The sequence below is a fragment of the Melospiza melodia genome, chromosome 13 (assembly GCF_035770615.1).
Source record: "Melospiza melodia melodia isolate bMelMel2 chromosome 13, bMelMel2.pri, whole genome shotgun sequence".
Lineage (NCBI taxonomy): Eukaryota > Metazoa > Chordata > Aves > Passeriformes > Passerellidae > Melospiza > Melospiza melodia.
Genome location: NC_086206.1, coordinates 13,601,145 through 13,657,337, shown reverse-complemented (window position 1 = coordinate 13,657,337; position 56,193 = coordinate 13,601,145). Strand labels below are relative to the sequence as shown.

General features: G+C 40.8%; 4 protein-coding genes across 4 annotated transcripts in view; 2 read left to right on the top strand and 2 right to left on the bottom strand.

Moving 5' to 3' along the window:
• Positions 1–12,719: 12,719 nt before the first annotated feature.
• Positions 12,720–28,301, bottom strand: DUS2 (dihydrouridine synthase 2). Its single transcript, XM_063167804.1, has 16 exons — positions 28,298–28,301; positions 27,835–27,974; positions 26,881–26,926; positions 26,099–26,190; positions 25,207–25,250; positions 24,488–24,548; positions 23,335–23,382; positions 22,667–22,732; positions 20,938–21,008; positions 20,463–20,549; positions 20,189–20,357; positions 19,123–19,244; positions 16,370–16,513; positions 15,131–15,218; positions 14,422–14,495; positions 12,720–13,227 (listed from the first exon to the last, which is right to left on the bottom strand). Exons 2-16 carry the CDS (start codon positions 27,955–27,957, stop codon positions 12,990–12,992), a joined length of 1,473 nt encoding a protein of 490 aa, XP_063023874.1. The 5' UTR covers positions 27,958–27,974; positions 28,298–28,301; the 3' UTR covers positions 12,720–12,989.
• A 101-nt stretch (positions 28,302–28,402) lies between these two features.
• DDX28 (DEAD-box helicase 28) lies at positions 28,403–30,682 on the top strand. Its single transcript, XM_063167803.1, has one exon. The coding sequence runs from the start codon at positions 28,403–28,405 to the stop codon at positions 30,035–30,037; it is 1,635 nt and encodes a 544-aa protein (XP_063023873.1). The 3' UTR covers positions 30,038–30,682.
• A 1,693-nt stretch (positions 30,683–32,375) lies between these two features.
• On the bottom strand, positions 32,376–44,886 carry LOC134424047 (galanin receptor type 1-like). The gene is made up of 3 exons (XM_063167553.1): positions 44,179–44,886; positions 43,261–43,326; positions 32,376–32,806 (listed from the first exon to the last, which is right to left on the bottom strand). Exons 1-3 carry the CDS (start codon positions 44,884–44,886, stop codon positions 32,489–32,491), a joined length of 1,092 nt encoding a protein of 363 aa, XP_063023623.1. The 3' UTR covers positions 32,376–32,488.
• A 9,552-nt stretch (positions 44,887–54,438) lies between these two features.
• LOC134424218 (dipeptidase 2-like) overlaps positions 54,439–56,193 on the top strand; it is a 12,136-nt gene continuing 10,381 nt past the window's right edge. Inside the window, exon 1 of the mRNA XM_063167801.1 lies at positions 54,439–55,034. The gene's annotated coding sequence lies outside the window, so the exon portion shown is untranslated. The remainder of the gene's footprint in view (positions 55,035–56,193) is intronic.

Sequence of the window (56,193 nt, the reverse complement as noted above, 5' to 3'; positions counted from 1 at the left end):
TGAAGGGCAGTGGGACTAGACTAAGTACCTTTCACATACTGACCAGGGTATATGCTCCCTATTTAGAACTCTATAGAGAGATTCCAAAGAATATGCTTTTGTTTTAGGGAACAGAGGCACATTTTTGTTTTGCTCCTCCCCTCCCAAATCTTTTCCTTCAGAAAAAACTCTTGGTAATCCTTCTTGCTTGTGTTTTTTTAATCTATAGACAAAAATCTGGAGCCAGAAGTCAGAAGAAAACTCAAATGCATAAATCCCTTTAAAAGAGCTTCTATCTTATCTAGGCTTATATACATGTGGTAGGAACGTGGAGACTGGAGCCAACTGTATTATTTTTGCCAATCTGCCTTCAAGTGTGAATAATGTCCCAAAAGTTTATATGCTTTCCTAGATATATGTTACAGAGCTCACAGATAACTGTGTAGTTTGTCTGTCACCTATCCCAGCAGCTGTGAGAAATACCTGGACTCCTCAGGAAGACATATCGTTCAAGAAGTCATCACTTCATTCATTTAGAAAATAATAAATTCTCAGGAGCAGCATCAAAGAGTAGTGAAAAAAGGTTACTGTGGATCCTGAGACAGCTTTTGTTCAGTTCTCTCCCCTGGATATTTCCCTTCTCCTTGCTTTTTCTATCCCTTATGCTCTTTGGGACCAGTTCAGTACAGAGGATTTCTCTGCAAACAAACGTTGGCTTCATTCACAGTCAAGTAAAGCAAGGGATCAGACTCATCTGCATGTCTAGAGCAACCAGAACTTCAAGTTTATCATTCAGAAATCACACAGACCCATAAGCTGAACATTTATTTGGCCTCTGTATCACAAGGGACTCTCAGAACAGAGTTTCCATCTCCCCTGCCTTGATCTGAGATGGAGCATTACTGAATCTGGGGACATGGTCAGAGTTGTGCAGCTGGTCTGTATCAAGGGATGAACTCCTTCACACCACCAAAGCTGCCAGGCCTCTCAGATCTGCAGTCTGACTACACATGGAGACACTCCCTAATCTGGTTCTGTCAAAATAATCTGCTTTTTGTGGCAAACTATCAGAGAACCATAGGAAAGGAATGAAAGAAAAATGTTCCTTTTTGTTGGCTCCTGTTATTCCTGGGACGGGACAAGGTTCTCACTGACAGTTGGTTACCATGCCTACTAATACCTTGACAGAAAGTGAATGAATACTACGATTTAGAGGAAAAGTGAAATCTCACTAGGAATATCATAGGAGTAGGCAACTGTAAGTAGTTTCTTTAAAGAGAGGAACTGATGGCCATTTGGAAAGAAAGTATTTATATTTAATGATCTGCAAAGTTTAGCCTCTGGCTAAACTATTTAAAGATAATCTTACAATTAAAACCAGTTAACTCAAAAACTGCTGCAAGATGAAAAATATTTGTTCTCTTGTCCACACTTTGAATTGGCACAACCTTTTTTTTGCAGGTAACTTCCCTCCAAATACTAAATGTTGCTATCTTACAGAGCATAGAGAAGAGGGACAGCATCTGTTACTCAGCCAAGAAACAAGTCTGAGTGCCTTACTGCCAGGAAAGACAACTCACTTTGTACAAGAATGCTATTTGTCTGTTAGACATACAAGAATCCACTTAGCTTCCATTTCAGCTCATTTGTAGTTGCCAATATCTACCCTTTAAGTACTTCCAGCTGCCACTTCTGTGTTGAAAAGGTATCTGTTTTCATCTTTCATTTAGGACTGAGACATTGTCCAAAGCATCTGGTAATGTGAACTGTGGGGCCCTGGGTAGCCCAAGAACTACATAACCTGGTTCAAAGAGGGCAATAAAGGAGATTCCTGAGTGGTTCTTCTGGTCCTTTGTTATCAAAAAATTCTACCTAACAAACCCACTTTCTTTTGCAGGCTTGTTTTTAACCCTGCATCAGTTCCCCAGTCAAGCTGGCCAGATAGCTGCACACACAGCTGCACTTGCAGAACTGAGAGTGTGATGCAGGGGCAGGAGGAGATTTCCACTCTACCCTTCTAGAATTTCACAAATCACAAAACTGACTTGACCACAGTGCATCCAAATCAGAGACAGAAGATTTCAGCCTACATGGACACTAACCCAAACCTCCTCCACAGCACTAATTCCTCAGGCAAACATCTACAAATAGGCTGTGGATTCAATAATGATTTCAAAATGTTTGTTTCCAGGAAAGAATAGTGGGAGGATAAAGGAGGTAAAACAAGATATTTTAGATCCTACACTTGAGTGAATCGTTTATCAGCTGCCACGATCCCTATAGAGAGCTAGCAAGAAGTAATAAAATATCTAGGGCTTAAAAGATACAATCTTCCCTAAAATCACAATCTAGGCTCAGAAAAGCAGATTTCCATTGCAAACTTGCATTGCTGTCCTATGCATCAAAATCAATGGCTAGTCCACCTGCACTACAACTACTTTAACCATTCAATAATGGAGATACTGCCCAACAACTCCCCAGTGTGTCTGACAGTGTATGGACACTGCAGACATTTTTAGAGCCACAGCTCATGAAAGCACAGCCAGCCTGGCTGTAGAGCAGCTGTTGTTAGCAGAACTCTTGCAGCACAGATTTCATTGCAGGGGTGCATGATGTTCTACAAAACTGAATAAATACTTGAGAAGTATTATTAGCCAGCTCAGAGATCTGTTTCAGTCTAGCTCTTCTGCCAGTAGCCAGTCATTTTAACTGGTATTTTAACAATACAACTTCAATTACATGGAAATAACATTTGTTTTAACTGCTCCCAGAAATCACAGAACTTACAAAGCAAAGTGTCTCCCAATATCCTTGTTCAGAAGGGCTCTTTTGCCATGACTCTCATCATGTAGGGATAATTTGATGTAAAAAGTCTCATTTGACTAATATGAACACTGCCCATAAACTGCTGGGAGATATTTCTCTGGGCCTGAAGCTAATGAGGCTGTGGCTCATTAGCTTTCCTGGTGACTAATACAGGCCAACAGTCCCCATTTTCCCTCTTTAGACACTCCATTCCCAGGCATCCTTTCTCACTGAGGTGCCATCCTTGCTGTTGTGCCACCACTGAGACTTGTTTGGTCCCAGAGTGAATCAAATCAGGGAATTGATTCAGCTGAAAAATAAAAGCAACCACAAGCAAGTGTATTTGTTGGCAAAAGGGAGGAGGTAAGAAGCAAAAGAGGCTGCAGTAAGAAGCAGAAGTCAAGGACTTGATACCTTGGTTCAAACCACAGCCTATTACGTGAGCCTTGCTGACAGAGTGTACCTATTCTAACAGAGGATCTGGAGCTGTAAAGGCATGAAATTACTGCTGAGTGGGAAAAGGTCAGTTAAAGAGTTCAGAAGAGATGTCAAGTCAGCCTTCATAGTCCCTTGTCTTAGTTGTAGCTCCACTCTTTCAATAAAGAAGGAATTTAAGAGGTTTGAATTCAACACTACAAGAGTTTATTGAGTAGCTTTGAGTATCTCTGAGAAATGATAGTTGTTTCAAGAATAATTAGTCCAAGAATATACTGGCAACATAGTTCAAACAGGGTCCTTCCAATACATTTAGAAGATTCAGGGACAGGTACCAACTTCCTTAATTGAGTACCCCTTTTTGGCATTCTTCAGTTCACCTCCCATCTCAGTTAAATACAACACATTTAATGAAAAATCTCATGCAGTCTCCATGAATTACTGCATATCAGTTCCTTCTTCTAAAGCACACAATTAAAAAATTTCAGACAGAAAAGAGCTTGGAGCAAAATTCCTTGGCTAAATAGCTTTTAAGATTGTGAGAACTTAGATCCAAAGTATGTTACTGTAATCCATCCAATTCAACCAGCATTTCATCCTTTATAAGTAACTCAGTCTAAAGCTTTACGCTCAACTAGTGAAAGTTGAAAAAATGCTGATTTCCATGCTAAACAATCTCCTGTCAACAATCATATATAAGAAAGTACATCAATAGTCCTCATGTACATAGTAGGTAGATCTGAATTCAGGACATCATTCAGGATCTTGAAGTCATACCTAAATTACCAATAAAGCATTCATGGAAATGGCAAATAATTTTCTCCTGACATTAATATTGCTTCATGTGACCCCAGCTCACACATTCCAGTTCCCAGTTCTGACTATTTTAACTTTCTGCTCACCAGTTCATCCACAACACATTCTTTAAGCTGCTTTGTATAATGGTTTTCTTTCTCCTTTGTCTTGACGATACCATGAGTCCATTCTGAGTCCCTCAGCTTCCTCCTGCTTCACCACATCCATCCTTGTCACAGAGCACAAAAAGTGCAAAAATATGTAGTCCAGCTTCTCCTTTACTCTTGTGAAAAATGGGTCAGTCAGCTTTGTGCTCCTCCCTACCTTTCACCCTTTGTAGTTATATCCTGTCTGCTCTATTGTTCAGATTTCTCTCCTAGATGGTAAATTCTTCACAGCAGACACTCCATCTACTCTTAACACTTGGCCTGTTGTGGATTTTGCTATCATACAGAGGATAAAAGTATATTCCACACAGACCTGAACTTTTTCTCATATGAACCAAAAAAACCCAAACTCTGTGCAAAATTGCCAATGTTTTTGAGTCAGAAAAGTAATGTAGGAGTCTATTTTTAGACACTGTGTTAAGTTTCACTCACTTTTGATAATCTGTATTTTCCTTTTATGGAGCTATGTTTTGTTTATGGCTTAGAAATTGTGCATGAGATCTCACACGATGACCTTTAAAATAAACCAAGTTTAACATCTTGATATCCACAGTGGCGTGGGAGTCTAAAGATGTGGTTGCAGATACCTGTTTCTCGTTAGAAGGAAGCTAATGACAGATCATGCCACTTCCTCACTTATCAAGGAAGATCCTCTTGATGCAAGTTTTGTGTTAACTGCAGCAGTTCACCATGCACTGGGGGTGTATTTCTGTTATATGGATACAAGTTGTTGACAGAGCTCAATACTGTACATTGTTCACCAATTGATTAATCCATAGAAATGAACAGAATACATTTAATACCTATACAAAGCTCACGAACTCGTCTGCACAATATTGAGCAGGCAATAAATGTGAAGTACAGCGGATAGAATTTCCAGACATTTTCCAGTTCCATCTCTTCAATCACAAGGAAGCATAACAGAAAATGGCATCTGTTGGTCTGTATCTTCTGATGGCACTAATTTCTCAGCTAATTTGCATAGAAGTGCCAAAGAATGAAAACCATTACATTCTTTTAGGAGATGAGCTACATTACAGACAGCAACTGTACGAACTCCACAGACACCCTTATCACTGACCTGAGTCCTGAGCTGGACATACTGTACTTGAAAAGACTAAGAAGTATTTTAATTGCCCTTTTCTTTTCCTGCCACTGATGTTTGCGCTGAGCTTGTCAACAGGATGTTTTGTACACACATGTTCTTGAGGATCCCAGCTGCAGTGTGAGTGAGCAATGTAAGGAAAACCAACACTGGATGCTGCCAACCGTGCCCTACAAACCTCAAGGAAGAAGCTCTTTAATGATCTCTACTACAGAAACAATCTTTGCACACCAAAGACTGGAAAACAACTGATGTACTTTGTCACCTCAGCTAAAAACCTTGTTGAGTGGAAGTCAAAACCTACACAATACTTTTCAGGTGTAACAGCTGCATCCCAAATTCATTTTATTCACCCAGGGATGCAAGAAAGCTTTGCAATGGAAATTCCAGGATTAACAAGGTGACTATTTATGTTCAGCTAAAAAGACTGGTCAGCTTGACATGCCTACTCTAAATACTGAAGTGGAAGAAAAGAAAGGTGTTTACAAAAGCTAACTTTAGCTTAGTAAGGCTAAGAAAACAACTGAGCAGAAGCTATCCTGAATTACCATTTGAAAAATCTCTTCCCAACCCACACAGACCTGAGTGAAGAGTACCATCAATATGCTAGGATCAGTTTTTATCAATATTCCAAAATCTGTTAAAGAGTTGCAGATGGCTTCCTTAAGGGCTGAGCTGTATTTAGTGAAAATCAATTTCAGTCACAGTCCTAGAACAGCCAATAAAAATTCCTAATGCAAGAAGGAATACAATTAGCTGCTCACTGTGAGTCTGCACTGTCAGTGCAGTGACACGGAGGGTTCCAAAGCACAGGGGAAGTGAGAGGAGTGAGCTGTGTGGGTGAAATGTTCTCTCTGACCAGGTAATCCCATGAATTCAGAGCTGGGCTGAGAGGAAAACAGTACACAATAGCAGCCAGGCAGTGATAGGTGAAGATGCAAGATATTTTCTAACAGGATGAGGTTAGCTCTTCCTCTCATGAAAATATATCAACTTTTTCTGTAAAACCTCCTCTTCATCTAAATTGATTTTTTTTTATGAAGAGGTATGAGGAAAATAAAGTGTGGGTGGATCAAATCTGTTTGTCTTCAGTTTCTCTACAAAGTTAAATGGAAACTCTTCCCTCCATCCTGTGGAGAACACAAAAGCTGTGTTTGCTTCTGTGGCATAAGGCATCACTTTCAATAAACACTGCATTACACACTTTGCCTCTAACAAAGAATGGAGAATCTTACTACAAATGTGAGTTTAAATACTAGAAATGAACACAAGAAAAAGGGGTAAATATTTAATCTATGGGTAAATGCTGTACCAGTACTACTGCACAGAAAGACAGCAGTGACTAATCTTATTTCTTTTCTCTCTCTATCCCTTCAGCCAACACTGCTGCCATTATGGGATATGCACTCTCAGGCCATGCTGCACAGTCATGCATGTTACCCACACCAGTGGGCAAACTAGCACTGATTTTACAGTCTGCATTGCAACACTTGGCATGCTGATAAAAGTTAATGGGAGAGAAGGTAATTTATTAAATCCCTATTAATTCAGCATTCATAATGCAGTATTTCTATAGCCTACAGGCTATAAACTTTCTAAGAACTACAACTCTTTTCCATGTTCAGGCACTGCAAAACATGAAAGCTGCTATTAGCTGTAATAAGAGAATGTCACAGGGCAACATGACATAATTACCATGCCACTGATGCGACAGGTAGGCATCATGGTCTAACTGTACAGTGATTTACTGCCTGAATCCTGCAGTCCCAATATTGCACCTCTGTGAAATCTTATCATTCTGATACCCTTGTGAACACCTCACCTTCCATTCCCTTCCACCCACAGATCTGAATACACAATGTTAAATTAACTGCTAAAAATACCAAACCCTTACAAACACCCCTTTTGTATGCCATACAGGGGAAATAAATGCACACTTCTGCTCAAGTGAAACTGCCTCATATTGTTTTTAACACCCTTCAGATCTCATGGGTTTTGTGGCTCGTGTAGGTGTCTCTACTCACACATGTTTACTTGTGTTCTGTCTGGTGTCCAGGATTTGGCTCTATTTCAGCACTAAATAAAACAATGGCTTCAGCTTTTAAACTTTTTGTTGCCTGGGATTTAGTATGGAAATGTAGCTAGAATGGATACAGAGATGGCCAGAAACTTTGCTCTCAATTTTATAGCAATTCAAAAAGCTAATGAAACAGTAAACTACCCCATAAATAACCAAAAAAAAAAAAAAAAAAAAACCACCCCAAAAAACAAAAAGCCCCTTTTACTGCCTGAAAAACTTATAGAGAATGGCAGAGGTCCATTTCTTAAGTAAATAAGCATACACTGAACCAAACCAGGTAAGTCACTGAGAAGCTTCCCAATGAGGTTCAATCACAGCCTGATTTTTTTTTTTTTACTCACAAAGACAATCTTTGACAATGCTTAAGATTAGAAAAGGTATAAATGTAGTAATTTTAGATAAATATCTTTATAACGCTCACTTTTCTTTGACCACGATGAGGGAAACCACTTGATCAGTTTCTGTTTAAGAAGTTTAACATGACCAGCTGCTGACAACTCATGCTAACACCTGTGCAGTGGTAAGTGCACAGGCACACACAGCAGCCTAACACTGCTTAGAGAAGTTTGCCAATCAACAAGAAAAGTTCTAGAGAAGGGAATGTGTTTATACTGCTTTAAACCAGCTAAAAAGTAGGTTGAAGATCTGTATTCAAATCCAGCTCTGCCAGCTCCACGCAACAGAATACTAATCAAAAAATGCATGTTCACAACTGTACATAGATGATACCATTGGTTGCAACCACCAAACAATAATTTTTCAAGGCAGTTGAACAGGAACACAATGGCATACTGAAGCATTAACAAACGTATGGAGTTTATCAAGGAAAATTAAGTTAAAATGAAAAAAGTATCAGATTTGTATGACAGTCCTCTTGCGGACAATAATTTTCTAAAAACAGAAAACAGAGACTCTCCCACCACACCAGGGCAAGGGAAAAGTATTTATTTGTTTAACTGATAGACGTCTAACAGCTGATTCACATTAGCTCCTGCAACACAGTTTCATTTGGGAGCTAAGTGAACACAAGTGAGGCATTTTAAGGCTCCTCTCACAAACCTCACTGAGGCTGGAGCTCCTTGGAATATGGGTGACTGAACCAGACTCCCCCAGGAGCTCAGCAGTTCTCCTTAACTGACCTAGACAAGTGTTTTTTAACAATACATGATGCACTCCCTCCTCACCAAAGGCTTGCTTTCCATGTTTAGCTTTTAATGTTTTTCATCAGCTTTGTCATCAGCACCTCTGACTCAAAGCCTCAAGCGTCGGCTCCTGCACAGTGGCACAGATGGAACTTAAGCCTTGCAGGCCATCTCATCCTCCTTGACTCAAAGCCTGAATATAAGCAAGTTCCTGTTTAAAAAGCCTACAGCTCTCATTATGTTGAGTTCCTAGGTTTGACTAAAGAATGGCAGTAAAATGCCTTTGTGAATGAAGACTTTTTCCAGCTAACACCTGTGTGGGACCTCTCACAGTCTTGCCAGCTGACGTGTTTGAAAAGCACGTTCTTGTGCGTGTCATAACGGGTAAGGGAAAACCAAACCAAAACAAAACCCGTCCCACCTCCCCCTCCTTCCCCAGCAACCCGAGGCATGCTTATGCTTTGAACTGGAGAGCAGCTGAGCTGACATGTGGCTCACTTGCCAGTTTCTGAAACTGCAGTGCTGGGCAACTCTAGGATTTTGATATTCAAACTCTGTATTTGTACCGCCAACATTTAACCTCACATTCCAGGGCGGGGCTGGGCTCAGAGCCTGGGACATTCCAAAAAGCATTCCAGCCTGCAAGGCCCTGGAGGTAGACCCTCACTGAGTGCATCCACACTAAAGGCTGGCAAAAATATCTCTGCATTCCCATTCACATTGCTAGTAAGCAGAATACAGGGAGGACAAGTTACGGTTCTCCCCATACCCATGGACCACACTTTGGCAGATATCATTACAAATACTCTCTGCAGCATCATTACCAAGTGAAAAAATATAAATGCTCTTTTGTTGGCTGAGGGTACCCCTGGGACAAAAACCCCTCCAGTTGCTTCACAGAGTTCCACAGGATTAACACTGAAACATTTTCACTAAGCAAATACTCAAAATAGAGCACAGTTTTCATCAGTATTGACCAAGTATTATATTCACACTGCATTAAATGAAAAAAACAATTCTGAAAAGTGAAGCTAAATATCCTGCAACCCAGCTGTGGTCTCAATTGCCACCCTATGCAAGAATGCTGAAGTGCCATGGCTGGATTGGTAAATACTGCAGAAGACAGTGTATTTTTGTGCCAACAATAAAAATACCTGCCACCTTCTGTTTCTGGAAGGTACAGCAGGGAAGAGAAGCATGGCAGAAACTCAGACAGTAACCAGTTGCTCTTTAAAAGCAACGTGAATGTAAGGATTCCTAAGAGGAAAACACTGGTCACTGAAGTAATTACATTTCCACCAATGCTGAGAAAGGATAACTCCATTTATCATGTGTGATCCTATCTGTAGAACCGGTTAGGATGAATTCAATGATCAAAGTCGTCACACACATTGGTTGTAACAGTTACAAGGAGTGAAAGTATGTAACATAAAGTCATCAAATCACAACATTCTGGCAAGCACATAGATATATATACAAGTGCAACATTTCTTTGGTTCTTCCTGAAACTGATCAAAGGTGTCAAATGTTACACTTTCTAGCCATTTGCCAGAATTACAGCCCTTCTATATTTAGCATTAAAAGCTCATTCCAACAGAGTGACTCCTCACTCTCATTTTCACAGGCTCTGTTTGGCCTATCCATAGATACAGCACAGACAACCCCATTAGTGTGTACAAGCACTGCAGAGAGCTAAGGGGAGTAAGTGTAACGTTGGCAACTGTGTAATAATTTCAGGAAGGATTTGAAAACATGAGGTCATTAAAAACAGAAACATCCCCCCCCAAGGTTTAGCACCCATTTGATTTAATAAACACACTTTGCAGGCTAGTGTTAACACAGAATTTGTTTCACTCCTAGCAAACTATGCAGCCAGCTTTATCCACCTCTCTCCACCAACCAAACCAAGGCACATATTCTGTAACATAAGATGAGTAGTAAAGCCCCTCCAGGCTGGTATTCATGCTACCTGTATTAAGGTATCTGTCTTCAACTACAGTTACATGTGAATGTTTGACAGCATCCTGTAGAAATCTGCTCAGTGATCAAATGAATCCAGGATTTACACCTCCTCAAGCAGCACTGGAACACCAAGCTCTCTGCACAAACCTGTGCTCTGCATGAATGGAGTCACTGGCTGAAGGAAGCAATATGAAAAGTCTGCACAGGCTGTACCTCACTCAGGAGGCAGGAGGAGGCACATTCACATCACATGACAAAGCACCAGAAATAAAGCCCCCAAGGTACAAATACTGTTATGAACACCTTGGCTCCTACATTTAATGATCCCATCTCACTTCTGTAAGAAGTTCAAGTCAGCAGTGACACACTTTCTCCTGAGTAATTTTTTGGGTTTTCTGGGTCAAAAGAGGAATAACATGCTTCTCATGGCTGACTCATCTATTAACTCATCCCAATCCACTGGAACTCCCACTGATCCACAGTAATTGCTGCCATACAAGTCCACCGTGTACTTAGGCAACATCAGCTGTATTACCCAAAGATTCAATTTTCCTTTTAGACAGACAATGATTACAAGACTAAGCCAGATCCTTCTGTGTGGCAGGACAAGAGGCAATGGGCACAAATTGAAATTCAGGATATTCCATGTAGAAGAAGGGAAAAAACCTCACTTTTGCTTACCTTGAGGATGCTCAAACACTGGAATGAGTTGCCAAGAAAGGTTGTGGAGTCTCAACTCTTGAAGATGTGTAAAACCCAGTTAGACACAATCCTGAGAAACCTGCCCTAATTAATCCTGCTTTGAGCATGGGGTTTGGATCACACAATCTCCAGAGGTCCTTTCCACACTCAAACATTCCATGATTCTATTACATTAGACCCTGCAAATCACACTGGTAGAAGGACCTAAAAATGACTTTTTCTTTATTATTGTGGCTTCAAATAGTTCTGACAAAAGTAAGATATTCCAGATAGAACTTATAATAGGAAAAGGGCTACTTCTGAAATTTCTGATTAATACTACAAATTTTTTTAGTGCTTCAGAGTAAAATTGTAGCACTAAAATGATATAAAATATAAACATATTAAAGTGGGTTTATTGTAATGTACAAATTGAACAAGAAAAACTTCTTCCTAAACTGTATAGACTTACTGTCAATTAATCTAAACAGCAAACATTTTAACTTCACAACCCTGAATACTGTCTGATGAGATACTGTTTTTCCTTTTTAAAATAATGGTTTAATGTGGCACTACCACTTGAGGAAAAGAAGCAAATTTTTAAATAGAAAGATTCTTTATGAGTTACAGCCAAATGAATTCTATCTTGTAAATTCTTTATCCAAAGTACTTTAGAGATCATGGCATGATACATCCCCATCATTTTGTTTTCTGACCAGAGCTGATAATCTCACAATCCCTCACACTGTTGAGTGAAACTAAGCCACTGTTTCAATAGACTGTTAACAACAAATCTCTCTGAATTCTTTTGGCATCTTTTTGAGGATCCAGAACTCTAATTTGAATGAGACAAGCTCAGCTGAGCTGTCCTGAATTACACAGGGTCTGTATCCTCTCCGGGCATACAGCATTTACTTACAGTTTACTTTAATAAGAGGTTGTGATGATGAAAACAAAGAAGAGAACATGGGCCTTTGATCAAGACCCCTGTATCTCCAACAGCTGATTGCTGAGACAAACAAGGTCACATTTCAAGAACATACAAGGCCATATTTGGATGGCCATTACTGCAAGTAATCTACTTGTAGACATTTACGAGGACTTTCAAGTTCAAAAGACAAAAAGGACCTTCATTCAACAAAGTCAGTGCTACCAGGCTTGGCTCCAGCTCCTCACTGGAAAGACACAATTGTTAACACCTAAGACCAGAAAAGGAGAGTTAATGGTACTGCCTATTTCTGAAGGTAAAATATAGTAGAAGTTATCACAGAAGAATGTTATTTTAATGCTTGTCTTACAATTTTTAAGTCCTTCTTTCTGCAAAAAAACTTTTTCTTTATACATGAAGGGTATAAACAAAGCTTGCAAAACATGCATAAAACTCAATTGACACAACCATGCCTACTTTGCTACTAATTATTTTCCTACATTGATTTTTCTGATTAACTACACAGTTCCAATACACAGTTAGATTCCTCTGTTTGTGGATGATGTATCAATACATCTCTTACCCGCACACTGTAGACTTATTAAGAATAAAAAAACAAGTAATGAAACCAATGACAAAGTTGCTTTGAAAATACCTGATATTTTAAAAAAGTTTTATTACTGGGATTACCTTCTCCATGTTGTTTAAAATCAAGTTCCTAATTATCATCTGAAAGGCACCATAGGGACAGTGGGTGGTGAACAGTAAACATCTCAGTGGCATATTTCACAACTGGGAAATGTATCTGTCTCTGAGAGAATCCAAACGAAACGTGAACAGCAAGATATACAAACAGGAGCTCATTTGTGGCTGCATAGGCATGAAACCTCTAATTTCCATTAATTCCATGCTATCGTGGCATCTTCGGCACATTCATGTCAGAAGTGTCTTCAATAAAATTGGCTTTTTTATGGGAAGGCTCAGCAAGCTCCTCTCCATGGTCTCTGTTAATCAGGGGCTCCTGGTCCCCCCTCTTGCGTTTGTTAATCAGGTGATTTTCTCCCTCACAGAGCTTTCCCTCTGGGACACCCAGTGCTCTCAGACAGACAATAGCTGCAGCCTGTTCTGCCAGTTTCTTGGACTTGTCCCTGAAGAGCAAGCACACAGAGCACACGTGAAAGTAGAAACTGAGGTCTCTACACTGCCAAGAGACAATTTCCTGTCTCTGATGCAACATCATGAAACAAACAGCATTTGTCGTCATCTCACAGCAGAAAAACAAACCAGGTCACTTCCAGAAATTATTTCAATCTTGTTAAGTGTCAAGTGTTGATGCATCACTCCTGATGCAATATTCCTAGAAAATCTGTCTCTATCAGGGCTTGTCTCTTGAACACTCTCCATGTCAAAGGTACACAGCCAATGTGTGTTTGCCCCACAGAAAGGTAACTTTTACACATCTGATCACTAAACAAAGCTGAGTTATGAAGGATCACTTTTCTTGAAAGAGGCTCAGGCGTAAGTACATTTTCTGTCAGCTGGACAAGTTCATTGATGCTGACAAAAGCAGGAACTGTTCCGCAATAATAAAAATTCTGTCACTTCTGAGAAAGACTGCCCATCACACATTTGTGGAAGTCAGTATTTGAAAACATTTTCTTCTCAAAATTTCATATCAGCTGAGCATAACTTCCTAAAGTCTCTGAACAGGAAGGCTGCAAAGCAGTTGTGTGTGCTTGCCCTGTTTAAAATGTTCAATGCTGAGCTCTAGCTTTGCAGTTAAATCAAGATCACCTTAGGTGCAAATGCCTCAAAATCAACTCTGGTATTAATAGATGATTGTATAAAATACCATCAAGAAACTTTAGAGCAGACCTGGATGGAGCTGCTAATTAACTGTGATCTCCAAGAACTCTGCTTCACTGAATACAGACACTTAGTCCTGACTTCTTATTGGAAAGGATCTGCTGCAGTGGCTGAAGACATAACCTGCTCCAACATTCCCCTCTGCCTCCCTTGCCTTCTTTCTGCACTCATCACATACAGAATGGAACTGGGTCACCTATTTGCTCCCCTTCCAATACAAGTTGTGGACTAACACAAAGTGAATTAAAATCTGTAACTGTTTACTTGATTATGCCAGTGCTTACTTCCTCTTGTCACATTCAATTCTCAGAAGTTTTTAATCCTTTCTCCCTCCTAGAAGTAGCTTTAGGAGGTAACTTTCAGTTGACCTTTATCAAAGGCAAATGGAATAAACTAGAATATCCTTTTAATGAAAGTTTTTAAGCAACATTTCAGAAACAAAAATCCAGCTGAAAAACCCATTAAGGATGGCTTACCACAGACTTGATCGGTATTTTCGCTCAGCTACTGTCACTACTGAACAGAATAATCTATCCAGTGGTCTTTGAACCTGTGGAAAAAAAAAGAATTAAAAGGAAAGGGGTTGTCAAAAATCAGTCATGTAATTTAAATAAGAAACAACATCATCAACATTCCTTCATATTTATAAAGATATGGATAACAAGTAACATAACTTTAACATTACTCTAATTCACACCACAAATTTCACCATACATATACAACATTAAAAAATTAACAAATTGTCCAAGTTATAAATATTTTTGCTTTACAAAACTAAAAAGTAATCAAATAACGTTGCCAATGTAACCAAACAGGTGCTCCTGTCCCATACAGCTCCTATCTGTAACAGTGTGCAACAGAGAAAACATTCCAAGACTTAATTCTTTACTTCACAGAAGTAGTAAAAGGTGAGTCGTGGGTTTCTATATAATGACCAGAAAGTTACAGCAACTTCTTTCACAAATTAATCAAAAGCAGACTGAAGGCCTGACTTTGGATTTTTTATTTTCTAATAAAATAAGCTGCTGTTGCCATATCTGTGTGCATTACCATTTCTGCAGCTGCTTTCTGAAAGAGCTACACCAGAAAGCTGAAGCAGAATTTCTCACTACCTTGAGTCCTAAAATACTTAATTTCATATACAAGGCAGAGGGAGAGGTTTGAAAGAGTTTTTCATTGACTCACAGTTTCATAAACAGGCTGAGGATGCTTTTCTTTCCTACACCATTCCAGAAGATACATTTTTGGAGTGATCTGTGGTGGATATTCTCGCCTAGACAGAAAAATTTGTTGTCAACAATGGTGCACAAAGTTCTATTTTAAAAAGACAGTGATGTCTTTTGTATTACTTCTACCAGTTATTTGAAGTGTAATTTTACAGCTCAAATTATGAAGAAGATGCTTCTTCTTCATTAGAGAACTCAAGTAATAGGTGTCACAAAACATCTAAAATAAAATCTAAAGTTTTCCTGAACATTTACACCCTGTAGTAATACAGCTAGAGAAGACATACTTAGCAGAAAGGAGATTCTAGCTATGTGACACAGAAGAGAGATACAGTTTGCTACTGCTTATTATAAGCACCAATTAAACACCAGTAGAAAAAGGAGAAGCTGTTTTTGTTACGAAGCAGTAATCAAATGAAAAAAAAGGGTAGAAAATGTAGGAATTTATTCAGTTATCAACAAAGAATTACAGACCCTTACATATGGCAGAAAAAAAAAAACATTTTAAAAAATCTGTATTCAGTTCTCAAGGAGTCAGGTAATATATCCTCTAAATATTAAAGCACTATGACTGCATTTGTGGAGGATTTTGCATATCACACTTGAGCTGTTTGATAGGCCTATTAGCAAAACCAGCAAATATGAGTTTAACATGGAAAGTAACAGCAATTCTACAGGCTTCAGAGATTATAATTAAAAATTATATAAAACAGAATTCAACTCCATGAATTAATTTTTCAAGGAACAGCTTATGAGTGGAACACATTTGGAAGACTTCAGATGAGCATGTTCTTTGCTTAGAAGAGTATTAAGAAATTTGTTCAGGACTTTTTATAGAAAAATTATGTTTTAGTCAAGTTTCACTAAAAATAACTGAACTCTACATATTTGTAATACACTTTTCTACATGGAGATGTTCTATTTTTAATTTTCTTTTAGAGCACTCAGCACTTTCAAAAGTTAAGTGAGAGAATTAAGCAGTCTCGGGAAGCCTGGAACTAGAGAACATCCTACAGCATCCAAATGGCACAGGAAAAGTGGTGATTATGCAATGATGTTCACTTACTGCTTCATAGGAATTCACCCAGTAAGTGCTGTTTTGCAAATCATCATTTTCAAAAAACTGTTAAGACACTGTCAGCCTCACAGTTATTATTCAGAGATGCAAGAGAGTGAAAAAATTGATTTGCACACTTACTTGTCAAATCTAACAGCCATTTTTATTACATCTGGATCTTCTGTTTGGTCATCTTCATCTTGCACCTTGGTTTCTAAAGATGTTTTCTTTGCTTCAAAAATAGCTGTGGTTTCTTCATAGAAGTCACCCATTTCAAAGGCTTCACTATTCAAACAGAATTCCTTTATATTAGAGATCAGTTTATAAATTTTTGAATCACATTATGACAGAGAAAGAAAATGTAGAAATCAATTGTGTTTGCAGTACATGTTAAGTGGAAGTGTGGCTGAATTCTGCACAGTGACATTACATTGAACTACAAGTAGGAAAAGGATGTTCTAATTTCCAGCACTACATATGCAATTTGTAGCCTGGAAGGGCAGGGAGAATCAGTCAGAAATACAGGTCCTGCAATGTTCAAGCTATTAGTTCATTAATAACTTGCAGCTGGATAAATCAGCAAACAAACATCTCAGTGTGACTCCTGGTGCATCAACTCCACAAGGGCAATATGAGCAAAAAGGAAGAAAAAGAATCTTCTTCTAATTATAGTGATTAAAAATACTATAAGCAATAAACACTACAGCATCCAAACCCCTCAAAGTCTCAGATTTTCTGACTTCAGAGTATTATTCACAAGCCCAAATAATGAGAAGCAGCAACAAGGATTTTAGTCAAAGGCAAAAGCCTCAAACCCTTTTAAATTTCAAACTCATGGCAGGTTGGATCTACTTTGAAAAACTGAGACTATTGATTTTCTACAGATGATAATGGCAATAAAACCTGCAGCATAAAAGAGACTTTTACTTTTGGCTATGAAGATGCTGGTTGATACAGGACTGCTCAATGACAAAATGGATTTTGCCCACAAAGCCATCTCCAATGCTCCAAGCAAAAAAGCAATGAAGCTAAAAAATACTGACTTATGTGCTTCTAAGGGAAGGCAATTTATTACATACTGCTATGAAAATGTTTTGTGGGAAGAGCAGCAGGCTGTTCTCTTGCATTCAGCACTGAGGTTAAAGCTCAAATGGCTGTAACCCATCCTCACCACCAGGAGACAGCAGAATTATGCACTATAATTGTCTGAAGATAAAGTGGTGCATTTTAAAAACTGAATGTTCCTCAGTTATCTGGACATGAAACAGGTTGTTCAGAACAGGGGTTAAAAGACCAAGTTTGCTGGCAGAAAACAGTTTCATAAATTTCCAAATGGCTCTCTCTGTCCCCCTCTCCTGCAAACACATTGTTTTAGCCCATTTTGAAGCTGGTATTGCATCACATTTACAAAACCAGAGAGTTTGATTTTGGAAGCCCCTAAAGAATTGTTAGGCATAGCACATAAACCCCATAGTTTTACACTAGATCTCTATCCAGTGTTTATGTGTATGAACTATGACACCTCTAATTACCTGTGTAAAACTGTTATTTACAGTATTTATTTTACATGCTCTGCAATGGTATTCATTCAGCAGAAAACACCACCACCCTCTGGGCTAAGACTTTACTGAAGCTGAAAAAGATTTGAGTTCTAATCTATACTTTATCTTTTTTCCTAAACTCAAAATGTATAATCAAAATAGTCTGTTAGCATACTAAAACAAGTTAAATTCTTTAAGTTGCCAAAGTGAAAAGTAACTTGCAAAGTTTAAATGTTATTCATAGATTCCATTGCTCCTTTAAGAATAATGAAGTCTAGCTCCCTTCATATATGCAATACAAATTCCCTTCATTGTACTGTAATGTAATAATCATGGACAGAATTATTTCTAGAAAGCCAAAATTGGTAAAAGGCAATAAAATGGCAAAAGGATTGCAGGCATTTCCATTTCTCTTGAACAGGAACCAAATGCTGATTAGGGTTTGCTAGAAACCAATATATTATTTTTCAAAATATTTCAAGTTTTCAAGATTTCTATCCATTTTCATACACATTAGATATCAAACAGTTTCAGACTGCTCATTTTATAGAAAACAAGGAGACTTCTCCCCTCCCTTCTATCAGAAAGATAATTATAACACACAACATGGATATTACACATGCAAGCTCAGAGCTTTTTGTTCCATTTGAAATGTGTCCAAACCTGAATTCTCCTAATTCAGTGCTAATTCTTTATTCATCTGCCTATTTTATGGTTTCTCTCAAAATTTTTGTTCTTTCATTTCTGTCTCTCCCACTGAGAAATTTCATCCAGTCTGTTTCAGATATGCAGGATGATAAGATTCTTTAAAGCTACTATATGTCCTCAGAAAGACTGCCATTATTCATTAAGGTGTTCCAGAAACGAAAAGCAGCACAAAAAATTACAATTAAGTACCAGGCAACCCTGATGCATGTTTCTGTGTTTCTAAGTGTTCATTTAAAAAAAAATATATGTTATAAATATTCCAGTAACATTACAAACCTCACATGCAAGTGGGAAAGCTAAATCAAATCCTTGGAAGAAGACAAGTTCCACAAAGTTTCAGACAAGCTGAAATTTTTCTTAATCACTTCATGCAAATACTGGATAAATGCTTGTCACTCAGTGAAGCACCACTCAAATGAGTGTGCTGAATATAGAGAGTTTTAGGGCTAAAGATTTAACATCTGAGCATGGAGGAAACCTGAAAAAGTTTACTCTGATATTTCACATCTCCCATCAGGATTTTTGGGGGTTATTTTTGGGGTTTTTGTAACTTCTCCTGACAGTGTGAAATGCCAGGCAGTGCTGGACAGAGAAGTGGTGTGCAAGTTTGACAGAGTACAACTCTTTTCTGAAGTCCATGCTTACCAGATCTCCTGTGTGGACTGTGCAGCATGCAGCTTCTTACCCTGAGTAGTTTCCAACTGTTCTCTTAACATCTGACACAAGCAATATTTAGTGTTGGTGTAGTGATTGTCATACCTCACTGCCTGATGGAAAGAAACAGAGAATTCAAAACCACACCAAACAAATTTATCTTCTGCACTGCACATGGTGTCTTGATGACTTCCCCAATCATTTTTGAAAGGCAAACCACAGTGCAGTTTCCTCAGTAACAGATTCAACAAAACCCATGAATGTGACTATAATCTGATTATTTTGGCATGACTTTACCAACTAAAGTTCAACTGACTCATATACTTCTGAAGAAAGTGTTGACCTGTTTACATCATTGACTAGCAATGCACTGATATTTTAGTAAGTAACTCGTTAATAGCAAGCTCAAATTAAAAAAAGAATTTGATTTGATGACATGATTAAAGTTCAGATTTCTGACTAATTCCCTATGACATCATTAAAATTTTGTCTTTTGAATAATGGATAAAATTTTATACATTAGATGACTTGGCTAATGGAACTACAGTACTACAACATAGTAATTTGCCAATTACTTTATTGGCAAATCATTCCCTTTGCTTTCCTACTGCAAATACTTCTTGACTGTGTTTGTGAAAAGTAATTAATTTCTAAAAGTGAATCTAGGAGCAACTGATTATTTAGTACTCTTTCATCTTTCTGTTCAATGTTGTAAATTCAATATTGTATACTGTATATAATAATCTGCTCAGTTTGTACAACTGCGACTTCAAAAAGGTTGGACTACACATTTTTAGATTTCTTTACATTTTTAGATAGCCTGGTAAACCTCATAAATGTTCCCAAGAAACAAGGGCTAAAAAACATGTTTTCTGCATACAGATTTCTAAACAAAATCAAACAGAGGAAGCAGGGATTGATTTGCAAGGATCGTGTAACATGCACTATGTTAAAATATCCCCAGAACCAAGTCTTTGAAATTAAGAGGAGTCAAGATACTGCAGTAGGACAATTCTAAACAATGTTAATTACATGTAAGATCCTCATAAAAACATACATATTTGATGTAATCTTGCATGACATCCTTCAAGGGGCAAAACCCCTCTTTTCTGAAGACAGAGGGGTTCCACATGGCAGCACGAGCAATCATGACTGATGAGGCAGCTGTTGCTTTCTGGAAGGTCTCAATGTCTGCATATTCCTTAATGAAGTCATGAGATCCTCCACTAAAAATTAACAACACTAATATAATTAATCATGCCTCCTTTTCCTGCACTTGTAAAACTTAAGTACAGGCATCTGACCAGAATGAGCTAATTAGTCCAACTTACTTTGCTATCACTGGAATGGAGACAGCTTCAGATATGGCCTTGATCACATCACAATGGACAGGGTGCTGAGGCCTCTCCTCCTTCTTCCTTTCCAACAGAAAAAAAACATAAGACAAGACCAAAGATTTCCTGTGGAATTTATAGATCTCTAAACCACAGCAGACATGACACAAGGATTATTGGGATATATTTGTTTCAACTTATTTGTTTTATATATTTCATTTTTTAGATACAAAGTATGCAAGATAATTTTAGTTTTATTTGGTCTTGAGAAAAAATATTTAGGAAAAGAGCAGGAAGGAGTTAAATTCCCTAATTACTGACTTGATTTCCTAGAACACCAATTCAGTTAACAGTTGAAATCAGAACCACATATTACATTTAGTGTATCGAGGATACTCATATCAGTCATATCATACTGTGGTACAGTCATCAACAAACTAAAAAAAATCTTTCTTGCCTAAAATCAATTTACCTTCCATGGACTGCAATGGCAGCAATGCCAGTTTTCTCTATCCTTTTCACCAGATTGACAGTATCCTCCACCTGAGGGATAAGACAGTTGGACATGATTTTAATTCAAAGCAAAAGGAATAACTATCATGAATAACTACCATGTGACATTGTACAAACAAATGCTGGAAGTCTTCTTTTATCAAGAGTGATGTGATTCCTGCCTTTCATCAATAACATAACATGTACAAACATTTAATACATACTTCAATTAAAAACCTACATGCTATGGCAGAAAAAAAGAATGCATTTTCAATGCTTCCTTAAACCTACAGATTATAAACTTTCTCAAACCAGGTAACACAATACTCTGTAGCAGGAAAATATTTTCCAAAGGTTTTCAGACTGTCAATTGAAAATGACTGGAACATTTGATTAGCAAGTCCTCTCTAATGACTACTCTGTAAATTGTAATTAAAATGCTTTTCAGTCAGAGGATGCCTTCTGAAATCAACCTAACATGCAATCACACAACTATAAATATTCCTCTCAGATGTGTCTTAAAAATGTTAACCAGCATCTAAAATATTCTAAGGATATTCTTACATGCCCAGTATATCTTCAAAGAGGGAAAATCCTCTTAAAAAGCAGAAATAAAATTTTCACACTGCTGCACTAGCCTGTCTTATGCATCTTTAGGGAAAGGGAGAATGAAAAAAAAGGCAAATTTTCCTTTCAAAAGCTGAAGGAATATCTGTGGCTCATCCCAAAGATATCAGATTCAGTCTGAAAACTGCAACATGTCCCAGCTGGCAGGGATGCAGAGACAGAAGCTCACCTGTTGTTCTGAGGGATGACATTATCCAAAACCAGCTTGAAACAAAAAGGAGGAGGCTCTGGGATAAAGGTGCCAGTTCTTTAATTTATTACTTCAGAACCAAAATGATCTGAGACTGGGTTACTGATTCTTTTCACACAAGCTTCAATTGTTTATCCCAACACATAAATGACGTCTGAACAAAGCTGGCTCAGGTAGAGTTCATCCATCTACTGAAATATCTGTTTAGGTCATATGCAGTCATAGTATCTGGGAAGTAATTAAATACCCAATTGCTAAATTGTAATTAAATACTCAATTGCTAAATAATCAGTCTTTAAAAGAGAAGGTACTCCAAAAGGTACAATCTTTTGGAGGTTTAAAAATATGTAGAGAATTCATCTTAAAAAAAAAAAAAAAAAAAAAAAAAGCAGTAAGGAAGCTACGTCAGCTGTAAAAAAATTCTGGAAAAAGATCCTGAAAAAGACAGACCCCATAACTTCATTGGCTGTTCTAATTACAAGAACAAGAAAACAGTATGGAAGAAAAATTAGTCTAAAAGAACAGAAAACAATTATCTATTGGTCACCCCATGTGAAAAACAGGAACTAACAGCATCTAGTGGCTGCTTGAGAGTGCTGTCCTACACCCTCTGGAACCTCTATGACATAAAAATGACTCAGTTGAGAAATTTAGAGGATAAAAGCCTCTGTGCTCTTGCCTATCACAGAAAGTGACAAGGCCACAGTCACAGTCTCTGTGCACCTGCAGGTCAGATTTAGGCTGGGACAGCATCCTAAACAGAAATTGTAAGTTCCAAGTGCTATTTCACAGTAACAGTGTACAGTGAAACATACTAGAACAACATATATTCTAACTGATAGCAAATCAGAGCAGTAACAGCTGAACAATTCAGAACAATTTATGCTCTTACTGAGGGCAAAATGCGGATTTTGCAGGTTATTGGTTTACAAATTCCTTTAACAAGGGTGGTCAATATCTGAAAAAAAAAAAGGAAGACAAAAATCTGATCACAACAGTGGAATCACTAAAACTCTCCTCCTTTCTCTCTTGAAAATAAATTTGAATAATGTAACACTGTTTACTATACCCACTGTTTACTATAAAGAATCTTACATAGACAGACATATACAGTCTGTACTGAATATACAATTTTATCCAGTAGGTACATAAGACTACTTATAGTCTAAGACATTTTTACTGCCATTTCTTTGTTGATTTGAACTGGATTTTTAGAGAGCAATTAACTGCTGCTGGAGTTTCAACCCTGCTTTTAATATGGTGTGACCAGTGAACTCTGATTTCAAAAAACATGCATAGACATGTAAAACTCACAAATACTGCACTACACTGAAAGTTTTCAAACTGAAAAAAGCCCAAAAGTACAGTTTCATAGTCCACATAATGACAAGGAGAACTAAATCAAGAATATTTATCTATCACCTTAACTCCAGTGTCCTAAACTGAGTATTCCACTCAAGCAATCACAAATTTGTTGTTTATTAACTCATTCCTGCTGCCAGTAGAGCACAGTGCACAATTCTTCCCAAGGCACCTCCAGCCCTACCAGGTGATACTTACAGACTCTATTTTGTCAGGATCAGACAGCAGTGCTGCTCCCATACCTCCCTAGGAAAACAGAGAGAAGCTGTTACCCACTAGGCAAACACATTTTTCAACTCAATTGTTTTGCCTAAATAGCAAATAGAAAAAAAGCAGACCACAACAAAAGCACGATATCATATTAAGGAAAAAATGGCAAAATTTAAAATACAGAAGCATTACTGAACACCGTGGTGCTACATTTCTTAGACCTGTATCAGAATAATTAAGCAATAATTCAGGGATCACCTTGCTCTCATCACTTTAGGGAGCAGACAGGATTTCAGGAAGCTATTTTTAGCAAGCATAATCATCCACTTTCCCATTTTTCATCCATAACATAATTATGAACAATTTAATATTTTAGCTGCTCTTCCCACTGTTTCATCTGCGTACATAGATGCAGAGGCCAATAACTTTTTTGTACAAATTTTTTTGACCCAGAACTATTATTGGAGAATAACCACTCACCAGCAGTGTACTCCTGCTATTTCACCCTAGTACAAGATGGATATTTGGTGTTTTGTTCTTAATTACAGCTCTGTGGAGCATTTGACATCAAAATGGAGTGCCATGGTTCAATTTATTGATCCTTTATCTCTACATCAAGTAGCTTAACAGTCCTAACAATCAGTTTGACTGCTCTGCTCTAGACACAGATACAGGACTAATTTAGAACTGCATGTACTTTATTACAAAACAAACAAACCAGGTTTTAAGTGACCCATTGTACTCTCATTTAAAACTGACTAAGAACTGAATTCAGCATTACTAAGCTGTGACTACTTTTTGCCATCTATTTGCTCAGATGACAAATTGGGATTTCAAATTTTATTAAGGCTAGGCGGAACTTATTTCACTCACCCAACAAATTAATGACTTCAGAAAATACTAAAAAACCCTAACCACTTTATTTTATCTAGCCTTTAAGAATTTTCTAGCAGCCTATGTTATTTTACTGTAGTAGGGCCATGACACCTTCCAGAGTGTTCTGTTTACTACAAACAATTAAATTTAATTTTTCTCTTAATCAAAATTTTACTGCTTGTATTTGAAAACCAGACCGTGTACTCCACACTCCATATCTCTAAGACAGAAAAGGCTCATTTAAGAGTAATCAAAATCCACTTGCCTTAGTAGAATATTCTTTTGGGCATCCCATGTTGATATCAATACCAGCCACATCACTCTCTCTGAAAGAGAAGGAAAAATCAAGATATTTTTTAGCATATTAGAACAAGAATCAAGAAACAGACATCTTGCCACATAATTTGTTCCACCATCATAAAGGCTTAAGTGAGAACTTAAGGTAAATTTGAACTTCTGAATTTTTAGCTTCTCACTTATTTAAGTTAAATATATAAATCTTAATGATGGTCTGAAGATCAGACTCTTCACAGGTTTCAATAACCAGTGCTGTGCAGAAGCTGCAGATACTCATCTTAAATACCTTCTATATACTTAATCCTATATAAAGTATATCCACCACTAAATTCATCACTATAGTAACCCCTATTGAAACTTCCATCTATTTAAATGGAGGCTTAAAACCACCTTTTTAAGAGCCATTTTTGGTTTCTGCACAATACATTACTGCAGGCTTTAAACCACAAACAGTAAGGGACATTTTCAGGTGTACCGGTCTTGCAGCGATACCCAGGGTTCATACTGGAGAGATCAAGGACACACTTGCACTAGCAAGAAGCTATCCCAGCACAGAATTCATGCAGCTGAACTTTTCCTGGTTCTATCAAGAGCTATCATAAAAAACCTGTCTTCTACAATAATTCCTCTGCACAAAAAATCCCAGACAAACCCAAGGTGAGAAGGGGTTGAGGGAAAATGACTTACACAAGTTTAGCTACTGCCAGGGCTCTTTCAGCATCTGCTGAACCCTGTTGGTAAAAGAAGAGGATTTATAATTACAAAATATCATCAAATTAATAAAATACCAAGGTGCTTACTTGCACATGTGTACAACTATATTTGTTCTGAACATTCAGTACAGACAGAGACCCACTCAGGGGCACACTGGATATTTCAAACATTTACCTACAGCACATAGTGGAGTCAGCCACTGGATGATGAAAGGTGATACAAAAAAGCATCCAAAGAGGTCTATCTGCCCTCTTCACCTACAGCAATATTAAATGTTCTTAGCTCCTCAGCAACAGATATCTATTTTAATGTTCTTAAAAAGCTCCACTAATAACAATTCTACAGACTCTACAAGCAACTTATTTGAGGGCTACATTACCACTGAAAAGGGTCTTTTCAGTATCTAATGCAGTCCACTCATGCTTCCCCCTCCCTCCAAGGCCATCATCTCTTGTCCTACACAGAGTGGTCTCTAAGAGCAAATTACTGTCATTTTCTCTTCAGCAAAGAGAATTTTTAACCCATTTGTGCAAAGCCAATGCAATCATTAATCCTCTCTTATCTATACTAAACAATGCTGCCTTTTTCAGTCTTTCCAGTGACACTGTTCACAGGACAGTGAAAAACTTCAATGTGTGATCAGACATCAGCACAATTTATATCCACATCCATAAGTTCAGAAATATCTAAGATACCTCTTACAAAACCAAGCTGCTGAGGAGCACAGAGGTTATCTTAATCACCTCTTAGGAGAACTTACAATGCAGAATCTTGATTTGTACCAACAGCTCAGAAATTCTGCAGCACCTTTGGTGTGAAGCCACCTCATTTAACTATCGTGGTAGAAGAGTCTCTAGTTTCTTACCATTTGGAAGACAACACGCTCTCTCTCCCTTTCACAAGTTCTGAAAACAACTCTGTCATTAGGTGCAACAAAGTCCACTGTTTCAAGTACTTCTGTATGAAATGAGAAACAGATAAAAATTCTGTACAAATGCTACAAATGCAAAAATTAAAAAAAGTCACATGACCATGTCATTTGTATACAAATGAAATGCCATCAAAGGCATGTGATGTTCTTTGAAAAGTATCAAAGCCCAATGATGACTCAGCCAGAATGAACAGTACTATTTTGGGGAAGGGGCAGGAGGGGAGAGGAGATTTGTAGTGAACTTCTGTTTCCCACCAGGGACACTGCAAATAACTGTCTCTATGCCACTCAGACAGGGCCAGGTCCCAAAGGTACCTTTTTAAGAACTTGCAGTGACAATCATGTTATTCCAAGTCCAGCCCATGGACTTCAAGTTAATAAATGAATGATAAACAGTGATGTTTGTATGTGTTGCTTGAGACTAAAAGGTGTGTATATTATCATGTCACAAACAGCTAACATTTAAAAAGACATGTGATTGGAAACTGTCTCTACTGCAGTCCAAACAAACTGGAAGTTTAAAACTAGAGCAGCTGACAGGTCTAAGGCAGCACTTCAAAACCTTACTGTAAGCCCCTAGACACAATTCAGTGAGATGGTAAGTACTGATACATCACTATAATCACTAGAAAAATGCTTCAGAGAAATAATTACCCTTTCTCTTAAATAGAAAAGAGACCTCTTACAGGTATTATCAAAAGAAATGCCATACTTACCATTTACAACCCTCTTACACTGCAGCATCTTTATGTCAATCAGCTCCTGAGTAGAAAGGATAAAAAAATCTCAGTGAGTTGAATTGTTTCAGCCAGTCAGCTCTAAACAATTGCCCATTTTATTAAGTAATTGTCTAGAGAGACCAACTTCTCTGAGCAACCTCTCCCAGTACCTCAGCACCCTCTGGTTAAAGAACTTCTTACTAATATCTAATCTAAAGCTGTCCTCTCTTTAGTTTAAAACTATTACCCCATGTCCTATCACTATCTGTCCTTGTAAAATGTTCCTCTCTCTCCCTTTTAAAAGCTCCCTTTAAGCACTGGAAGGGCTCAACGAGGTCTCCTCAGAGCGTTCTCTTCCCCAGAGAGAACAATCCCAACTCTCTCAGCCTGTGTTTGTAGGAGAGGTGCTCCAGCACTCTGATCAGCACTGTGGCCTCTCTGGATCTACTCTAACAGGTCCACACAGTTCTTGTGCTGAGGATCCCACACCTCAGTTTCAGGCAGCCTTAAAAAAAAGTGTTTAAGAAACAAGGAGAGCAATGTTATCAGTGAAATACATGGGGACACAGCAGAACTAACCAGATGAGACATGAAGTCAGTCGTCAAAGTTGCTTCAAAGTTCTGACTCTACTGAAACAAAATGCAAAACAAAACCCCAAAAAACCCAACACCCTACCCCCCTCAAATGCAAATAAAAGTACAACTTGAGGAAATTGTTATGATGCTTTGTCTAAATTACGTGAAGTTACTGAACAGTCTATAAATATGGATTTGCCATAAGTTAAGAATGGCTCAGAGAAATGCCTCAAGACAAAGAGATTCTTCTTTCCTCATTTTTAATTGAAAACTATGTGTAAAAAGAACAAGTCATATAATAAAAAACGTCCATTTGTACTTTCCTTAATAACAATGTTGTCAGATAAAACCGCCTCATTAGCTCCTTCTCCATACCTCACAGTACACGATATCGGCACCGTAGTCCAGAGCAAGCAGCCGCATGGGGAGCGTCCCCACTCGCACCATTGGAGCCAAGATCTTCTTTCCCCTGAAGCACAGCGGTGCGTTCACCGTCATTCCCGTTGCTGTACCACCTGAAAGAGAGAGCCCAGGGGCACCGTCACGGAGTGTCATTTCCCACCCGCAAACACAGGCGTGTCCTTTCCTGGGAAGGCGCGGTGGGGGCCCCGCCAGGGGTGAGGGGCTCGCCGGGCAGCGGGGACCGGGCTCACCCAGCCTGAGGACACCGGGGGCTGCTCCCCGCCCCACGGGCTCCTTCCCGAGCGAGGGGCCCCGCGCCGCCCCTGCCGGAGCCCCTCGGGGCCGCGACTGCTCCCGCGGTGGCGGCGCGGGGAACGCTCTCAGCCGGCAGCGGAGAAAGGTGAAAGAAGGGAGCGGCAGCGCCGGCCGCACTCACCCTCCTCGCGTGGCTCCGCCGCGGCTCCGCGGGGCGGGGAGAGCCGGGGCCAGCGCCTGTTTCAGGCGTCATCGGGCAGCGCCGCCGCCCCACGTGGGGACCGCGATGGCGCTGGGCCGGGCAGGGCTCGCCCTCCCGCTGCTGCTGCCGCGGCGGCCGGCGGGCAGCGGGACAGCGGCGGCGGCGGGGAGCCCGCAGCCCCCCGGGGCCGTGGTGCGCGTCCCCTGGGCCCTGCGGCAGCGCCTGCAGCGGGGCGCGCAGCGCCGGCGGCGCGAGCAGCGGGAGGCGGCGGCGCCGCGTTCCGGGAAGCTGCTGCTGCGGAGCCGGCGGCCGGAGCTGAGCCAGCCCCGCTGGCAGACCGTGGGGCGCTGGGAGCAGCCGCCGCTGGTGTCGGCGGGATGGAAGCACCGGAAGGCGTACGGGGATTACTTCCAGCTAGAACCCTCGCAGCAGGCGGCTCCCGCCTTGCAGGCGCTGCCGGCTGAGGGGGGACAGGGCCCGACCTTCGCCGAGCTGGGGCTGCAGCCGGCGCTGCTGGCCGGCCTGGAGCGGCTCTCCATCGGCCGGCCCACGGCCGTGCAGCGCCTCGCCATCCCCGCGCTGCGCCGCGGCCGCAGCGCGCTGTGCGCCGCCGAGACGGGCAGCGGGAAGACTCTGGCGTACCTGCTGCCGCTGCTGGAGCGCCTGCTCGGCCGCCCCGAGGCGCCGGCAGCGGAGGCGGTGGCGGCGGGGCCGGCGGCGCCCCGCGGGCTGGTGGTGCTGCCGTCGCGGGAGCTGGCGGCGCAGGTGGGCGCGGTGGCGGCGGCGCTGTGCGCGCCCGCGGGGCTGGCGGTGCGCGGCCTCACGGGCGGCGGGGCCGCGGGCGGGCTGCGGAGGCAGCTGCGGGCGCCGCCGCCGGGCCCCGCCGTGCTGCTGGGCACCCCCGGCGCGCTGCGGGAGGCGCTGCGGCGGCGCTTCCTGGCCCTGGAGAGGCTGCGCTGGATGGTGCTGGACGAGGCGGACTCGCTGATGGACGAGTCCTTCACGGAGCTGCTGGAGGAGATCCTGGCACACGCGCCCCTGGCCGCCGGCGCTCCCGGGCCGGCCGGGCCCGACGAGGAGAGGACGCAGGTGGTCGTGGTCGGAGCCACCTTCCCCGCGGGGCTCAGCGAGACGCTGGCGAAATTCACTGACGTGGGCCGGTTTGTCACCCTCAGCACCCAGAGCCTGCACCGCCTGCCGCCTCACGTCCAGCAGAAGTTTGTCCGCCTCAAAGGCCGGGACAAGCTGCCCGAATTGCTGCAGCTGCTCAAGGAGCGCCCATCGTCAGGCGGGGCTGTTCTCATCTTCTGCAACAGTGCCAGCACCGTCAACTGGCTGGGCTATATCCTGGACGACCACAGAATCAAGCACCTGAGGCTGCAGGGGCAGATGTCGGCAGCTGCTAGAGCCGGCATCTTCGCCTCTTTCCAGAAGGGAGACGTGTCTGTCCTTGTCTGCACTGACCTTGCCTCACGGGGGCTGGACACCAGCAGTGTGCAGCTGGTGGTCAACTATGACTTCCCAGACACCCTGCAGGACTACCTGCACCGTGCCGGGAGAGTCGGCCGGGTCGGGAGCAAGGCACCCGGAGCTGTGGTTAGTTTTGTCACCCATCGGTGGGACGTGGACCTGGTACGGAAAATAGAGACTGCAGCCCGGAAAAGGACAGGTCTCCCAGGGATGGACTCTATTAATAAACCTTCTCCTAATGCAGGTTGATTCAGGTTGCCAGGCATTCCCTGGTAGGGGCTTCCCTTGAGGCCGTTAAGGCAGAGTGAATGAGCTGCTGTGTGTAAGGCAGATTGAAAGAATAGAGCTGAGTTTCAGAATCAGATGACCAGATTAACTTTGTGCACTGTTCTGGAAGCTGCAGTATTCATTTGCACAGCCATCATAACATGTGGCTTTCTCAAAGGAAACTAGTAAGTGAGTAATAGAATGCTTTTGGAGAATATTGAAGAATTACTTCATCAGTTGATTTGGTTTACTTATTTTGATACATAATTTAAATTCAAATCCAAATGAAAGTATGTTTGTATGATATACAGTTCTATTGCATTTCATTACTGCCCACCACCATCAGCTAATATTCATTATTAAAACTGAAAAATTGCTACTGTGGCAGAAGAAAAAACCTGACCAGTTACAGACACAAAGGACTAAAGGACAAAGGATGCTTTATTTTCTTGTGATGTAGCAGTTCATTTGGAGAATTCTAGACCAGATACCTGTACAATGGGAATGAGAAGGCGCAATAATTCCTGGGGCTCTTTCAAGGCCTTAATTTGTTATTTTATGGTTACCTTTCACTGAGAAATGGGATCTTGCTCCTTCATATTATATTAAATAAAAAGCCCTAAAGTGTTTCCTGTACATTTTTTTTCTGCATACTGTAGTGACACGTACAGTTTCTGAACTGGTTGTAAAAAATCCCAACCCCAGCACACTGGAAGATGGCTTCTCTTAAATAAAAGAAGTGTGTTGACTCACAGGTTCTAATGATTCTCACCTAACAGAGTGACTGTAGGATTTCTTTTGAATGTTGTGCCTTTGTCCTATTTTGCTTCCAACCAAGAGAGTTGAAGTGAGTCTGAGGTTATTTCATATCTAGCTGCTAGTTTGTATCCATGGTAAATAGTCACACAAATAAGCATTTTAGCTCTGATTTCTGTTGCAGTGATTTGCCACAACCCTTTTTTTTAGTGGCTGTTTTTCCCATGCTCTCCACTTTAGGCTATGCTATCACTGGGAATGTAGAAATAGCAGATTTCTACATTATAGTAAATGAGAAGATCACAGCATTGGATCTAAATCTAGTTCCTAAGCAAATAATTCACTGGAGCTACTCTCTAGAGTAAAAGTTAAACAAAGAGAAAACTTGTGCAGATAGTCACCCAAAGATAGGCAGTGACTTTATCCTGTGGCACTTGTGCTCTGTTCATATTACACATTTAGGAGGCTCATAAAGGAAGTTACAAACTGCAATAAAATTATTTAATACAATAGCTCCCAAGTTTTAGAAATATAGTGAGAGTGATCCATTTGGAGACTGGAAACCCATTCATTGCATGGACAGCATATAATTTGTAGTTTAACTTCTGTAACACACATTTTTACAGTCTATGAAAAGTGCAGTCTGGATTGCAGCACACAGAAATACTGAATTAGACAACACAGTGAAATAATGAAATTCTTTCAGCCATTGTTACAAGTAATGAACTTGGTACAATGACCTTACCTTTTGTTGCTAGGGCACTGTTGATCACAGCAATTTGTCAAAAAGCCCAAGCAAACAAACAAAAAACCCAAACAAACCCTCACCACAAATTTCAGGCATTTATATACTAAAGTGACTAATAAAAAGCCACTTGGGTCGATAGATTCAAGAGAACACTATTTACCAACAAAACATTTGGTAGACAGTACTTTCAAACAAAGCCTCAGTTTTTTAAGCATATATTGAGAAATAGCACTGTTGTATTGTTGCTCACCAAGGGACAGTTGCTGGAGCCAGTGATTAACAGCAGTAATTACACACAGGAGCTCACAGACACTCACTCTGGGGTGTAGAAGCTGATACAGAGCCACCAAATGCAGACAGCCACACCACTGGCACATCATGTGAAAGGTGTAATTGCCCAATAGGTAAATGCTACAGCAAACCCTTCACGGGGGTATAGAGACCCTACCCCCAGTAGTGAGCTAAATGTGTATGCAGCTCACACATGGTCAAATTGGTTGAAGAAACAGACATCCAAAGACTTTAGTTTAACTTCTCCCAAACTGCTCTCTGAATGTTGCATCACTCAGTGTGATGATCTGTAGACAATCTCAATGATTGTCTACAGATGTAATTAACTGTTCTCTTCTTGTCTGTACACATTCTGCCTTCTGTGTAAATCTTACTTTAGGTCCTATGGTTATAACTCAACTTCATTTGGGCTCTATCTTATGGGCATTCCGATAATTCTGTTGCACTTAGCAAGGTACAAGGCTCTGTCACGTGTCATCACAGTGAGAGGGAAATATGTCTCCTACCACTCCAGTAGCCTGACAAAGTGCACACTTTTGCAGACTCCACTGCTTCCTGGAGTGCACCTGCATGCATGCTCTCCCCACACAGAACCCTCTTCCCTCCTCTTCCTCCTGAAAGGTATTTGTGAGCCCAGCTTACACGTTTGTGGTGGAGTGGGTGGTGGAGAAGTTCTCCATGCGCACTCTGGCCAGTTTCTCAGCGGCCACGGGCCGCAGGAGGAGCTTGCAGCTGAAGACTTGGCGGCAGGCCTTGCGGAAATTCTCCGAGAGGAAAGCGTAAAGGATGGGGTTGATGCAGGAGTTCCCGTAGGCCAGGCAGTGAGAGATAATGCGGAAGGTGAAGGAGATGTTGTTCAGGGGAAAGTGCCCAAACTCTGCCCACATGGTGATGATGTGGTGTGGCAGCCAGGAGAGCAGGAACACAGCAACCACCAGGAGCACCGTCTGTGCCGTCTGGAGAAGAGAAGATCGTGTATTAAATGGTCACAGTAAGCAAGCGAGCCTGTGGGATGAGTGGGTTTCCTTTCCTGTCAGGCAACACTGACAACTGCCAGGTGGGCAAATCATGACAGTATGAAAAAGGATGCTAAAAACCCTGGTAAACTTGGATTGATTTGTTTTAGCTCAAGCAAATAACTGTAGACACTTGAGGTAGTGCCCATAAAACTTCAAACAGTTCAAAGCTGCAGCAGTGTGTTACAAGGAAGAGTGGAAATAATAGTTCCTAACACTTAGAGGGTGAGGAACACTGAGGCTATGGAAAATAACTGCAGGGGAAAACAACTTCCAAGTAAGCATGCCACTGAGAGGAGTAACAAAGGCTGGCCTGAGGTGAAAGGTTTTTCCAGTATCTTCCCTATTACAGAAGAAACTCAGAAAACCAATGCATAGAGGATTTTTTTTTTAAATACACAGTGCTCATTGACATATTCCTAGCTGGGTGATGACCTGAGGGAGGCTCCCTGTGCCTGTGAGATCCCAGCCTGTGCCGCTGGTTGGAGGTGTGTCCCTGCAGTGCCTGCTCCCCACTTAGCTGGCCAGCATCTGACACAGTCTGTCATTTGTAAGTTCCAAAGCTTGACCTGAAGTAAAATTTTCCTGAAAGCAGTGGTCTTTGAAATCTCCATACAAAATGAAGGTTAACAGTGACAGTAAATAAAATTAAGCTGTAACTCACTTCAACTTTCTTTCTGTATGACCCTGAGGCCTGTGGGAGGAGGACCACACTTTCCAAGTTTAGGAAAGCTGGTAGTGTTGCTTTTCTCTTACTTTCTACTTCTAGAACACCCAGGGAATGCCTGGCAAGTCTCAGAGATTACTGACTTGGGGGCCCTAAGATCCTTTCCTGATGTTTTTGTAGGGCTAATTCTACCTGACTTAAAGAAATTTCAAAAATAAAAATGGTAATGCAAGGTGAGCAATTGTTTTGTATTTAAACCCTCAGTTTTGGGGTTCTGTAGCATATGCACAGCTGTGACTTCCCTCCTCTTGCCCCACTTTGTTCTCTGCAGAATCTGCTTTTTATCTTTGGTATTTAGTGTTTCTCATTTCTATATTGTCATTTTAATAAATGTAACAACTTGCAAACGTGCAGATTATATCCTTCCCCTAAGGAAAATTGTTGTACAAGTAGCAGAAAAGCAATGGAGAAAAATTAAAATTAAAATCAGGTTACATTTCAGTTCAAGATTTACAGCCTTACTAGTCTAGGTCAATGTTTCTGTCAATAATTCCTTTGAATGATTTCAAGTGAATAGTGTAAAGTTCCTTTCCTAGAAAAGGGATGATTTTCTAGTGAACAGAAATTTGTTTAGTCAGTGGTTATCATGGTGACATTTAGTTAAACCCATTAACCTCTCTAAGGAAGATGTTATTACTTTAGATCAAGACTACAATACAAGTTAAAAAAAGGGATTTCTGTCAAATGGGTCTCTCAAATAAGGTTCTATTAACTTTGAAAGGCAATAACCTGTAGGTTCATTGTGTACCTGGCATACTCCAGGTGCTTCCTTGTTTCACCTACCAGAATGCTGTCAGACAGCTGAGCTAACAAAGCTCCCCTAAGAGTGAACAAACTACCCTGTCAAGTGTCCTCAAACCAACCATGCTGGGAGGCAGATGATGTCCTTAAAAATAGACTGGGATGATTAGGAGTTGATGACACTGAAGGACACAGACCTAGTGGCCTTGTGGGGTCTGGCTCACCCGCTGTGGTAAGATGGGTACCAAAGAAATGATTAATAAACAGGTCCCATCATTAGCTTTCACCAGCAATAATGCTGCTACTTCTTTACCCTCTAGCAATGTTAAGTAGCTTAGGCTTGTTACCCAGGCAACCTTTCACAGCATCCATCTGCCTAAATTAGGGGGCTACAAGCACTGAAATATGCTTTTGAATAAGGCTTATATACCTAGCTTTTCCCCCCTTTTATTGTGAAATAACAAACCGTGCATTTAACGTAGGGCTGAGTATTACACAATGGGTTTGCAGTTGCTATGTAATAGCACAGAACTGTTTCTGGGGTCCAGCTTTTTGGGATTTTGCAGATGGAAAACACAGACAATACTAGAGCACTCACACGTGATTCATGACTCAAGAAACAGGTTTTGGAAATGGAACTTCTGTCTGTTTTTTCAAGTTAGGGAATATGTAGTTAAGACAGAGGAAACTGAAACAAAACACTGTTTGGATTTTAGTGTGGTAACTTTGCTGTAGCTTAAAGTACTGTTACTGTAGACTGTGACCAGCTGTGGAGGACTGATCCAAATAGTTTGTGTACTGTTTGAGCTTCTTCCATGAGCTGTGACAGTTTGCATGGTTACGGCATTACTGTTGATCAAGCTGTCCCCACTTAAATGCAAACCTTCTGGCTTGACTCTGAAATTTTGGTGGGTCCATAATAGAGCGTACAATGGCCATTACTGGCCACCTCAGTCTCTCTTACTTCTCCTAGAAATCTTTCAAGCATCTCCAGGATATTCCTCACAGTGTATTTGTTGTACAGGCAAAGTAAGTGCATTGAAGCTGTACAGTGAATCAGTAGCATGGTGACGAAGACAAGGAGATATTTTTGCATGTCAGATAATTCAATGAACTTCTGTTATTCCTCCCTTTCCCCCTGTCCATTTCTGTCATGTGCAGATTGTGTTGAATTTACTTGCTTATTCATTTGTTATCTTTGTAGGTCATCTGCCTCTCATTTATGCTTTCCAGCATTTCTTTGTCTGTTTTGCCCTTTTATTACTTTTCCCCCTGGCCCTGGACAAGCTATTTCTTGCTTTTAGCCTTCCCTCATCCTTCAAAAAGCATTGGAAAATGTGTTTAAAAACATTTTGGGTGAGATACCTCATTCAGGAGGATGATGAAGTCTTTAACATTTAGTTGTGTTTAGAGCTGTTGTCCTTGATAAGCTTTTAATGAAGTTTCTTGCTTCAACTTGTCAGGCATCTTGTCAAGGGCAAAATTAAGATTGCCTTTAATGAATCAAATGCTTCAAGTATTCCATGGATTTATATATTTTAGGAAGAACCACCTGAATGTTAGATTAATAAACATTCCCGAAATTAAAATATAAAGTGGACAGAACAGTCTAGAGGGGTAGAGGGCTTGTCACTTTCCTAATTTAGTCCCAGTGGGAGACAGCCCAGGTGCACATCATTTTTCAGAGCTGATCAGACCATCCATTTCTACTGTGTACCTCAGCCACACAGAAATGTGAAAGAACATTCAATTAGGTTTTTATTAAACAGTACTGGCTCCCAGACAAACTGGGCTTCATTAGTGAGACAACTGCTGTTTCCTGAATATGGTTCCTGAGATTATTTTTCCTCCTTTTCTTCTTCCATAATTCTAAATGAAGAAGCATAAAGAAGTCTATCCCAGTTCTTCCACACTGTCTTATTAGCAAATTACAAATTACTCTTCCTTTATTACTGCTTTGTGGGAGGATGTCTGATTATGTCATTTACTGACAAATCTTTTATTCCGATATGCTCATCTCTAACTTGTAGATTCTTCTCCTTAAAGTTTGAGAGACAATTGGTGCACATTTTTACTGCCCCATACTTCATTATGGCGAACTACAGAGTGACAGACTTCACTGTAACTTGTCATTTACTGTAGTGAAGACTTGGAAAATATCTAGTGACTCACGGTGCCTTAAGCTTTTGTTTTTAGATACTGCAGGGACCAAGTGTCAGTGACCAGGAAAGACATGTGGCTTAGTGCAATATACCACTGTACTGCTGGAAGAGCTTACCAACCTCTGAGGAAGAGAATTTCTGTGGCTTTACATTCAGGGATACCAATGGAGAACATCCCTTTTCTCAGAGTCCGTCCGTGAGTCAGCGTGCAAAGTGAAATCTGCCACTTCCTTCACTCCTGGTGCCATGTTCTTGTTTGCTTTGTTGGCAAATCTGACTTGCCCTGGTGGGTTTGCAAACATTCTTTTCATTTTTGCACATAGAATTCTAACAGAAAGGTCCCAAGCACACTCTGATCTCCAGAAACATGCCCATAGCTTAGTGATAAATGCAAAATATTTAGAATATGGCATACCTATTCTTGAGTAACTTAGATGTTGGATAGCAGCTGTCTCTACTTCAGAGCACACACATCTCTTAATTACTACTGAAGCACTTCTCATTGCTCTTTAGTCTTTTTTTTTTAATTACACTTGAGTCTAATTCTACTCTTCAGTGATCTAAAAACCACACTGACAGTATTCTTTTTTATTGTTCTGTCTTCTTTCTTGGAGCCAGAGATGGCAGCTGAATGCCATGAAGAAGAGGAGGGACTGAAGTAAATATATTTTCAGATGTTATCAGCTCATTTTGATTACTTGCTTTATGTGCTAAGAGGGACTCTTCATTTCCCAGCAGCTCGCTTGCACTGTTCCAGCTGCTCATCTGCACATCTCTCATCTGCACATCTGCACATTCTAGGATTATGCCACTAATATCCTCTGTTGGTGCCCTTGAAATTTATTCACTTTCTATTCATAAATGTGTATGAGCATTGTGATACTTCTATTACCTCCTAATAGGTAATGATGCTCTTAATTCCTGCTGCCCTGGGCTCCTGTTAATCAAACGATGTGCAGGATGACACTTCTGAATTATATTCTTCTGCTCGATGGATCCCAGGATCTTCCATGTTCCTTTGCTGTATTTTCTGTTGTTCAAATACCAAGGCCTTGAACATCACGTTCATTATCTACATGAAAACCTTCAATTTGCATGGACAATAGCCAAATAATTCATTTAGCATACAGAGCATTTGTTTAGTACACAGCATTTGTTTAGTACACAACTTTTATCTGCCTCTCTTGGCCAAGGTGTTCAGGAATACCCATCTACCTTGAAGGAATTCTGTATCTTTTACCTCAGGCTCTTGTATGACCTTCAAAGGGCAGCACACCAGGGAGTGTCCCAAATAAACTCCACGTGTCTTTGTGTTTACTTAGCTCTGGAAGCAATGAACAGCTGATTTGCTGACCCACCGGGCAGGCGCAGCTCACCTTTCAGTTGTAGCTAACCAATAGAAAAGGAAAATTTGTTATCTTGAAGTGGCTCATTTGGTCTGTTAATTGAAGCTTTTGGCCTCAAGGTCCCACAACTCCTACTATCCTATCAAGGGAGCTTGCAAAATTGCTGTGAAATTCGCATCCCCAGACACATTCTTAAACTTGGAAAAGAATTTCAGATTGTTCAATTTGCAAAACTTGTTATTTGTTCTTTAAAGATGCACAGTACAGAACTGAGTAAACACTGAGGAACCCTGGTGTGCTCCAGAGGCCAGTAAAACACAACAGGGCCCTGCTAGACCTTAGTCTGCATTAATTTCCATCATTAAATCATCTTATTTAAGGCAGATGTAAGATCAGAGTTCCTGGGGCTGGGCTCTTATGAAACATTTTGCAGCACTGTCAGACAGGGATTGTTAACTTTCTTTGGAGCCAAATTACAGACTTGCTGTACTCTGAGTAGCTGAGAAAAGAGGTGACAGAATTGAAATACACTTTATTGTCAAAGAGGGGCGCACAGAATTTCTTAGCATGAGGTCTTGCTGGCTGGCCTCAAAAAACAATTATCCAAAACTTCAAAGGAGAATCCTGCAGCATCTCACCATCTGATTTTCAAGGCTGGCAAACTTGTACAGCTAGCATGGCATTAAATGGGGAAGCAGGCAGCCATGTCTTTCTTCTGCAGGCACAGTCTTACTTCATCATGCAGAATTTCAGCCTAGGCATGCAAAAAATTCTAAACATCTTCCTTGCTCTAATGCAGAGATGGTACAAATGGAAAAACACTTTAAATTGAGCATGTCCAACAATTGACTTGTAGATGGCAAAGTTATATAAAAATTTCAAAGTGGGATTCTGAATTAAAGGTCAAATTCTCCTGATAATGGAATGTGAAGCCAGGATTCAGCAAACTTTGTGCTAGGGAAATTTTTGCAAAGTTTCATGTCTGCATAAATTGAAAGGTTGCTGTAGTTTGAACATAACCATCCTGTAAGTTAAAAGCTTAAAGATCACAACCCAAGCAAAAAAATCTTTTAGGTTTTTTTTCTTTTTTTTCTTTTTTTCTTTTTTTTTCTATATGTGCCTCTATGGCATTTGTAGGATTCTGCTAAAGACAAACTTGTTCTTTTCAGCAGGTGTTTGAACACTGACTTGGAGAGGGTGACAGCTGTCAGAGCTCTCTGGATTATTCATAAACGGGACCTATTCAAACAAAATCTGGTTGTAACTGACTTTACAATAGTGGGTCTAGAAACTGCCCATGAACAGTCTGTTCTGAAAACCAGAGCTCTCTTAGGCTGTCCTTTTAGCCTCTACATACCTTCAAATAACAGACCTTGAGTATGATGTTGTGGCAAATGGGACAGTGACAGACAGTAGAAAGATCACCAGTAATGAAAGAGAAGGGAAAAGTGACTTTACAAACATTGTACAGGAAATAAAACCCACACTGAAAGCCCAGCTATGTCTTGTTGCACTGTGGTCTGGGAGACAAGAGCTGGGTCTCAGATCCTGGTGAAAGAAGCCTGGAGACTTTGTTTAGAGAAGATGCTTCATATAGCAGTGGGTACTTATTGACAAGACCCCCTTGAGAGGAAATGGGGTGGCAGTGCCACTCCATAGGTGCATGTGTCAGAATTCCCCTTAACTGTGGATAGCCAAACCCCTGGCACTGATTGAACTTTAGCTGGGTTTTGTTTCCATACTGTGATAACAGACGGAGTTATCACACACTTGTCTGTTCATGTAGCTCTGGGGGCCCTGGGCAGCAGACGCTGCTCTGCTGGGAGCAGCAGCAAACACCAGGGAAGGGAGCACAGCTGGAGGGAGCACAGCTGGAGGGAGCAGCAACACACACCAGGGAGGGAAGGAAGCACAGCTGGAGGGAGCACAGCTGGAGGGAGCAGGCAGCACACACCAGAGAAGGGAGAGAGCACAGCTGGTGGGAGCACAGCTGGAGGGAGCACAGCTGGTGGGAGCAGGCAGCACACACCAGAGAACGGAGAGAGCACAGCTGGAGGGAGCAGGCAGCACACACCAGGGAGGGCAGGGAGCACAGCTGGAGGGAGAGCAGCTGGAGGGAGCAGGCAGCAAACACCAGGGAGGGCAGGGAGCACAGCTGGAAGGAACAGGTACTAGGAACCATGCTGTGTCACAAAAAGGCAGAAAGGCGTAGAGGATCCAGCAAGAGACTACTTGGAAAACCAAATTCCTAATACTGTAGTTCATTACATTTTGTTTCCTGTTTCCATAGATTTGATTTATTTAATAAAAAATGTTTATAATTTTTTTTTTCATTTTTAAAGATATAGATACAAATTAATGGTACAGTGTGACCTTAAAGGGGGAGGTTGTGCTACAGTATCAAGTACCTGGGCTCCAGTAATATGCTTCACATACTTAGAGTAATTTAAATCCAGGATTATTTTGCTTTCTTTGCTGCAGCAGTGCAGCTAGGAAAATCATGCATGTGCTTGCCCAACACTGGGACCGTTCATTTGGCCATGCCATCGTCATCTCTTTAGAAATCACTTTAGGTCTGGATCCAGCAGTGTCCCACTTGTTCTGTTTGTGTGGGGCAAATGTTTGTCTTATTGAGGTTCACATGCTGTTTCCAGATTTCCAGGGTGTACTAATAGCAGACAAAATACCAGCTCCTCTATGACCTTTCTGGTGGCTTTACCTTGGATTTGTCCCAGTAATGCTTCTTACTGTGTGCTATGGCTCAAACAATGCGAGTAAGAATGATGTCTCTTCTGCCTGTTATCAGTATTACAGGATCTGGGGGTGGGGAGGGACTGGTATTACACCAAGACTCCAGCAAGGTCAATGAAAGGTAAAGATCCTGAAATAAGTCTTGACATTTAAAAAAAAATCTTACCCGGTAAAGCTATTTTTTCAGAAGCAGCTTATAATGGTGAATAATAGCAGTGTGTTTCCAGTCAGCATGTGGAATGCTGCTTATGGCAAGACCATTCCCTGAGCTCTATGTCATTTGCTTTCTTTCTAAATTATGCTTTAAGTGTTCAGTCTTGAGGAGAGTTCTTATAGCTTCTGAAATGCTGAGTGACAGAGCAAACTGTTTGCAGTGGTAATGTTGGCAACTGTTTCACTGGAAAATCTTGTTCAACAAGGACTCTGAGTCAGCAATTTGATTCTTTTGAGACCTTAACTCATGTATGGAGCCCAGATGAACATTGGGAGATTTGAACAAAAAATTGTTTGCTAAATTTGCTATTTTACTGTTTAAAAACAAAACAACACTAAACCCACAAACGAAACCAAACCCAAAGGGGAAAACCCAAAAAGAGCAAACCCACGCCTCAATCTCTTGGGAGTAGAGGGAGGATGTAGCTCAAATGCTCTGTTTTCTTGAAATTATAGGAATGAAGCAGGAACTGCATGGTCGTAATTTCAGACTATCCTCTTTTTTATGAATATGACATCTTGTTTTCCTTATCAGTTTGGTGAAGATGCACACTGTGAATTAACAGATGTGACTCAGACAATTTTATCACCTCATGTGGCAAGACTTGGTTGTTGTGCTACACTTTCTCTCATAGCTCAAGGCAATCAGGGTTTAACCACTGAAGTCACACATATTTCAGAACAAACTCAATGTTCTGTATGTCCTAAATTAACCTTCCAAATGTGGATCAAGATTCATTTGTCAAACATTTTTCAGCTAGATAAACAAAAGCTCTTCACTTAATCCCTGATGAGGTTTATGAATTAAACCCAAGCACAACTACCTTCACAAATGGACCCACTAAGTACATATGAGGGAAGCTGGAGTAACAGAACTGACAGCCATCTGTGTTCTTAAGAAGATATGCTTTAAAAAACTGGCTCTCACTCTTGTGTTTCAAGTATGTTTTGAACGAATATACAAGAATTGAGTGTGACTGCAACCAACTCAAGGAAGTCTCCCTGAGAAATACTGAATAGTGTTTGCAACAAAAAACCCCTTTAAGTAAGTACACTAAAGAAGATGTTTGGCATGCAGGAAGGCTAGATGGACAATTTCTACCCAGACAGGGCTGGAAGAAGACACATTGTGAAGGATGATATGTGTGTGTGTAGAGGCATGTATTTAATTTATCTTCTATCTGAAAGGATCACCTATTTAACTAGGTCTGACTGTGCTATATGGAACAAGAATTCCTGTTGGGTGTTTCATAATAATGGCCAGGGAAATACTTAAGGACAGGGAGGAAAAAGTGCACCACTAACTTGTTTGAACTGCTAAAATCAAAGGGTATTTTTTTAATTGATCCTTCTGGCAATATCTAATAGCTAAACTTGAGACTGAGGAAACTGTAGTGCTGTTTTTTCATCTAACTCTATAGAGCAAATCTGAAAACGACACAAGTAGATACATTGTCATAAATGAAATTCTTAACTTCTTTACAGGAAAGTAACAGTAGTAATTTTCAACTGTTGGTAGTATTCTCTGAAAAATTAGCAACAAAATAGGTAGTGTGCCATTCATACATAAGTAAGGAAATTCTGGAGGGAAATTTAAACCAATCAGTTTAGGGATTTTTTGGTAATTTTGAGACCTAAAGCAATTTTTCAAACTTGTGAAATGATTCTATGTGGAATGACAGTGCTTCTTAGCACTTTGCTGCATTTTACATTACCAAAATTGTCAACACATCTTGGTTGCCTTTTCCCATAGTAGCTGTTAAACACACAAAACTCTGACTCTGCTTTCTCTTTGCAGTTTGCACTATTGATCCAGAAATTATACTCCAGGTTTTGACATTGTAATTCTGAGTTTATCTGCTGCAGTATCAGCATTTATGAAAAAATCAGTATACCTTGTTCTTCAAGGTAGTCTCTGTTCCATCTAGGTCTGGTGGTGCTCCTGCAGAAGGCAATGCACAGCAGCTCATTGCTGCATAATGTGTTGCCTTAGAAAAGGTAGTGAAAAAAATGCTTATCAGAATCTAGTGGAAGTTAGATGAACACAGAAAACATGTTCAAAACATTCTGAGAGGAAAGGCTAAGTAACACCTGTCTAATAAATATTGTTTGTGGTGTATTATAACTTGGACAGTTATTGTGTTATGAGATAATATTGCAAATACCAGTTGAATTCTAACCTTGCAGACAGTGTAAGTGTAAGACCAATTATGAATTGGTCCTCATAAGTATATTGCAAAAAAAAATTGAGTGTATGCTAGTGAATGTAATGAACCAGTAGAAATTAATACAACCTATAGTTAAATCTGGTTAAGATTTATAGGCAAAAGGACTGGCAGAAACTGTAAAGGCTCTAAATCAGCTGGAATCAGCACAGAGCAGGCTGATTACCTTATAAACCTGGCATATCTATTGTATTATAGTCAATATAGAGATTAAACCAAAGATATTTACCTTCTTCTTTGATCTCTCTGACTTCTTGGAAATGTTCTTTACTTTCGTATGGAGGTGGTATAAAACCTTGGGAGGAAAAAAGGAGCAATATATTGAACGGGAAATTGAAATTTGTGTATTAATACTTGAACTCTTCATACAAGCACCAAAAAATTGAAGTAATTGTTTTAACATGACTTCAAAGATGAATTTGATGTCTCAGACTTTGAATTCTAAGCTCTCCAATTTCTCTTTCAAGAAACAAGGTTTGGAAAGAGCATTAAACCTGCTAGGGTTTCAATAGTTCAGCATATATCAAGAGCTCAGCTGGCACTATGCTGAAATCCACAGGAGTTTTCAGATGGACTGTGAATTTTATATTGAGCCTCAGATTGTCTTCATTTATTCCCTAGGCTGATGATGCTCATGGGCAGAGAGCAGCTGCCAGTCCTGTGCCCTGGTGGGGCTGTCCTGTCACTCCTGGAGGCAGCACAAAATGCAGTGGGTCACCCTCCAAAGGGAGGGTTGTAAGGAGTGTTGGAGCATTCTACGCAATTCTCAATTAACAACATCTAGCTTTTTGAAACCTGATTACAGCACAGCAATAACCTGGAATTGTTTATCCCTTCACAGGTTTTCCTCTTGCCAGTAGCAAACATTTGTTATTTATAAAGAACAAAATGAAAAATATGAAAAAGAGCAAGAGCCTTTAGGGGGTTTGGGTGATGGGCTTGGTGTCATCTTGGTAGTTTTAATCCTTTTTGTGAGCTGGTGAAATTTCATTCTCTGTTTTCCTTCCCTTCCCCCACCTCAAAAAGGTATTCTGTACCAGGAGAGGATATGGAAAGGGTTGGCTGTGTAGCTGTGTACACACACAAGCTACCAAGAGTCTGGGATCTTTCCCTCCATTTAAGCATTTTTCCCATCCCTGGCACCCACCTTGGCATAGCAGCAGGTGATGAGCAGCAGGGGCAGGAGGTATCCCACCAGCAGGATGGTGATCTTGTACATCTGCTTGGCTGTGGAGCCGTTTGCCCAGTGCTCCCAGCAGAAAGAGCTGTTGGGTGCCTGCTGGTGGCCACTCATGAGGGCCTGGTGCTGGGCCACGGGGATGGCGATGAGGAGGGACAGCAGCCAGATGGCGGCCACGCCGAGGGCAGCGTTGCGCTTGCTGCGGATGCAGGGCGAGCGTTTGGCGTGCACCACAGCGATGTACCTGTCCACTGACATGGCCACCAGGGTGAAGATGCTGACCAGCATCGTTGCCATGGCCGAGTAGTGAACCCACTTGCAGAAGAAGGCACCGAAGATCCACTCTGGCAGGGAGTAGATGGTGGCCTGGAAGGGGACGCAGAAGAGCAGGAAGGAGAAGTCTGCAATGCTTAAGTTGAGGATGAAGATGTTGGTGGCGCTGCGTGACGGGCGGCCCCCGGGCCGGAGACGCCCCAAAACAACCAACACTAACGTGTTTCCCACCATTCCCAGGAGAAAAATCAACCCAAAAAGCACGGGGACAATCACCACCTCCGGGCCGCCCCTGGTCACTCCTGCCCAGCACATTGGGGCCTCTGTTTGGTTGGTCTCAAGGCTGCACTTGCTGGTGTTGGCTCCAAAGGAAAGCACAAAGTTGTATTCCTGCTCCTCCATGGAGCCAGGCAAGGGACAGCCACTGGAGCCCTGACTTATGACAGGTGTTGTTTCGTGGGGTGGCCAGAGATGAACTTTTGTCTTTTCCAATGCTGTGTCTTTCCTTTGAGGAGTAATTTTCTTCAGATGATTCTTCCGAGTTCTCCGTGTCTCTCGTGCAGTTTATTCCAGGGATTGGCAAAAAAAAAGGAGTTGAGGAATTTGTGTCATCCAAGAGGTGACATCCAGGTTTAGCAGTTGGTGCTGGTGTGGCAGAGAAAGTCTGTGCCAGAGGAGCAGAGGATGAGGCTGCCCCGGGAGCTTGGAGCAGCAGCGGAGCAGCAGCAGCTCGGCTTCCACATGCTCCTCCTCTTCTGCTTCCCTCCCTCGCTGCTGCATCTGTGGCTGTCACACCTGCTTTCCCAGCTCCACCCCGAGCTGTGGCACAGAGAACAAATGCTATCTGTGACCTGAGCCCTTCAGAAAACAACCCCTGGCCAGCTTTGTCCCCATGCATTACTGCTCTCGAGGGGGAAAAGCAAACAATTCTCATCCAAAGGGATGGATAAGCAGCAGCTGCTGAACAATAGTGTGTGCAGTTCTGTGAGGGGCAGCACTGTTACTGGCTGTATAAGACTGAAAAAAACCTAAACCACTTTATTTTATTCAACAGAGAATGATTTTAGTTGTTTATTTGTTTCACAGTATTCAATGCTCCCATTAGAGCATAAAGCCATCTGAACAGTTGTGTTTCCAACACAAAAAGCTGGGAGAGCTTTAGATTCAGCACTGGGTCCTGCCACTGCTGGGATATCTGCCCAAATTCCTAAGTGTCTGAATATTCATGGACCTTGTTGATATAGCTTTGAAGACATTTTGGGTTCAGCCCAGTAACACCAATAGCATCTGCACTGGAAAAGGAAATGCTCAGTCTTAGTAGCTTTGAGCAGCTGTAATATTCCCTGACAGGGAAGAGAGATAAGTTTGGGTTTTTTAAAAGTTTTGTTTAAGATTATTGGCTCAGTTAGTGTGGTTATAATGGTTACTTGTAGAAACAACACATATGTTTTGGAAGGTAATAAGCAGGTTAGTTCTAATGGTTTGTTTCCTCACAATTCTTGAGGGATTCTTCAGGCAGTGAGGAGGGAACAAAGTTTAGGCAAACATTAACAGTACCTGCACACAGTGATTTATGGATGCAGCACAGCTGCCTGCTAAGGAGAGTACCCACCTCTGTTTTCAGTGGTTACAGCTCCAGGCACTTGGTCAGAGTGGGGCACCACTGCCTCTTGTGAGTGGGAGGGTTTGACTGGGGCAGCCCCTTAATGGTAGGAACCAAGTTCAGGAACTGAGAGTTGCTCTGCCTTGTGATTTTTTCTTCTTCAGAGGTGACAGTGATGCCTTCTGTAGCCTGCTCTGATTACACCCTTAAATATGCTTAAAACTGATCTGGAGCTCAATCCCTTATTTCCCTCAGAGCTTTTGGTAGTTACAGGGTCATGCCAGGTAGGGAAGGATGTCTGAGCCACAGTGGAAGAAATCATCTCCCCTTGTCATGGGCAGATCATCGTGGCTGGACCTGACACCACGTGCAGCTCCACAGCCTGGCTGCCTCAATGGCACAGGACCTCAGACACCTCTCAGTCTTCCAGTTCTCGAATATTTTGTGCGTTTGCCGGGATCTCTGCGAGCTGTGGGGCTGTGCTGCAGCCCGAGTGCCATCTGCTGACACTTTGCCTCCTTTGCTGCCTTCAGACATTTTCAGCTCAGTACTCACTTCTGTCTGCTGTGGTTCTCTCTTGTCCTTATGCACTCCCACCCCCTTAAATCATCAAACTTAAACATGTTTTCCTTTTTCCTTTTGTGATATGTGACCACTCTAACGTTACTTCTTGTCATATTACTCATATGCTACATGTAGCATTTTAGAAAAGGCTATTGAAAGTGATTTCAATGGCTGTCTTTGTATTTTTGATGTTTGGGGGTTTTGTGGATTTGTTTTTTCCCCTTTTCTTTAGTGGACAGTTGTACCAGAAAGAATTATTTAAAAAGAACCTGTAACGGTCATAGCAAATGAGAACATGCATTTAAATCTTTTAGTGGGTTTGGCAAAAATAATAAAAATTGCAGAATGTGTGGTTCCTGCTGCAGGGGATTTGAGACAATGCATGCAGGAATTGAAGAACTGCTTGTATGTGTCACCTGCAGAACAAACAGAGCTTTGCAGATCTGAAAGATGTCATGGCATGCTAAGCAGAATATGGGCAAAGAATAGAACAGTTTTGGCAATGAGGAGGGACAGATCATAGAATTGTTCAGATTTGTTAAAAAAAATAAAATTCAACAATTACCTAAATTCTTACAGAAGGAAAGTTCCAGTTCTGTGAAAATGTTATAACTGGGGCAGGGGGAAGAAAGGTGAATATTCTGGATAGAAAGTGGCAGTCACCTGCTGAATTAGACATCCAGAAGGCTAAACTATGTGCAGGAACTCAGCTTGTTTTCATTAGGGAACCGAGATGCTGCAAATCTGATTTCAAATGGAGCTTGGCTGGTGTAGAAGTACACCAGGCTGGCCTGACACACAAGGAAGCAATTCCCAGTGTTAATTTACATGCTTTGCTGAAAATTTATCCTGAACATATGTTTACCATGGCAGTCAAAAGTTTCACAAAGATAAAGATTCCTTCTTCTGTTTCTTTCATTGTGCCACTTCTCCACTGCTTTAAATCATGTGGATTTGACAGTGAGAAATCTCCTGTCCCTGTATTTAGAATTGCCAATCTAAATACACTCAGAAGGGAACTGACCATGCCAAGACAAAGCACTTGCCATAAGACCTGTTCATTAGTCCAGCAAGCAGAAGATCAAGTCTTGAATAAGTACAGGAGCATAAATAGCAAGTGAACCTGTAGTGTCTGATTTGCTGGGAACACTCACATTATGTGTGGTATTTAAAAATTCAGAGTGTTTCATTTGGAAATCAGAAACAATTAATGCCCCGTGGATTGAGCTGCATGAAATATCTCAGCTGTAAAAATTCTGCTGTTCTTTAGAAACTCTGTTGCTTCTTAGAGGAAGGCAACAAATATTTAAACATGAGTGGGAGGATGTAGCAAAAGGACACTGAATAATCTCTGTGAGAGGAAATAAAACTGTAGAAGTCTGACAGCCATCATTGATGATCAAGATCAAGATTGAACTGGAAGCCAGATGCTGTTGCTGTTGTCTGAGTTGAGTTGGGCTAAGAGCATTGGATTTTCATCCCTGACTAATGCCTAAACAGGCATTAGGTGTGTCTTTTTGAGAGAGGATAGTACTGGACATCTCTGAACAAATTTGCAATCCCAGAGTAAGGAGAAGAGTCAACCCTAAGAATAAGGGTAGGGGGTAAAACCCAAAAGATTAAATAGTAGTATTTAAATGGTAACATTTTTAGCTTGTCTAGGTACAAACTAATTTGTCCATTTTCTGATTGCTAATGGGTGCTTCAGCTCCTAATTGCACTGAATATCAGGTATGTTGCAAACCACTCCTACTGTTTTGATAGTCATGGTTCAGCTTTTTGATACTTGTGCATTAGCTCTCTAAGCCTCTTGACTCTGGAGTGGAAGGAGGGCACTGAAGCACAACAGCAGGAAAGAACCTTACTGTCACACTTTTCTCTCTCTCTGGAGAATGTGGGTTACATCTCAGATTCAGACCCATTTAAAGAAAAACAAACATTCAGATCAAAAGCCTTTTTGTGGCTTTATGTTCAGCAGCTCTTGGTGCTTTTTGAAAGGCTGATTGAGGCTGAAAAGCCCTTTAGGCTGACTAATGAGCTACCTGGATGCGACTGGCAAACAAGCAGGGGTAGGTCAGAAATCTTTGCCCCTGGCTCACACCAACCCTTTCCAGTTATGATCCCGAGTGGAAGGGGAAGGTGCAGTGGCCATTCCTCTCAGAGTACAACCCCAAGAGGAGGTCCTGTTGACTGTTCTGCATATTTGTCCCCCAAAATGAGAGCCCAGATTCAATTCCTTTCCAACTCCACAGAATCCTTTTCCAGAGCTGCATCTGAAAGCTCCTGAAGGCACTGGAACCTTCATCCCTCTAGAAGTCACTTCTCCACCAGGCCCCAGCTCAGCTGTACAGGGCAGCCTTGCTCATGGAGGAACTATGATGAAAATAAATAAATCCTTCACCTTTTATGAGCTGTAACCTTTGAGTCTCTTCAGTGAAGGATCAAAATTGAACTTACGTACCTCACTCTGGCCATTAAATCCTCACATGACTTTTCTGTGTCCTCCTTACTGGACAGGTAGCTGGATACAAATACCTACAAATTCCTTTTGCCTTAACTAGAATTTATAATTAAAGTAGAACAACTTCATTTAAACAGCCTAAAGCATTATATCCACACTGTTTCCAAACTTTCTTCTGCAGTATAATTTTTGATAAGGCAGGTAAAATTGTTTAACAAATTTTGTTATTCATTTATGACCAACCAACTGAGATACCATTATCTTGGTTCTAAGAGAAATTATGTTGGAAAAAATTTACAAAAAGAGAATTCTGTTGGGCATATAGTGTTGGCAGACACATATAAAACTGGGACAGGAATATGTCAAAACCATAATGAACCTCAAAACAGGATGCTTGTAGATACTTGTTTAATATTCTGCAGGGAATAGGGAATGTGTTCTGGCTTATGTCAACAGATTTAAGACAATGTATCTCTTGCTGTGTGCTCCTGTGGTTTTGTGCACAGCTCTTGGGTGAAGTCAGAGGAGAAAAACTGATGTGAGTGATCTCTCACAGTTTGGCCTTAGCACAGGAGAACAAGATGTCTTTATCTGGGTCCTGGTGTGATGTATTTGTAATACATCTGTGCCTGTGTACAAAGGTCAGTGAGACCCCAGTGCAGAGTCTGAGACACACTTGTGCTGTGGGAGCACAATGTCCCCCTGGAGAGGGGCTGCTCCCCATTTTGTACCACACCTGGTCCAGCCTGACCTGAAAACCAGATCATTCTGTGACAGCATGAGAACATTTAGTTAGCTTCTCATGGTGATAAACTGATTTAAGGCCTGCTCACAAATCTGTTTTCCCTGTGTGCGTATCAACTTGACTTTACCAAGCTGTTTGGGTAAAATTACTTGTCACTCATCTCTTAACACTTCTCTATGTGTAACAAAATGTGCTGTCAACTGGCCAGCTCTGCAGCATAACAAAATCCTGCAGCAGTTCTGGGAAAGTCCTGGTGCCCCATGTGCAAATAACCCTTTTACTCAGTCACTCCAGACTGTGTCACAAAATGCTGTCTATTACAAAAGGAGAGATGTAAGTGTACATGCTGTGCTTTAATACCATCTTAGCAAAAAGTTTCCATGGTGATTTGCTCTCATTGCTGCAAGGGAGCTCTCTTTCCAATAGAACCATGGCAAATTTCTGTCTACTGCCTCATTGAAATTACTGATAAATTCCTCAATTAAAGAAACCTCTTAAGCATCACAATATGTTGTGAAAAACACCTCAGAAATAATGGATCCTAGCCTAGGCCATCCTTGATAAATTTTCTGGTCTATCAAGAAGATACCAAGAAAAAACTACTTGGAAGTTTCTTAACACTTATGTAAAAAAAAAAATAAAAAATTACTTAGGATCTCTTATTTCCACACAGCTCTGAATGTTTAAGAGCATCTGATTGTGCTTCCTGTCAGATTCTGAGGCAGCTAACTTAAAACAATTGCAGCAAATTCTAGATTTTTCTGAAAGTCTCTGACAGACAATGAGCAACTTTACTTAGTTTCCAGTTTGTTCAATGTGGTCTGAACAAGAGACAAAGCCAGTAAATTTATTTCCATGCTCTGTTTAGCTTCACAATACTTCTGAGGCAGGAAAATAAACAGTACCTGCATGTATGCCCAGCACAGGTGCTTGCAGATACACAGCAAAGAGAAGACATTGCTGAAGCCTGTCAGGATTGCTAAGGAAGAGACTGGCACACAACTGATTATTTAGAGAGCTGGTATAAAAACCTACACTCTTCGAATATCCTAGCATGTGCTGACAAGCTTGCAGTAAAGGAAATGTTCTACTCATAAGCATAGGAATGAATAAGACCTTGATGAAGGATTACCTGGATACCATCTGCACATCAGGCAATTATTAGGTATCCCTCCAAAACTCAAAATCCTTGAAACACAAAGGAAAAAAATAGGCCCATTATTAGGTGGTAAAAATGAAGCTAAGTAGACTTGCTCTAAATTGGATTTTCTCATTGATACCAAAATCATTGGCTCTCCTCAGAAACCTGTGCTGAACAGGGAACATGGCATTTAGTGGAGCTTGCTGCCCTGCCTGGCTGGGGCAGCAGCTGCTTTAAATAGATATGAATGGCTTAGCTCTTCCTGAAAAATTGGAGTGGGAAGTGGCAGAAATAGAGCTTTGAGAATTCTGCTTTTAAACAGGAGCTTTTTTTTTTTTTTTTCCTTTTCTTTTTTAAGTGTTTCTGGAAGCCTTTTCAGATAAAACTCTCAAACTGAGCAGGCAACAACTTCTGTTGTCCTTGAGGCTTTCATGACCTCTTCAACTGCCTTTCAAAGAAAGATTTTTCTTTTTTTTTTCCTTGGGTGGGGGGATAACCTCCAAATAAAAGAGCCCACCTGTCTGAAGCAGGCTGGTTTGCATCCTGCTTCTCAGAAGTCGTCTCCAGTGCTGCCAATTAGCAATCTGTCACCAGATCACAGACTAGGGATTTTAATGGGGAAGCTCCTGCCACCTCGTGGCAAGAACTTTCGCCTTGCTTGAATCAAAAGAGTTAAACTGGATACCTGATACCTCTGTAGAACAAGTGTATAGCTAAACAAATAGAAACCTGCTTGGTTTGCTTTGCCATTTGGGCATTATCAATTGTAAATATTTATGCTATTTTAAAACAAACATAATGTAAATTACTAGATAAGCTCTTGCAGCAATTTTTTCCCACTGCTGCTTTCTCCACCTTTCTTTCCAAGAAAGTACAGAAATTAATTCTGTCCAAGTATTGAGCCAGGAGAATCCACAGCAACTTTGGTATTTTTAGAAAAACTTTTGACAAGACACATTGGTGGGTGTCAGAATAGTACTAATTTGTGTTCGTGTATGATCAAAATGATGTATGTGCATTCATTTTGGACTATTTGCTTTCAGCTATGGGCAAATGTTCAGCTCTAGATTCCTTCTAAGGAGCTTTGGTGATATCTTCATGTGCTTCATGAAATGTTTCTTCTGTGAAGAGAACAGCTTGTCTTGGTACTTCCTGTTTCTTTTGTGTTTGAACAACAGAACTTCCTGTTTCTTTTGTGTTTGCTAACTGGTGCCAGTGATGTGGTTCTGTGTGTTCATGTCCTGAGAGGGTATGGCAGCCTCTGAACTGCCTTCAGGATGTTGGTCAAATTATTCATGAAACTGGGGCAGCTTTGGGCACCCCCAAAGCAGAGCAACACAGCAAAAAGAAGGTTTTCCCTGGCTTGGTTTTTAACCTCTTTGATCTCCCAAGATGAATATTTCTCATAAGGTCTCATCTAAGAAATACGTTGCAACCACGCTGATTTAAACAGATTAAAATTACCAAAGGACCTCCCATCACCACCCCCTCTGAGTGTGAACTCACTTCATTTCTGGACCTGAAACTAAGGCTGAGATGAGTAGAAGAAACAGATGGAACTCAATTTGCAATGGTTAATTCTGCCTCTATTGCTATTTTTATGCAAACTGAAATCCTGATACACAGGATTTTCTCTTCCTAACATGTTGTAACAGTTTCTAATTAAAAACACTGATGCCTGCCCTCAAGAAATGCCAAATTGACTGCCCTGGAGATTGTAATCTTCACACAGAAGAAGGACAGCAAGTTTGAATCCTTGATTAACAGGAGTTACAATCTATGTTAATGTGGCCTGTCCCTAAGCAATTGCAATGGGGTTTTGAAGCTGATTGACACACAAAACTATCTCCATCCCAAATGCTGAAGTGCTGTTATATAGTGTAATTGATGCCAGGAGCTGGTAGAAGAGAAGAATTTTATAGAAAACAAAATTGGAGCTAGAGATGACTGCTGCATGGACCAAGTCCTACTTTCCAGCTGTAGTCATCTACAGCTCAATCTGTGATGGCAGTAGAAACTATCAGGGGCTTGGATGTGTAAGGGCTGAAATTAATGAAGAGGCTCTGGGCTGGAACAAGCCTTCCTAGTGGGAAAAGTACTTCCAACACATAATGTTATCCCTCTGCCTCCTGACAGCAGCTGATTCCAGTGTGAGTGCTGCAGTCCTTTTACAGCTTCCCAGCCTGCTCCAAAATATGTGTGAGGTGAATATAACATGCTATAAACATAGTGATAGCTATCATCAGGGAGAGACAGCTGTGTAACAACACCCTGGGCAATAAAGATAGCTCCTGGAACACTGAGCAAGAGACCAGTGCTGCCAGGTGAACTCTGCAGAAAGGATGTACATCACAAATGCCACATTGTAAGAATTACAATGCACCAACAGCTGCTAACACTAATCCAGGACTACTGGAATAAAATTATAGAAGAAACCTCATGATGGACAAAGGAAGCTTTTGGCATTTAGCAGCTTTAAAAATCCGTTATGTTCTGAATCTGCAAAGAAGTGAGCTGTTAAAAGCTCAAGAAGGTGCTCAGTGGCTCAGCAAAAACTGTTGTTGAACAGGGAGTTGGTGAACTTAGCTTTTCTGCAAATGTGGAAAAAGAGTTTTATGTAAAAACCAGATCAGAGATTTAACTTGACTTTGCAAGGAGAGAAGATTCAGAAAATGGGAAAAGTAAATTGCAAGGTATGTGATATTTAATTACTCTGGAAGATATAGTTGAGAACCTGAAAAATGTAAAATTAACAAGGAAATACGGGCTAGAACTAGACCATAAATGGAAAAGGAGTCTGAACCCCATAACTGCTGCTTTAATTTCAGCATGAAAGATAGTTTCTTGTCATAGGCATAATAATGGCTCTGGTCTGGATCGAACTTCAGATTACGAAGAGAAAATATTTGTCTTTTCTCTTGTTATTTCATTTGTATTGTTTAGGGTTCCCTAGTCCAGAGAAGTGAATAATAAATGTTTAGAAGTGGAGTTCACCGAATTAGCAATTTGGAGCAGAATTCCCAGGGATGTGGGGAGTTCTGTTTAAGTTTTCCAGTTAGTGGGAACTAGAGGATTGATGACAAATGTGTATTCACTTAAGACATGACTTGCACAACAGGTCTGTGGGAGATTGGATCATGAGACTTGGTCATTTCTTTGCAATGGAATCCTAAACAAAACCATTATGCCCTTTTGGTTTCCGGTAAAAATATGAAGTGAAATAAAAATTGTGATAAGCAGACGACTTCTTGTGAAACTCTAGCATCATGGTTTTGCATATATTTCCTTGTTCCCAAATTTTCATGTTTGAAAGGGACTGAAAAGTCACAGTAGGTTCATAATTATTTTTGGAAATGTCACATGTACCTTGTGACTATTTTGACATTTGTAAATATAATACAGTGGCACTGAAAGTCCTGAATAAAGTACAGCAGGTATGGTAACACAAAGTAGATATTTACTGGCTGAGGTATAGTCAATGTGAATAAGCAAGCCCTAGAACAGGGGTCTGGAAAAGTTCTATGTTCTTTTTCATAGAAGATATCAAATCTTCCACTGAATGAGGTCCTGAGCAACCTGATCTAACTTTGGAGTCACCTTACCTGGGCCCAGGTGGCTGGACTAGATGACGCCCCACGAAAAACCCCTTCCAACCTAAATTTTTCTGTGGTGAGAGGCACCTATTTCTGAACCACACAAGCAGTGACTTTAACACACCATCTGCTCGGGAGCAGAGGCACTGTGGACTGCACAGCCAGGCTGCCACGAGAGGGAGGAAACGCTGGGTTTTTAACAAGGCACAGCAGAAGCCTTGTGGGGCTCCCCCGTGGGTGTAGCTGAGCCGAGAGCTCTGCACAGACCTTGCATCTCACAAAGTGGCATTTTCCAAATGCCTGCTGTGTGTGCAGCCTGTGGCACGAGCTAAAGGAGCACAGGAGGTTTCTTGTTGCTGCTGGGATGCCAGGCAGGTCCAGTGCCCAGCTTTAGCTGACGGATCCAGCACAGAGGAATGTGGATTTCGACTCGGCTGGAGAAGGTAACTGCTCCAAGGAGCCTCTAGATAAACAAAGAAAAGCGATAAATCTTATTTCAGCTTCCACTTCTCAGCTTTCTCTTCTCTACTCAGTCAGCTTGGGAAAAAGCTCTGTGCATTTTGTATTTAAAATGTTGTTTAAACAGGGATGCTAATATACCATCTTCTTAATTTTGTGTAGCGCTTGCAATGCTCCCTCAGTTTTCAAGTACTGATCTCTGGATGCTGATTTAATTATGAGTCTTTTTTTATACCTAAACAGTTTCAAAGGCAAATGAGTCTTACTGTCAAAGTATAAAGAATATTTTGCACGAAACTGAGAAGATAATTTGATTAGCAAATCTATAGAAAATTCTTGTAGCAACAAAGAACTGCATTTTTGTACACATACACAGAAAGATGATTTGGTAATGTATAGATGAAAATAATTTATTTTAGCAGTCAAACCACTGGAAGAACCCTTAGTTCCTGGTGAAAAATCTTCCTGAAAATTGCTGTTGAAGTCATGGAAAAAATTGTAATAATTGGACCAAAATCTACAGTGTGTATCAGTTTTTATAGCCTCAGAACAGTTTTATTGTGTGAAAAAGGTTTGCTACATTTTCATTAAGCAGTTTGAACTGACATGTTATATGAACTTCAATGTGTATATGAGGCCAGACCAGATAATAAGCTATAAAATCTTAGATTTTCCTTTAGAGTTCTTTTGTCAGGATCTGGCAGAGCTCTAGAGATTCAAGCTGCAGATCTGTCCTGTGTTTTGGCTTGAGGAATTTGCAACCAAAACATGTCTACAGAAACTAATTTGCTTTTGTGGTACTAACTTGTCAGAATTCTTCTGCTTGGGCAGTTTTTTGACCTTGTCTTTTTAACATTCACAAGCTGAGCTGCCACAAACAAAGTTAACATTTTCTAGATTAGAGATACAAAGACTTTTTTCCCTATGGTAACAAAGTCTGCATTTGTGGTAAAAGGGTAAGTCTGTGTTTGTGCTTTGACATTTGAGGGAAATCTCTATGGTTGCAACAGAGCAGAAAAGAAACAGCTTCTGATTGCTCTCTAAACTTTATGGTTTTGTAGAAGTGCTGTTCCACTAAAGTTTTTGGATCTCACAATACATGTTTATTTCTGATGCATATTTATGGAAGAAAAACTTCTAAGA

Coding starts and splice junctions, on each gene's coding strand:
- LOC134424047 (XM_063167553.1), bottom strand. CDS start 44,886: ATGGAGGAGCAGGAATACAACTTTGTGCTTTCCTTTGGAGCCAACACC. Junction 43,327..44,178: donor TCACCTGCTGCTATGCCAAG/GTGGGTGCCAGG, acceptor TTTCCTCCCAAG/GTTTTATACCACCTCCATAC. Junction 32,807..43,260: donor CAGAGAGATCAAAGAAGAAG/GTAAATATCTTT, acceptor TCTCTTCTCCAG/ACGGCACAGACGGTGCTCCT.
- DUS2 (XM_063167804.1), bottom strand. CDS start 27,957: ATGACGGTGAACGCACCGCTGTGCTTCAGGGGAAAGAAGATCTTGGCT. Junction 23,383..24,487: donor CAAAAGAATATTCTACTAAG/GCAAGTGGATTT, acceptor CTGTTTTCCTAG/GGAGGTATGGGAGCAGCACT. Junction 15,219..16,369: donor ATGGCTGTTAGATTTGACAA/GTAAGTGTGCAA, acceptor TTTTCTGTCTAG/GCGAGAATATCCACCACAGA.
- DDX28 (XM_063167803.1), top strand. CDS start 28,403: ATGGCGCTGGGCCGGGCAGGGCTCGCCCTCCCGCTGCTGCTGCCGCGG.